This window comes from Sinohyriopsis cumingii, unplaced genomic scaffold, assembly GCF_028554795.1.
Source record: "Sinohyriopsis cumingii isolate HCF-2022 unplaced genomic scaffold, ASM2855479v2 utg000913l, whole genome shotgun sequence".
Taxonomy (NCBI): Eukaryota; Metazoa; Mollusca; class Bivalvia; order Unionida; family Unionidae; genus Sinohyriopsis; species Sinohyriopsis cumingii.
The window spans coordinates 4,850,590-4,909,899 of record NW_028315943.1 but is presented as its reverse complement, the minus strand read 5'-3'; the positions used below and the strand labels follow the sequence as shown (position 1 = coordinate 4,909,899).

At 37.7% G+C, this 59,310-nt stretch overlaps 2 protein-coding genes across 9 annotated transcripts; one reads left to right on the top strand and one right to left on the bottom strand.

Annotated features, from left to right (window-relative positions):
• The first annotated feature begins 16,018 nt into the window (after window positions 1–16,018).
• LOC149773081 (baculoviral IAP repeat-containing protein 8-like) lies at window positions 16,019–43,058 on the top strand. Of its 8 annotated transcripts, none has more exons than XR_016417493.1 (9): window positions 19,812–19,911; window positions 25,589–26,105; window positions 27,133–27,318; window positions 31,367–31,545; window positions 32,669–32,744; window positions 34,624–34,731; window positions 38,088–38,198; window positions 38,950–39,120; window positions 39,905–40,044. XR_016417493.1 is itself a non-coding variant. In XM_089946889.1 (8 exons), the coding sequence occupies exons 2-8, from the start codon at window positions 25,700–25,702 to the stop codon at window positions 40,123–40,125; spliced, it is 1,287 nt and encodes a 428-aa protein (XP_089803015.1). In that variant the 5' UTR covers window positions 16,019–16,129; window positions 25,589–25,699; the 3' UTR covers window positions 40,126–43,058. The 8 variants fall into 8 exon arrangements, 6 of the variants coding, with proteins under 6 accessions (XP_089803015.1, XP_089803017.1, XP_089803016.1 ...); XR_016417492.1 differs by having other exon boundaries at window positions 38,950–39,168; XM_089946889.1 differs by lacking the exons at window positions 19,812–19,911; window positions 38,950–39,120 and adding an exon at window positions 16,019–16,129 and having other exon boundaries at window positions 39,905–43,058.
• On the bottom strand, window positions 35,958–37,463 carry LOC149773082 (zinc finger BED domain-containing protein 5-like; the record flags this gene model as incomplete). Its single annotated transcript, XM_089946822.1, has 1 exon — window positions 35,958–37,463. A coding segment is annotated over one exon (1,431 nt), but the record flags the coding sequence as incomplete, so codon positions are not given.
• Window positions 43,059–59,310: the final 16,252 nt, after the last annotated feature.

Below are 59,310 nucleotides of genomic sequence, written 5' to 3'. Positions count from 1 at the left end.
GCGTTCTCTCAACTCCACAGGCAAAGCACGAATGTTCTCTAGCAAAGTATCCATGAATAGGTCATACTAAATCCTCTTTGGTCTGACACAAGAAATGTACTGTTTGCACAAACATGGTTTTACTTCAGTGTCGAATTTAAATCGTTGAGTCACTAATCTACACATTACAATTCGTTCAGAAGTTTCCTCTTTCACCAAGTTGACATTGTGTGAAAGATGTTGGTAATTCGTTAACTCTTCCTCTGGAATTCGATGCAGTACGTTTACAATGATGTAGGCAGAATCGTCCATACCAAACCAATCCTTTTTAAAACTAGAGGATCGTTCATCAATGTCTGTCCGATGGAACACTTTCAATTGAATCAATCCTTGTATAGCCTTCAGGTACCAGTGGTTCAAACACCGGTGACGTAACGGATGCAATTGTTCTTTACGTTTCACTTGTATTTTGACCAGCTCTCGATAAATGCGTTCTCTCAACTCCACAGGCAAAGCACGAATGTTCTCTTGTAAAGTATCCATGAACAGATTATTATGGTAAGAAGTTACTTCAATGTCTCGGTCCCACTAAGGGTAAGTAATGACAATTCGGTGACCATCGAGCATGTTCTACGTAGGCCGAATCTTGCGGTTCCCAGTGGTGAAGTGACACACCGCAACTGAAGCACTTGACTTTATCTCCTTCGCCCAAGTAGAAAAATCCGGCTCTGGCTAATTCTTCGGGGGTCGGTCCTCCCAGATACTTTGGCCATTTTCCTTTGAACGATTGAAGACGATTTTCAAAGTCGCAGTATTCCGACAAACGCACAGGAAACGAATATTCGTCTTTCACAGGTTCGTTTCGATGAGGGTTGAGTGAGATGGGCAGGAGTTTGCTCAGGGCTGGATGACATCCGTAGGGAGGTAAACGTGAAGGTCGACATTCCCCTTTAAACCCGGTAAAATCTCTAAGAGGACGAGCGGCATCGCTTTCGCATCCCTCAGGTTTGACACGCACAGCATCACTTTCCATGATAGGGGCAGTGAGAACAAAGTTCCCATAATGCTTTACGGCATCGCTCAGGTCACAAGGTACAGCATCGTATCCATCGCAAGGCTCACAATCGCACTCGTCTGCAAACTCCGTTACGCAATTACAATGGTAACCACATGGACAATCGCAGTTTCCTTCCGGACATTTTCCGTCGCAATGCCTGGGTCTTATCCATCCAGTATTAGTCACACTAGAGGAAGATACAACTTTTTTACAATCCCCAAACTGGAACGATGTCTCTTTCAAAGTATTCATCTTGTTCGCTCGGTCTTGGTAGTCACAATGAACTATCGATCTTGACCATAGCCCCCTTTTTATACTAGTCTCAATGCAGTCTCCAGCTTGTACATCTTTCCTTTTTTACGTTTTTTATGTCTTGTTCTGGAAGGTACCGTCTCTAAGGTACCGTCAACATTGTACCGTAGTGTGATGGGTGGAAAGGCCATAGAAAGGTAAGGGCAGTGCGGAGACCATCGAGTATGTTCCAGAATAGCTGAATCTTTATAGATACATAGATCCATTCGTAACTTCAGTCCGCAAGCAAAACACTGTACCTCGTATCCCAATCCTGACTCAGGTCCCAAGTAGACAAATCCTGTTCTAGCTAAAACATGCGAAGAAGGTAATCCTTCCCTATCCGTAGGCCATTTCTGAAACGTGTCCAATCGACGGGCACAATCACAATAGTCAGGTAAGAAGACTGGAAAATGGTAGGGTTTGAACTTGGAGTTCTCATCGGGTTTCTCACTCGATTCTTGCTGTGGCGAAGTCATCTTTCTGGTGGGTAACTATCCTCTTACAACCAATGTTTTATACCAACATGTCCATACGGCAAAGTAAAGTGGTTGGGCAGTCTCACTCGCTTTTGGTACACGATTTGATAAACTTTTTCCAAGGGTCGACTGACGATGTGGTGAGTGGGTAAACGTACAATCTTGTTCGGTTGATAAGTGGTCACTTTAAAGTTTCCATCCTCTCCCGATTGCAAGGCTTCTTTCAATACCCCAAAGTTGACCACTCGACTGGTACGATGATTCAGAGTCAGTCCTTTCACTTTGCACGTCGTGTGCACTTCTCCTTGTTTGTCCCGGTATTCGTAGCCGTAATTTTTGGGACCACCACTGACGAAACTTAGAATCTTGTCGTCGGGATGCTCGTCTGTCCAGGCTCCTAAACGGTCTCCTTCGATGTCAGGGTGATGTTGAATCGGGTGATGGATGTAAATGCAACTGTCCGTGTCAAAGTACAGGACGCGTTCTTCTAACAGTTCTAAAGCTTCGTACAATTTTAAGCGAGCATGGGCTGTCACGTAAGCCGCAATGATGACATTTCCAAAAGGGTCGTCTTGTACAAAGTCCAGATCTTCTTCGTAATTGACCAAGATCAAATCCTCTCGAACGACGTCCACGTGTTTCATGTATTTGGTTTTGTCGTGAATCATCTGGAAGTAGCGGGAAGGTTCTGTCAAATATTCCGTCTTGGGTAAACACGGTCGTTGTGCCATTTTACCCCACAAGGAATTTAACATCACTTTGGCAAACGATCGCTTGCCTTCGTTTTTCTCGATGTGGTCTAAAGTGATGCCTTCTTGTTCGTAGTATTTCTCTTTGAATTTTATTTGGTCTTCGGGAGTGTGACACCAGGAAGGATAGCCGCTGGTTTCTTGTTTCAGTTTCAAAAAGGCATCCACGTAGTCGGCGAAAATGCCTTTCTGACTGGGATCACCCTTGTGGTATTGTTGTGTCTTGGGAAAGTGGCAAATTTCGTACACTTCTAACAGTTGGTATCCCATGTCCAGAGCTTTGAACAATTCTACGCTAACCCAGGTTCACGTCAAGGCCCGTTCTTCCTGGCTGTGCTGACAAGGTTGGTCTTGGTTGCACGTTTCGGCACAAGTACGGCACAAGGGAAACATCAGTTTGCCTTGACAATGGTGAGGTAAGACGGGATGGTATAGGTTCGTTGGAGGCAAAACTTTACACTTGATTAAGCCTTCGTATTGTCGAATGTTTTTCAGGTCGATGTGTTCCGTGAACAATTGCGGGTGCCCTACAGGAAAGCGACAATATTTGCACACGTAGGGATACAGCGAACACACGTCCAAGTATTTGATTTCTTCTCCTTTCTCTTCGTCGGCTTGGTACAGCAAACAGGTGGCATTGGTCCTTCCTCCGTACAAACTATCCCTCGGGTTCAGCGGGTCCATGAACTGGTAACTTTCCACGAGGCGTTTAAACTCGGGATCAGTTTTCATACGGTGATCGTACTCGTGTTCCCACATTTCCACCACTTGGTATCCTTCCTGTTCTAACTTTAGGCGCCGCTGACAAGTGTCCTGGTACAAGTCTTCCATGGTCCGTTGTAAAAACTGATTTTTAGTGTCACGGTCAGGGTAGCAGACGGGACATCCGTGAAATAAGCAGCCGTTAAACTCGTACACGATCTTGGGGTTTTCTAAGTCCCAGCCATCGACCGAATACGTTCCGATGGTCTTTTCACCCCCTCCGTTGCGGGCATGCTGAATCCATTTATCTTCCTTGTCGCACAAGTAATGTAACCAGCGTAGGGCTTTGACCGAGTATTGACGCTTGACATAGTGGGTCGTTTGAGGGCTGATGACAGCTACGGTGTTTTCAGGCATGAATCGTTGGCGGTACACTAAGGAACACGCTTTGGCAATGGTGCAAGCTTCTTTCAAAGGATCGACCCCTCCGTGTTCCATGAACAGTTCTCGAAATTTTCCACAGCAACGCCGTAAAATGTCCACGTCGGAACGACAATACTTTAGCATTTCTTCCTGAAAGTCGAAAGGGTCCGAGGCGTGAGCCTGGTACCAAGCGTAGAAAGCTTCTCGTTGTTCGGTACGCATGTTGTCGGGGTCGTAATAGTGAGCCTCAGGTAAATGGGGTAGAACAGCGTGTTGATTGGCTTCCGTATTGAAAAAGTGTGGAAAGTACCCTTTAGCCATTTCTGTCATTCCAAACGTTTTAGGCATTCGACTCAAAGGCATGGCCAAATAGCTCATCGAATCTTTAAACTGTACTTGTCCCACTTGCATAAAAATGATTTTGGCTCCGTTCAAAGTCACTTTAGGACGCTCGGTGCCTTGTTCCGTATAGTACCTCAAAAGAAACTGTCCATCGTATCCGGAGAAATTGTGAGCCATCACCGTGGCATGACGATGACAATCTCCGTAACGTTCGATGTCCTCTTGGCTCCACGTCTTGTCGACGGGGTCTAAAACCCATTGGGAAAAATCGGCTAACGTGTTCGGTCCCCGAAAGATTTTTTCACGCCCTCCAGGAATCTTGCTGCAGTGAGGGCAATGACTGAAGATAGGTTCTTGAATGCACTTCTCGCACGCTCGATGAGCCACGCATAAATTAGGGATGTGAATGCCGGTCTCTTGCATGCATTCGAAATCGAAAAAGATGAAATTGCCTTTCTTCTTGTGACCGTCCTCTTTCTCTGTTGGGGGTTGGTATTTTTGCACGTAGCATTGGTGTTCCAAGTCCACGATGTGGTGACAAATGTGACATTTTTTCTTTCCTCGACATACGTGTGCCTTGGCATTGTTGGTAAGTATGCCTTGTCCACACGTAGGGCACAATCTCAGGAGTTGACAAGCACATTTCTTCTGTGAACCTTGTGTCTTCAGATGTTGTTGGTAACAGGTAGGGCTGACAAACGTGCGCAGACAAGTCGAACAAGGCACTGGTTCTTCGCTCAGACAGGGTGGAGAGGCCAAACATCCTGGGCATTTCCATCCACAATGTTTGTGTTGCTCTCGATTGTTATAACCATAATCACATTTCTCACAATAATATCTGTATCCCAGGAATCCAGTGATACTGGTAATGGTATCGAAATGGTCATCGTGATAATAAACATGAATGTATTTTCCGTCCTTAAAATGTTGGCCTCGAAACAACAGAGGCCCGCGCATTTCCTGAGGGTGCACTTTCAAGGTGTAGCGTGGAGCTAGGACATCTTGCAATTTTTGCATCTCAGGAATGCCACAGGGTGTGTCTTTGGACAGGCCGGCTTGTTGCAACAGGAGTTCTGCTTCGTTTCGTTGTTTGGCTCGATCGGATCGTTGAATAGTTTTCCAGGTTCTTTTCCATTCTACCGTGTCGTTCTTGTTGGCATAGGTTCGTCCCACCACGATGGCTCGGGCTAAACACATCTGGTCTTGAGGGTTGTTAATTCGGACGAGACTTGTTTTGGTGTTGCGAAGGTCGTCCACCAATAACATCTTTTTGCGTCCTGTCCCTTGAGGAAGAGAGACGTGGGCCATTTTCAGTGTGGCTTTACCATCGGTGATGTCAAACTGGTCATTAGATTGTTGTACGTGTTGAATCTTGTCCATGATTTTGGAAGGGGTTAGTTCTGCGGGTCTGCTAAACTCGATCCAAACAGGGGATTTCAAACCGTCGTGATCTATGGATAGTGTCAAGCGATCGTCTTCTTTGGGTTGACATTGTCGCTTGAGTGCGGTGAGCAAAGAATCCCACATCTCGGTGATGAACCCTTCTGCTTTCTCCAAGGGTACGTCGGCCTTGAAATCTTTAAACTTCACCGTGTAGGTGTAAGCCGTGGTTCTAAATTTTCTAGAGGAGCGCTTTTCCGTCTCTCGAATGGAATAGTATTTTTCAGGGTTGACTAAGGGTGGTGAACTTGGTTTAGAGGTTTCAAATTCTGGTTCACTCATGTCCTCTTCAAAATCACTGGCATGAATTTGTGCCAAGATTTCAGCTCTGGTACGAGGCGATAGATCACGTTTCTGCCTCTTGCTTTCTTCTTCTTCTTTCTTCTCGAATGAATTAGATCGTTTCATCTTGAAAGCAAAAAGTCAAATGACTCAAGTTCAAACACCATGAGCTACTTTATAGTCATAGCAGACCAGCGTATATAAAAAGGGTGTGAGTCTTGTCCTTTCACTATTCATTTCACTCTCAAGCCGAGCACAACGATGGAAGAGACTAACCAGATGGAACGTTTCGTCAGAGCTTTGCGAGGGGTCATTAGAAAATTCTCTTCAGACCAGCCTACGGACTACTCTCCTTCCTTTCGAGATAAAAGTCAAGATACTTGCTATATCTGTCAGAAGAAAGGGCATTGGTCTTCAGAGTGTCCAGACCGTCAGAAAAGAACAAAAACAGGGACTAAAAAAGACAAAAGTCAAGATACCTGTTATTATTGTAAAGAAAAAGGACATTGGTCTCCAGATTGCCCAAAAAAGAAACAAGAGGAGTCAGAAGAAAAGAGGGATTCTTCAGAAGAAGAGAGGGAGTCTTCGGAAGAAGAGAGGGATTCTTCAGAGGAAGAAGAGGAAGAAAGAAGACAATTCTATTTACAAGAGGCAAAGAAACAGGAGAAGAAGAAAAGAAGAAGTGAAGACAATGAGACAAAAACGGTGAAGAAATTCAAAAAACAGAGAGACTAAACAAGGAGAAAGAAGAAGTCAATGAACTTTTTATTAAAGTGTTGTGTTGTGAATTGTGAATTGGATTGTAAAAAATGGATAAAAGAATAAATTAATGATATAAGGTAAGTGTCTTTGAGTTTTGATTTTAAAATAAGAACGTACACTCACGCACTCATACAAAGACACGTACTATAGGGGTAAAATGGACTGTTTGTTTTTTGGGTTTTTTTTGAGTTATTGGCAAATTGAAATTGTATTTCTTTTCGAGAAATGTGGGTGGCCCTGAAAAGGGCCTTTTTCTTCATGGTGAAGGGGTGAGTTTAAGCAATCAACTTTAACTGCCTTAAGCCTTTGCCACGGCCAAGGCCTACTTCTGGACTGCGTAATGTTGATGATGATGATAATGATTGGGTTGAAATCACTAAGGGTGGTACGGTAGGCTTAGTCACAGGGTTGACGTGTTTAGCTCGGGAAGGTCGTATTCTCTTCGGTCGTAATAAAGAAGTCTGATACATTTGTTTCAGACTTCTTAACTCTGCTAAAATGTCCAACAGTACCGTGACCGTTTGATTTTCACCCTCTTGTTTCTTTGCTGCTACTTCTTCTTGCTGTTGTTGCTGTTGTTTTTTTCTTACCTCTTCTTCTTGCTGCTGTTGCTGTAGGAGAAAAGCTTGTTCCGCTTCCTTTTGTCGTTGTATAAATTTCTCCAATTCTTCTTTCTGTCTCTGTCTAAAATTCTCCACTTGCGGTAATGAAGAAGGTAACGAAGGTTCCGGAACAAATTCTTGCGAGGAGAGAAAATCCACAAAATCCCAATTCACCTCTTCTGAAAGTAAGTCCGGGTTCCCTTGGGCGGTCTCCCCTGTTGTTGCACCCCAATGGATCGTTTTCTGAGTTTCCGTCATGTTGAATCACTGTCGCATAGATTGACTGCACACAAGCGCTAGCGAATCTATATAGGCCACGTGACGTCACAGACTGCTCTCTTCGGATTGGATGCGGGCTGACTGAATTTTGTAACGCGTGTTCGGATTGGTGAATGAACTCAATCCGTTTCAATCCTTTCTGTCCCTATAAATAAGCGCAGTTCACTGCATTGATTCACCTGTTCTCGGAGCCTCAAGATGTGGACCGACGTTCAATCTTCAACCCTTGTGTCAACAATGATGTTCAGGACGGACATGCTCATGTATGTCCGGTCCAAGTGGACTGTTGTTGATAGGACAGATACTAGTCTATGGATGAGGAGAGTTTATATAGAAAGACAAGGATGTCTCAAGAGGGTACTTGTGTATGGACCGGCAGTTAGAAGGAGTTTAAGAAGAAGAAGAAGATGTGACAGATGCCATCTATGTTAATATTAATATTAACATAAACCCAAAGGCCCTTTTCAGGGCCAGCCATATTTCTCGAAAAGAGATAGCCTTTCCATTGCCTACCCCTTTTTTTAATTTTTTTTTAAAAATTTTTTTAAAAAAAAAAAAAAACAAACAAAAAATCCCATGTTCAATTTCCCTTGTCGCTAGACAAGCCCAAAGTCTATTCCCCATGTTAATTTCCGTTGTCGCTAGAGTGGCCCACGATTTTTCTCCATGTTAAATTTCCATTGTCGCTAGAGTGGCCCAGGGGTCTCTGTAATGCTAATTTCCATTGTCGCTAGGGTGGCCCACTTTACTACTCTCGTATAGCATTCGTTGGAAAAAGTAACCTGGGTGGATTCAACGGTAAATTCAACTTCATCATTGTAGACACAATTCCTGAGAATTTCGCCATTGGTGGTGCAGTCAATGACCGATTATTTTCACGTATTAATGTTACAATACCAAGCTAGCTTCAGGTTGGCATGTCCACAACAGGGTGTTCCCAACGGTTGATTTCTATTTGACCCTTAACAAGATGATATTTGAGCGTATACAATGGTCTGCTAACACCATTTTGAAACATATTTTCTGACAAGTGGAACATAATCACTCTAGATGTTGGCGTCCTTGGTTACGTCATCAATCACTTTGTCAGTAATTTGTGAAACCTCATCACCGCGGTCAGAATCCATTTACTTATATATAAATATAAATCTAATGTTAAACACAAACTCCAAAGGCGATTAAGTATCCTTCCTGATAAATGTTTAATCCTTTGAATTGAATTTCATCCCTCGCGACTGATGATATTGATATGGCATGTGTGTAAAATTCACCAGCGTCCTTTTTCTCGACATTTAATATTAATGGCACAAAACTATAACCAACATACCGCCTATTTATCATTTTTCAACATTCCTATTTGACCCGACATGCATTTACTTCCGCTTATGATACACAAGTATAATTTGTGAATTGACGCATCTTTAAGGACGTGACTTTTAGGTCTATAAAACCAGTGTCAGGAAATCCTAAAGTAGTAGTCCGTTTGCTAAGGTTAACGCTTTAGTGTGTTCCATTAATTCTTTCGATTGTTACCCCTGTAATTTCGCCCATGAAGTTATTGCACGTGGTTTTGCAGGCACGTGTGCGATTTCTTCATCCACGAGTTTCATAAAAGCAATCGAAACAACCGAGTCTTTGATTACTCCGACTTATTGATCACGTTAGATGTTTGCAAGAGGATCTTGGATGTCAATGTTTGATGTTTGTAATTTACCAGTTCGGTTTTGGAAAATCACAAGAACACCATGGTCGACATCAACATCAACCCGACTGGTAACCTCAGTCAGATTAATTTCGTTGTGTAAAACCTGCTTAAGTATACATTAACATGGTGTCTGGCTGAATAGCGTTTGTTAATGTCAATAGACATTATATAACTTGAAGCATACTTTAATGTCAAATTAATAATTTGCGAGGCGGCTGACGTACGCTCTAGTGCATACAACGCTTTCAAAACAAGATGACCGTATATTGGCTCGTTCAAACGAGTTTATATCGATATAGTCGAATACAATAATGGTAGACTACTTTGTTTACCAAGGGTGCTAATGCCTCGGGTTAAATAACACTGGACAACAAATTTTTACAAAAGTCATGTTACTGAAATAAAATTAGTCAATTCTTATCAATTTTTATGTGCTGAACACGAATATGACAGTCAAATTGCAAAATTGGCTCTAGTTTTTTTGTAATCTGCAAGAAATTAATGTTTACATAACGAAATGCATTCCAATAGTAAAAGGTCAACTGTAATAGCCTACCTATAAAAAATCAAGTCATTGACTACATCTTAGATTTCTTCGCCTGTCTCTTGTACAGCTGTTCGGGAGCATCTCTGAGGAGTGTCCAGCAGTAGTCAGCCAGCATTGTAGTGGACCATTTTCCCTGGTATCTTTGTTCTATTGTTGCGATATCTTGATGAAAACGTTCGCCGTGTTCATCACTAACAATACCACAGTTGCTAGGAAAGAAATCCAAATGGGAATGAAGGAAGTGAATCTTTAGAGACAGATTGCAGCCAAGTTTCTTATACGTCATCAACATGTCTTCTACTAGTTCCTTATAGTTTTCTGCCCTAACATTTCCGAGGAAGTTTGTAGAAACTAGGCGAAAAGCATTCCATGCTTGTTTCGCGTCACCTTCCAGCAAGTTGTTGAACCGGTCATCTTTGAAAAGCTCTCGAATCTGAGGACCCACAAAAACTCCCTCTTTAATCTTTGCTTCGCTGAGTCGAGGGAATTTTTCATGCAGGTATCGGAATGCTGGCAAAGTCCGGTCAATGGCTTTCACGAAGTTCTTCATCAAACCTAGTTTGATGTGAAGGGGTGTTAGCAAGATTTTCTGAGCCTCAACCAGAGCTGGGTGTTGGATATTCTTCTCTCCAATGGCTACATTCTGCCTGTGAGTCCATTCCTTCCTCATGTAGTGCATTTCCCTTGCTCGGCTATCCCACTCGCATAAGAAACACATGTGTTTTGTATATCCTTGCTGCAGTCCCATTAAAAGGGCAACTACCTTCAAATCACCACAGAGGTGCCAGCTGTACTTGTTATACTCAATGGAATTCAGTAGCTGCCTTAAGTTATCGTATGTCTCTTTCATGTGGACAGCATACGCTACTGGAATAGATGGAAGAATGTTTCCATTGTGCAAAAGCACAGCCTTGAGACTCAGTTTCCAAGAGTCCACAAATAGTCTCCATTCTTGTGGGTCATGAGTGATTTTTAAAGCATTCATGAGGCCCTCAATATCGGAACAGAATATCAGATTACTTTCCTTTCTGAAGAAAGGCTCCAATTGCTGGTGGCGCTTTCGATATGCAGTAATTGTGACATCTTCTTCTAGAAGATTCCATTGTTGGAGTCTTGATCCTAGCAATTCTGCCTTGTTCTTTGATAAGTCCAAATCACGAATCAGGTCATTTAGTTCTTCCTGTGTTATTCTGTGTGGGGTTGATGATGCACCACAGTGAAAATCTGGATCACTGCATGCTGATGGACCAGGAGAAGAACAGGTCGACTCACCTTTGTCTTCGTCAGATGAATCAAGAGAATATTCTGCTGGAGGTTCTGGAATAGGAAGTCCCTCACCATGTGGAACTGGTCTCAATGCAGACGGAATGTTTGGGTAGACTATTCTCGACTTCTTTCGCTTCGTTATTCCGCCGGAAAGAGGAGGAACCAAGCAGAAGTAACAGTCATTTAGGTGGTTGCTTGGCTCTCTCCACACCATTGGGACTGCAAACGGCATTGATGACCTTTTGCAATTCAACCACTGTGAAAGCTGTGTTGTACATGTAGCACAGCATATATGCGGAGCCCAAGGCTTGTTTTGGTCACCAACCTTGCATCCGAAGTAAAGATGATATGCCTTCTTCACTTGAGAATTGATACTTTTCTTCTGGTTGGCAAATGTCACTTCCCCACAAATATAGCAAAAATTGTCCGCGGTATTAACACACTTTCGAGGCATTACTGTTCTTTATTGTACGTAAATGGATAAAATAATAAGTTTTATGTAACAGTAGCTTGAACTGTCTCGCACAACGTCTAAAATATTTTAAATGCTGAACCTGTCTGATTGGGCTTTATATAGTACACTGCTTACGTCAGCTTCAGCAGCCGCCTGGCATTAGTATAATAGGCCTACACATGTATAGTACACTGCTGACGTCAACTTACTTCAGCAGCCGCATGGCATTAGTATTGCATTGCATCAGAAAATGATGCAATCAACTGTGGATGATGTGAGCATGATGGTATTATGCAATGTTACATCATTATTCCGGATGTTGCTGCAGTCCTACTGGAGAAATTTACACAGTGAAACATAGAAAATGAGGTATATGAATATCTTCAAAACGAGAGCCAATACAAATTTTTCACGGTTATATTCGTGTTCGGCACACCAAAATACTACAGATTAGGGCCTTTTCAAGTCAGTAATGATTTCACTGTTGACCAGTGTAATCAACAAATTCAAGTGGTTGTGCAAGTCAATATAGATACAAATATAATAAATGATTAGGTGTCGCCACATATGCACCCAATAAGTGTCAGGTCCTTTGTCAAATCCAGGTTAACAATGCTGGTTTCACGTGTAGCACCATCGTTGAAAGTTAATTTCGCACGCATAAAACACCAAGAAAATGATTGACTGATTTCATCATCGCGAGTAAATCAAGACGGGTAATGGACGCGTGGCCTTTCGCTTAACCGAAGACTTCTGCTTGATGTTATTCTGCCACTTTTCCCTCGTAATGGAAGGCCTTTCATTTTTTATTCGTATGCGTCCGCCAACGCGTTTTATTTTTTCATAAGCAGGTTTTCGCTAATGCCGACTTTAATTTCATGATAGGACATTACTGTGTGAAACATTACAGGTTAAATTACTAGTTTATTATGGCACATCAAGGACCTCCATTGTACCATCCGTACCTCCAACAATAGAGTCTTGTCAGAGAGGATCACATCATAGCATCGGTAACCAGCGGCTCCAGCCAGATCTACAAGTGCATGAAAATAGAATTGTATGTCAAAACAACTACATATTCTTCAACAAAGAGATATAACTCGGGCACAATGTAAAAACTTCGTGCTGGAATATTTGCAAACCAATTTCAACGTTTTGATATCGGTCCATGTGCGATCACAAATTGTAATATGCTCGAGTGGCTTGATTGTTATCAACCTTAAGCAAAATTTATTCAGAAATTACCGGTTAACCAAAAAGAAAAACTTCGGTCACTTGTATCCATTCAAATATCATTTCACTACTCTCTTGGGTATCATCTTGATTTATATTTTGAAACGGCATGAACACATGTTTAGGTTGATGTTGAGAACTTATTTGACATGAAAACTGACCCCGATTAGTGCATGGTGGGTGCGCATCTGTGGTATGTGTGAGAAACGATAGCGTTGAACGACTCGCCTTGTAAATTGTTTATAAATTTATTCAGCAGGAGATGGCAAGACCGTGAGAACTTTAGGTGCCCTTGAAAAAATCCACGAATAACATCACCAAAGCCAATTCCCTAATTAATGTAAACGGGTTTCTTCGCGTTAACAACACTGGTATTACACGCCTCAGATCAGCAGTGTATAATTTGCCCGTAATGATCTACAACGGCAAAACGAATATGCGTCAACCGAATATTATGACATGAGAGATACACAGGCGTCGCGGGAGTAAATGATATTAAATCACCAGGCTCCACAGCTGGTGAAAACCCAAACAGCATATAACCCTAAACATCTATGCTTGTCGTTCATACTTGCTTGAATTTATTCCAAGAGCGTTTCCAATCGATCAGCAAGGTTGTTAGGGTCAGACAGTCCACCAAGACCTTTTCCGTCCTTTGGTTGTTTTTCATATAACCTGGCAAATTCTTCGAGTTCGGTGTCGATTCATACAAGGGTTCAGATTGTTTTTTAATAGCATCGGCCAATCTTACGAATTTAGGTGCTTGTTTCATTTTACTACCGGCTCGCTAAGGACTTCATGTGCTTTTAAAACATTTTTTCACTGTGTGTATGCATTTGTGCATGTGGAAGTACATGTAAATATTCGGGTGCAGATGTTTGCTGTCGTTGTTCTTCCTCATATGCACGTTTTTTGGATTATATAGTCGTTCCACTTCTCCTCTGATAATTCACTCTCGGGTGTGGTTGGTGAAGGCGGTTTGTTTTTCTCGCATATATTTCATATACAAATCCCTTCATTGCTTCATTTGTTTGTGAAACTTCTCCAACTTGAACCATAGCAAATATTTGATTATAAAAGGCAAAGATCATTCTAGAGACCTGTTTAAATCCAGTTTGTGCGTTGTATACCTAGGGCTGTCTTAACAACATTGTAGGCTCTGGGCAAAGCAATGCACTGGGGCCCCCTACCGGCCCTATCCACCCACAGGAATTCCGCTAGATGTCACTATTTTTTAAATTCGGAAACGTGATTCCCACTGCACTTTTAAAGCAAATTAAATTGCCAAAAGATCTTTCAATATTCATTAACAATATGGGCAGCATGATGCCCCTAGAAGTGTGAGGCCCTGGGCAACTGCTGCCCAGTGTGCCCATGACTTAAGACGGCACTGTGTATACCCACTTTACTCATATATTTTTATACCACATATTGGTTCTTCGATCACTATATTTTTCAAGTCGGGGGTAGGTAAAGTTACAGAGGTTCAAAGATCCACTGGTGACCGTATTCATTAAAATTTTGCTTGTGTTGTTTTTAGCATTGACTGGTATGACGATGCTGATGGAAGATTGCGATGGATTTAATCTCTTGTAATCTTTTTAATATTTACGACGTCTTCTTTGATTTCCTCAATCGCCTGTGACAAGTATCCAATAGTCTCAGCAGTTGCTATTGTTACTTTTTCAATATCCTTGGTGCGTTCAGCTATTTTACTAATTGGACCCGGTTCTTCTGTTTCCGTTAGTGCTGCCACTTTCCATTGTATCTCTCGTGGCCTTTTTAATATCATCAGCATATTCCGCAATTTCCTTTGTTGGTTTAATCAGCGATGTAAATATTTTCTCAAAGCCCACTGTGAAGTCGTCTCGTGCAGTTTGTCTTGACTGTAACATATCTTTGACACTTTGTCGTCCTTCTATAGCATTACGAATCAGTTCCTGGTGTTCACGAACGGCTTCACGGCGTCACTTTCAAACTCTTCTGTGACATTGCTAGTAGAAATATACAGTTTTTATAATGATCACGATTATTAAAATTGTTGTGTGAGACACATTGGTGTGAATATCCGCGCTATATTTTTTCGAGGTCCACCTGTTACTTCACTAATGAGAAAAATATAAGGTTCTTAGTGACCTCAGCAAATATATCACAAACTTCTCCCACGAGAGGTCACTAGCACAGCAGGTCCTATGAATGTTGCTTGGTCATGCGCGTCAATGCCATGAAATATCATCATCATGTTAAAGTTGCCCCGGATGGCTTTTGGCAAGTGTGCGTATCGGTATCCTATAATCTAGTAACGCTTGGTGATCTTCATTACTTTAGCTACTATATTCACTTGATATTTCAATGTCGTTATTATCGTCATTATTGCAGCATTCATTTATAATCAACGTTAGCGACTTGTTTTAATTTCACAATCTCAAAATAATGATTTATCAGGTTTTTCTCGAAATATTTACAAAGCTCTCGTCGTTGTTGTTCCAAGATAATTCCTAAGTTAACTAATTTAGCATTATGTTCATAGTATGTGTTCCAAAATGCAATTAACATTTTGGGGCCTCTTTAATAAATCTGTATAATGCATTTAAACGAAACAGCGATTTAATTTTCTCTGTTACATTCCACACACTCCAATCATCTGATCAAGTAATGCCAAGAGTATATATCCCCATATCTTCTTTCAAAAAATCATACGTATCTATCAGTGAATTATTTCCATTATATCCCATGGTAATTCTTTAATATAAATTTTTTTAGCCACAGTTGGTATAAAATAAAATGTTCTCTGCTACAGAAAATATCCACCGTGTGTAGTAGCTATTAAAAATGTAGCGGTACAAAATATGTTATTACGGTCACAGTCAATAATATAGGTCTGACTAAAAATCTTAACCATGCAGATCATTATCATAATAAACAATGCACAATAGTGTTTACTATAGCAGTGCTATAATTGTGGTCTTCTTGGTTACTAATCGAGTGAACAGGCTCTATCCCACATGATTTCATCCTCTTGCATGGTTACAGGTTGATCACTTTCACTGCTTACAATCCGTTGGCTGTGCATACATATGTGGCTTTTACCAATATGAGCAAAACGTATGAAAATTAGTAAACTCGTTCTAAACTCGCCATTAACACACTACTGGTATAACGGTACCGATTGCGCAAGTCCAGGTGGGCGGGGCTTAAGGTGTATGAAGATTGCATTCAGAAATAAAGAACAACACTAGCTGTGATTGGTGCATTATGTAAGAGTTGTACTTTCTATTAGGCTTAAAAATAGGTTGTGCCTCTTGACAACATGTGAGATTATGTTAATTCTTATCCAGATCATATTTTGTATTTTTTATGATTTTTTTTTAAAAATGTGGTACACATGGCTGAAACTGTCTGTTGTGACTAGATAACTCTAACCCATCTAGTTCCAGCAGAGTTATTTCTCTTAAATGCAATGGAGTACCTGGTTTTGTCCTTTTCAAATTGACAATCTAGCATTGTTCTCTATGACAGTGTGACAAGCATGCTGAGGTAGGATGAAAAGTATTTTTATTTCACAAAACATTAGCATTGAGGTATATGGAAAAACAATTGGTACCGTGATACCTACTGACAGTGTATAGAGTTCTCGAAATACGGAGGGATAACTCGGAGTTGTTTATCTTCTAATCTAAACAGGCATACGTGATACAATGCAGTGCCGAAACTGCGTCGTTTTAATTGTGAATAAACATGTGCTTCATTCTGACCTTATGATTGAATAAGCAGAACACATAAATTTTCATCCAAGTTCTTCGTTTGGAAAACATGAACTTGTTTACTAGTTATGTTATGGAAAGATCTGTTCTGGAATACATAAATTGACGTTGAATATTATATTGCAACTTTATTAATAATGTGTATTACGATAGACCTGGTCCTTTGGCAGAACGGGTCATGGGGTAATCTGAAGACATTTTGTCACTCGGTATAATTTTTTTTTTTCCTTCAGGCTATTGCTTTTTTTCAAACATTAGGCTCGCGTCGAGCACCTGTGGTAATTTACATAACGATATTCGTACGGCTGCGGCGTACCTGATCTGTGAAATATACACATTTATGCAATTGATTACCCTTAATTCCATGTTTGTAAATTATTGTTCTTAAACCTTGTGCAATGCACGCCTTCACCTCCAGTAACAAATGGAGAATTTCGAACAAAACACTGAATGAATCTCGTGGATGGAAACTCCATTACTGTCACCCAATCAATGAACTTTTTCCGCTATTTACACAGAAAAAAATTATTTTATTTGTTAAGGCTGAAGTGTTGGCTAGCTAAAGTTTATTAAGAGTTTGAAAGTAACAGATTTTTTAGGTAATGTCAGCTGTTTATGAATTATGTTCTGCTATATTTTGTTTACATTTGTGTACATTAAATCTCAATAATATATACCAAAGCATATACGAAAACTAAATTTAAAATAGCATAGAACGGAATTCAATACATTATCGTATACGTGATAGATCACATATTTTCATTCGACTACAGTGATCAGGGAAGTATCAGGTCAAGTTGTTTTTTAATGTAAATTTTCTAAATTTACCTGGGGGGGGGGGGGTCCAAAATTTCGAAAGGGCCCTGACATTCCTCAAAAGGGCACCAAAGAAAAACTCTGTGCATGTTTACTCAAAGCGGGGATAATATCCAACATAAATGCGCAAGAATAAAACGATGGTCAGATGTCAAGGGACAAGTGACTGTGTTGTGTACGTTTCTTTTGTTTCTATGGTTTTGTTTGGCGGGTATGGGGTGGGGGCTGAAACCCTGGACCTGACCCCCCCCCCCTTCGCCAATCCGACCCTGATGATTTAAACTCTGAAAGATATTTCTTTGCTTATGTTATGACATGTCTATGACTCGCAATTTCTGAGAAAATAAATCATATTCCTATCGATTTCATGTAGGTATAACACGATGAAAGATCATTAAAGTTTGCTGGGCTGGCTGCCCTATGCTGACACCAAATGGTCAGCGAAGTCCATCTTTTCGAAAGGCAGTGGACTCTGACCCTACACCTAAACACAAACGTTCAAATATGAAAACTGGGGTGGCAAGGGTCAGAGGAAACTCGGACTAACGCATCGACTGGTCGCCGTGCGGATAGTATTTTCAATTGTTGGCACACGGCAGCCGTGCTAATAGTGTTTCCAAAAGTATACGGCAGTGTGAATAGACACTTTCATTTTCTTTTGAGTTATCTAGATGAATTTTCATGGCACGTTCCTACATACATACTGAGGCAACCGACCCGGTCTGACATGGACAAGTATTGAATCAGTGGCCTTTGGATTACAAGTCAGAAGCGCAAATACTGCATGTAATCAGTTGAGTGAGTTGCATAAAAATCAATACACGTGTCCATCAAATATCTGCGCCGTTCCTACTGTGCATGTGTACACAACAAAAACAAAGAAACATACATCGAAAACACCAAAACACACGTCAGTTATATTGTATATACCACAGTTTACCATTTGTTTTATATGTATTATTAATAACTTTGATAATTTAATATTAGTAATATATATTTTTAAACAAAGTTAGTTATATACGATATCATTTTAGTGCGTTTCAGTGTTTTCAATGTGTTTCGGTGTTTTTATGCACCGGCTGCATTCCATTGTACAAAAGTCTAAAAATATAAATTGTAAACATGTTTATAAATATACTGTCCTGCATTAACATCCTTAAAATTCGGCTGACAAGTAGCGAAATCCCAGTTTCTATATTTAGGCGATATCAACATGAATATAAATATACTTACATGTGTTCCCATGACCCGTGGATGGGTAAATCATAACGTTAACAATGCGCACTTTTACATAGATTTGAACTTCCTTTACCCTCCCAACCACACCCAAAAATAAAGAACTGTAACGGATATTATTCGAAGCAACAAATAAAGATGTAACGTTTGAGCAACGTTGTTTAGACTGAAGTTTTCAAAATACGAAAGAAATGCCTACTTGACACACCTGCTGTTTCGTGGCATGTTTTTGTAATGTTCCTAGTGGCTGGTTTGATTAGTGCTGCCTCTTACTTGTATGACTATGGTATTGGCTTACCCGTCTCGTTTGATTGACCCACCCCCACCCCCTTCCACCGTTTAAAAAAACCCAACAAACATCAAAGATATAAAAATTGCACAAAACTTAGTCATTTAATTTAACAATTTATAATGTCAAACCTGACTGTCGCCAGGGGGTCCCTAGCCTGTCAACCTGTTAGTGTTTCAAACCAAACTGTATTTTCTTTTGAAACGCTATGTTTGAAAGGCCATATTTGAATGGGCGAGTCTTATGTTTTCAGGCAACGTATGTGATGTAGTTCAGCGTCTTCGTAATTCCGCGAGATGAGGAGTCACATCTTTGAGCACATTTATACAAGAGTTCAATATTAAAAATAATAAATTAAAAAATATGCAAATACTGGATGCAGACGACAGTGTTCATTGATATGGAGTGTTCTTAGAACCAGAAAAGGACATTGAGCACGTGGTTGTTTACATCGACTTCTCCCATGTCGTCTTAAATGCCAATAAGGTGATGACCGCTCTGAGGCCTTAACTACTATGTCGTAGCCTCAGTTTTATTTGTTGTGGTTGAGGTAATAGTAAGGGTACTAATATTAGTACTACGGTGGCCTCAGTGGTTAGCATCCGCCTCGGGTGCGGAAGGTAGTTCAAGCCCCGGCCAAGTGATACCAAAGACATAAAAATGGTACTAACAGCTGCCTCGCTTGGCGCTCAGCTTTAAGAGGCTAGTGTTAAGACTGGTCGGCCTGGTGTCAGTATAATGTGACTGGATGGGACATAATGCCACATGTCTGCGGCATGATCCCCAAGTGCTAGACATCACTATAAACTGCCTTACTGCAGACATCGTAGCGATATGACTCGGGTTGTGAAAAATCCCAAAACACATCCAATAAGTTGATTGTCTTAGGGATCCCTTGGTGACAATCATGTTAAAAAGTAGAACTAGATGAATGAATTGACTAAGGTTTGTGCATTTTGTTCTATCATTGATGCATTTTGTTTTTGAAATGGTAGGGGGTTACAAAATAGTGAAGTAAGCAAATACCTTCCTCAACTTGCTTCTAAGCAAGACACTACTGTAAGAGGGAGACCGTTTAAACCTCCCTGTCTAAAATTGGACTGTCCCAAATAAAACCTATATCAAACGACGTAGTACGGCAGTTTTCTGTTTGTATATGCGTCCATTTTGGAATATGTTTTGAATTCATGTGACAACAGGTTGACTTTTCCAATGTAGGTGGTTATTTGTTATTGTTTGTGAAAATGTGTTCCGACGAAATTTAAGACTTTTCATTAGTTGATATCTTATGTTGATCATTTTCTTTCGTAAGTTCAAGCGAGTGCGCATATTTTGTTTGTTCTCACGGAAGCACAAGGGCTAGTATCGTTGCGTAAACTGTCAAGTTTAAGCAACGATACTAGTCCCTGTGACGGAAGTCACGTTTATACAAGTATGCCCTGTCGACACTCCCTGTAGAAACTGGGTTAATCAAAGTTTCCTCTGACCCTTGCCGTCCTATTTTGTATTATATGTTTAGACATTTATGTTGGGGTCAGAGTCATTTGCCTATTGAAAAGCTACCATACGGTGTAGGCCAGTGATCTCAAACTGTTGCCGCGGCAGGTGTGCCGTGGGAGTTTTGAAAAATATTTAAAATTGCTAGCGTTTTGATACCTTTAACATATCGAAAAATTAAATGGTAAATCAATGTCGCAGAAGTTAAAAAAGTAACATATAAAAACGAAAACTGTCATTCGTTGGATTCTTTTGTAACGCGAGACTTGTACGAGATCTCGGGAGAACTCGATCCTTCTAATTATAATAATAGTGTAATAATAAATACATGCAGCCCATTATACAGGTGTGCCGTGATTTTTTATAGATTTTTTGGTGCGCCGCAAGACAAAAAAGTTTGAGAAACACTGGTGTAGGCATAATGAGGCCGCGTACGATCCGGCCTAGCAAACTTGAAGGACCTTACATCCGGCCTAGCAAACTTGAAGGAACTTTACATCCGGCCGTACCTGTATGAATCGATAAAATGATTTATTTGTCCAGAAATGCGAGTTTAACATTCGGTATGTCTTTAATCTGCTGACAGATGAGGTGAAATTACAGAGTTCATTAAACTGAAATGGAACTCACTACATTAGGGGCCATCCACTTGGTACGTACGCAAAAATCTGGCAAAGCTTGACCCTAGCTACGATGTCGTAGTCTCAGCTTGATTTGTTGTGGTTGTGTTGTCCACGAGGTAGGAGTAAAGGTACTAATATTAGTACTAAGCTTGACCCCTACCCCACTCCCTGTACACATGCGCACTTTTTTTTTTACACCCCCCACCTACGTACATATGCTTGACCCCTACCCCATTATTAGAACGGCCTATATTTAATCCACGCAGAAACGATCAAGGATTAATAATATTAACGTGATTATTAAAACAGTCCACCAGCGTTGAATGCCTATCTGTATCAAAGAAATAATCTGCATAACTTTAAAAAGTTTGTCTCGTGTCCGCTAAAATTCAAACACCAATAGGTTACGCATTAAACAAATTATTATCAAGGTTTCACCCACCCACCCGTTTCCTATGTGTACGTACATTATCAGTAGACCCTCCTCATCCATACACAAGTGTATGCATTTGGGTTATCCCCCCACCATGCTTACGTACTAAATGGACGGCCCCATACTAGTCATATGACACCAAAATCTCTCAGTCTACATGTCCATGACATTCGCTGTCCAATAGTTAAAAAACCAATGTCCAATGTTGTTGGCAAATAAATCGAAAATATAAACGAGTCAGGTAATATTGATAGAGAAACGGAAAAACACAAACTTCTCAACATGTTTTATTATCAGAACAATGACCAGAAAACCTGCCACTGTTGCAGCAACATGGAGAAACCCAGAATCACCAACATGGGCAAAAGGCCAACAAGATCTTTTTCTTTTTTGCTTCTTCTGATATTGCTTGTAGCGCTCCCTGTAATGTAAGAAGAAAAATTATGAAAAATAAACAGAAATCTACTTGTTCTTCTACACAGGCATTTGAATAAGTGTGTGTGATTTGGATTTTTAACGTAGCTTTAACAATTTTTCAGTCAAATCACTACAATGTCTGCAGTGTGGCAGTTTTTAGTGATGTCTAGCACTGGGGCATCATGCCGCAGACATGTGGCATGATGTCCCACCCAGTCACATTATCCTGACACTGGGTCGACCAGTCCTAACACTAATCTCTTAATGCTGAGCGCCAAGCGAGGCAGCTGTTAGTACCATTTTTGTAAGTCTTTGGTTTGACTCGGCCAGGGATTAAACCCACGAACTCCCACATCCGAGGCAGATGCTCCAACCACTAGGCCACCGGAGCGGTCATTTGATTAAGGGGGAAAACAATGCAGATTGGGAGTGTGTTATCATTGGTGTCCCCTGAACCAAGTCACAGGCACTTTATTCATGTGTATCATCATTGGTTTCCCCATGAATCAAGTGCCTGTGAACCAAGTGCCTCAATAATGCAATTTTTTTAAATCCTTGTTGCTATTCATTTTTTAAATCAGGGGTGGAGTGGGGTGGTGTGTACAAACAAATGCTGTGGTGTGCTAATACTTTAACTGTAAAGAAAACTTATGCTTGCAAACCTTCTCGGTCTTTTGGGTAATGGGGTCTTGCTGACTCTGCCCATTTTTCCATTATGCCCATGAGAATAAAATGCTGTATTATCGCAGTACTTACTGTTTTTGTCTGTATATTTTAAACTGTTTTGCTATTGGTGCATGTTGTAAAGTTTCTATGACTTTCCCTCTATCGATTTTTACAAAAGACATGTCAGTCAAAAATGTAAATAAAAACAGCATATGGTGGCTGACCTAGATTAATGGACCATGGGGGAACAACTATGTTATCACAGTATTTGCCAAACTTAGATATGGTAGCATGCATGCATTAAAATAAACAGGAATGACCACGCTAAAATGCACTGGCTGAATATTTCCACAAAAACGAAGCAGAAGGGTCTAATGATTAAATCAAACACAATTAAAATTGAAATCCATGAATAACAACATTAGAAATTATTAACATGTTATTTAACTTCATATGAATTTTAAATGCCATGTGGTCAAAGAAATATATATATACAGAATTGATTATTAATAATATTGTTTTTGTAATAGTACTGATTTTTTCTTTTAAAAAAAAGTTTGCTGCTTTTGTTTTCCTATTTATGTACAGTATGTATGATCATAATAAACAGTTTGTCAATTTTGGTAGATATTGGCTACCACAGTATGAAATCCCAAGCTTAACATTTTAAGGACATGCATGTTACCATCTGTATGTATATGACCTAAAATCATCAAACAGCAGATGATACACAAGTATATTTTGCAATCAAAACCACTGCAGGTATCATAAGTTTGACAAGAGTTTTGAAAATGGTGATCAATGGAATTGCATGCACTTTATAAAACAAGTGATATTCATTGTTTTTCAATGTAGACTTATAGACTTACCAAAAATGTAGCCATTTGGAGGAAATTGAGCTATGATAGGTTTGAATCCTTATTGGCTACAGCTGCTAAATGGCGTGTGTTCAGAAATAATTGGGAAATCCCATTTGTCTCAGTAATATAGAGCCCACTATAATACAGTGTTGGAGTCTATTGTTTCACATAAGGGAAAATTCTGCAATGGCAAATCTTCAAAGATGACTTAGCTCATTAGTTTAGGTTATTTTCAGCTTTATTTTTTATTGGGTGAAAAAGTTTAGGACAGGGGTGTCAAACATATGGCTCAGCCAAACTCATTAGTCCAGCCTGCAGACCACTCCAGGTCTCCTGCTAGCGTCAGATTTGTTATGCTTATCTGTTATCATAGTTCATGTTCCATAGGGCCCAAGTGCAGTACATTTATATCCAATCTGGCCCGCCAAAGCAAATGAGTTTGACACCCCTGGTTTAAGATCTTACTACAGTTCATTAGGCATTTTTGGTTGAGTGGCATCTGTTTTGTGCAGAGTTCTGGTTAATTCTTGGTAATGTTTTTTTTAAAAAGAAATTTGGAAAAAGATGCTGGTCTTTCAGACTCATTAGTTGTAATGTTTCTACTATTCTAAGAAACATATTTTTCTTTGGAATTTTATTTTTACTTGTTCTGTTTCTTGTTTTATATTTTAATATTTGTAATACATTCTTTGAAGTATATCTGATATTAAATTATATCCATGATTATACTTGGTCCTTTTCATAGTCAAGTAAAACTGACTAAAGCATTTCTTGAAACTGAATGGTCTTAGGGGTAAAAAAAAAACTTTGGGGGGAAGAGGTGGCTGGGGGTTGATTTTTTTTTCAAACTGGATCATCATTTTTGAGTTAGCATCAAGAATTTTTATTTTAAGCTAATATAATGTATATAGTATATTTTATTTCAAATAAATCTGAGCAAGGTTAATTTTTCAAGTTATTTGAGGGACAATTTTTTCTGAAGAAATAGCTGCTCCTCCCCTCCTAGTACAAAAATCAGTGAGAGGTCCCTAATTCAGAATGGTTTTATGTCACAGACATGATAGCTTTCACACTGTCAAATTTACATTTGTTACAATTTCCAATTTTGCATTTATTGTGGTGAGTGAGAAAAGCATTCTTTCAAAAACTACTTGCTTTAAATCGTATTATTTGACACTGAAAACAGGGGAAAGTAAGATTTATGAACTTTGCTTTATAAACAAGATTGTGCCGTATGTTCAGCACTCTTATTCAGTAGCATGAACCTTCTAGAGGTTGCACATTTTTATATGACCTTTGACCCCCAATATCATATTCACAACAATGAGACAATCACAGAAGAGAGAGCTTGAAATGTACAGCTTGCTTCACCACATAAGATGAAAAGACATGTTCCATTTTCAATTTAGTGATTTTCATGGATTCAGAATCTTAGAAATGGTACTCAGATAATTTAGTCAACTCCTCAAATTTGTTTAATTTTTAAAAAATACCATGGTAAAAAAATTTTGTTGGTCATGTACTTGGCTTATTTTAAATTGAGAATTTAAATGTAGATATTTATGTCTGAAATTTGAAATGTAAAACTTAAATTTTAATTAATAGTTCAAAATTATAAAAATGAAAGTCAGTGAGTGTTCACAGCTAAAGTGGGTTCGCATCTTGAATTTAATACAGTTGAAAGGAAAAAGGAGTGAGTGATAAAGAACTGAAAATCAGTAATTGGAAAAATTTTCTTCCATACAGTAAAGAATTTATCTATTATTTCTTTAGGGAGCCACGGTAGTTCAATTGGTTGAGTATCAAACTTGTAATCCAAGGGTCACAAGTTCAGTACCCACCCAGGCCAGCCCAAGTTGCCTTGCTGAATCCTTATAAAAAGCATTTATCTATCATTTCCTTGCTTGTGATATAGCTAAAGTTTGATGGCAGCGTCAATGTTACAAACATTGTTTGAGAAAGATGAATGAGAGAAGTTTTTAAAAGTTATAAAATCCATAATAGTAAATGTTTGGTAACAGTATCAGCAACAATATTAATGATAATAAAAATGATGATGGTAACAATGATCATGATGAAAGAAACAAGATTTAAAAATATGGAGACTTTGAAATCTATTTTCCAATAAATACAAATTATTATGCCTTCAGATAGCTCACTGTTTTGATTGGGATAGCATTTTTCTTGTGCATGTGTGAATTGATTGTTATTTATTTCATAGTCAAATAATTTTGTGGGAGTGATCGTGGTTAATTTTATTTGTGTTATAAAGTATATCTATGCATATATAACCTCAAAAAATTAACACCAGACATTTTCAGCTTTTGCCTGAGATACACAATCTTACAAGTGAATTTCTGTGGTTAGATGTTCATACCTCTGGTTTCTTTTGCAGGTAATTTTGCTTGGTTCCTAATTCTTGACGAGTTCCTAAGGAAAAATAATACTTTAGTAATAAGATGTAATTGAATTTTGACAACATTAAAACAAGAAAGTACTTGATGTCATGGCTCAAACTCCCTTTGCTTCCAGAAACACAGATAATCCAGTAAGCCTACAAAATGCAGTTGCCCACATGATTTCAAACCCACATGCTTTTATCACTAAGGAGTCTTCTGCAGTACTAAGCTTTGATCTGAATTCAAGGAGCTATAACAGTCAGGCCCATGAGCCACATGGCAGATCCACAAGTCAAGAACAACAGCTGCAAGGGAGAAATGACACTGAAAACCAAGCATCTTACAGAAGTGACAACCAAAGACAAAGGTCATATGAAAGCAGCATTGCTCAAAGACAGCAACTTCAACCAGAGGGACATGAACAAATCAGAAATGAGTTGGAGGAAATTGACATCCCATTGGTTGCAGATAATGATCTTCAAATTGACTCCATAGAGAATCCGTCAAATAGTGGTAAATATCAGAAGCTGCACCACAGAAGTGTAGTTCACCACACCACCACCAACAACAACATCCATTCATACCTGTCTTTCCAGAGAATTTGTAAGTGTCCACTTTTTGACTTGCTGGTGGTCCTAAAGAACACCATTGCCACCAGTAACAATAAAAATGTAATCCACAGCCTTCAAGTAATGACATTGAAATAATGTGTTAAAGAGTCCATTTAATGTGCATGCTTGGAATCGCCTCATATCTTTGTTTTCTTATACTGGGTTTGAAACAGAATTGAAAATCCTTCAGATCACTGTCGATAAAGATGACACAAAACTGTATGAGAGTTTATTTTTCACATCATGCTTGTATGGTCAACAGACACATTGTTTCTTTAGTTCTATGAATTTTGTAGAAGTTGAAGGGAGTAATGTTATATTGGAATGGAATGGCTTGCTTGTACAATGTCTGTAGTAGCTAAATCATTGTCATTTGCTGTGTAACTTGGCAGTTAGTAAAATCTGACACATGATCATTGAAATAAACTTCTTCATACATTGATTGAAGAAAACAATTTGGCAAAATTCATTGTTTTTTCAAGTGTACAGACAATAGTTGAAAGAAACATCAGCTGACCACCAGTTGACTGAAGACATTTGAAATGAAAGTATGAATCTAAGAAGAATCATGGTGAAAATTAGCACTTTGAAGAAGACTAAATGAAATATGCATATACCTCTGAAGCACCTCATTTTGATTTGCATTTTGGGTTTTTAGAAAACTGCTGATGAAACATAATTATGCACATCACACTGTTCATGTACTTTTTAAAATTATTTTCCAGTATTGTTAGAGATAGAGATGAACAAATTTTTGGATATATTTAACTGGTTGTGGACATTTGTTACAGTAAGAATTTTGATCTACATTGCTGGACTGGAGACCAGAATGTTGCAGTAGAGAGATGGGGTTGGGTAGGGATATGCTAAGAAAACTGAAAATTCTTAAACATTCTGATTTGCTGAAGATTTCTATTTAACATTTGCAGATATTGACTCTCTGTTACCTACCACTAGCAACTTTATGGCAGATAGCTTCTGCCTACTAGCTGGAAGACGTGTCAGAAGTCCTCAGTACAGCACCTACAAAGAGCGACTTGGAACCTTCAAGAAATGGCCTGATCATCTTACCCAGAGACCAAAAGAGTTGACGCAGGCCGGATTTTACTTTTTGGGTTAGACAAGATTTTATTTTTGTTAACCTCATATTTGTGGCAAATGAGACATAGTAGTTATACTTTTCCATTGACAGTGTCGTCGTTGCCAACATTTTGTTACGATTTTGGTTGAAGTTTTTCATATGCATCTGACCTTTGACTGTGGGGTCGAATCCTTAGTACTAATTGTATTTGATTTAAAAAGTTTTGTTATAGTTTTGCTTATGCTTCCTAAATGTGATATATTTTGTTTATTTCGGGTTGATACATTATACTAAGGCACTTAAGTCTTTAACATTCTTAATTACCCCTTGACCCAGGGGTCAAGATAACAGTTATAGAAACGCTTTTGTTAAGGTTTTCATTTGCATATAGTAACCAAATATCTCTATGGATTTTTTTCATTCCTGGTATGAGTTTGCATCAAGCTAAAATATTCATTATGCAACACACTTGCTCGACCTTTTGACAATGGGGTTGAAATCACCCATTTTTTTAAAACTAGTTATGTGGTGGCCTTCTCATTTGATTTCATAAAATATTTCTTAATCAGCACTTACTGTTACAGTTAACAAAAGGTAATGACCTATAGTTGATGACATCAGGATCTCAAAACGTGTGTGAGATCGCAAGAAACATGGGGCACAAATTTAGGACAGTCAGTTATATATATATATATATATATATATATATATATATATATATATATATATAATCTCTTTGTTAGAAATTTACATGAATATATTTTCTTCCTTCTGATTATTGTTTGCAACCATAGTAAAACTAACCCTAAACATTAAAAAAATAACCCATTGTATACTACATGTCATTGAGTTGACTCATTAAAGTGATGATTCATTGTGATCAGATGTCACATTAGGATTTTAAAAGTTGCTGTCCCCTTCAGGGGTCAAGCTATATTTGAATTTTAGGGAAAAGTTACTTTTCCTTTTGGACAGAACAGGAAGAAGTGAGAGCTCAACAGGGAGAAGTGGACATGAAGCAAGAAATGCAATATATATATATATATATATATATATATATATATATATATATATATATCTACACACACACACACACACACTTATATTTACTTTTATTTAAATTAAGCCCTCTATTTCCCAGTATTCATATTTAATTTTGGATTTAAGCGATACTTTATTTTTTAGAAGGCCATATGACTGTAAAAGAGAATAACAGAAATTACATTGTAACAAATTTTAACTGAGTAACCAGATTATGTTACTGTGATTTCAAGTTAGTAAAAATGCTTAATCAACTACCCTTAATAAATTTTTTAAAAATTCTTTTATTTATTTATACTTTCTAAAAGTTTACAAAAAAAGCTCTTTCAAAGATTTCTAAACGTGTTTTTGAAACAACCCCTGTACCATGTACATGAGGGCAGATGCACACATCTTCAAATCATTTTGTTCGTCCTCATTTCATTGTTGCAGATAAAACATTACCGTAACTATTGATACATAACACAAAAAAAATGCATACAGTTACGGACATGTCTCCTTATAGTTGGTATATAAACTAAACCCTTCTTTCCTACAGAATCAACACAGACGTGAGTGCATCTATTTTTAGATTTATAGGTTTTTGTAATGTAATCACTCACTTTAATATTGCTTTATTACAATAGTCCATTGACAGTATTACAAATTTATGGTTTGTTTATTTTTCTGCGTGCATTCTACCATACCTAAGTTCAGCAAATACTGTGATAATATAGTTGTTCCCCATGGTCCGTTAATCTGGGTCAGCCACCATATGCTTTTTTTATTTACATTTTTGACTGACATGTCTTTTATAAAAATCGATAGAGTGAAAGTCATAGAAACTTTACAACCATGCAGCAATAGCAAAACAGCTTAATATATACCGACAACAACATTAAGTACTACAGTAACACATCATTTTATTCTCATGGGCGGAATGGAAAAAAGGGGTAGAGCCAGCACAGCCCCCATTGCCCAAAAGACAGAAAGTTTGCTAAAACAAGTTTTCTTTACAGTTAAAGTATTAGCATACTTATTGTAATTTTAGGCAATGGTTAAATAGTATCTGCTTTGCTGTTTTTTTCCCTGTATTTTCGCAAATATGTCTCAAGTCAGAAAACAACTTAGACCTTACAGCACATCTTGCAAATTCCACAACATAGCATTGTCCCATACGTTTCTGACCTACATAATTTGCTTTTTAAAGTTAATTATGTTATAAAATATTACCTTGGCTTTGCTTTTAATGAACTGTATATTTTTCTGAACTGGTACATCCCAGACTTTGCAAAGTCTGCCATTATTTCCCGTTAGGCCTACTGGTTCACTTACAGTTTCAAACTAATTTTATGACGAAATAGTGTACAAGAGGCAGTTAATATATATCCAGATCACCGATTCTGATCTTAAAACACAAGTTAGTATTTACACAATATTGTTAAAGTTTCAAAATACAAGTTTGTATGTTTTTATCATCAAAGGACAGCATGCAGGAAATTGATAGTTGTTACCTTACTCGGAAAAGGGTTAATGGTCAATCAGTTATCAAAACATATGCTTGTGAATGAGCAAGAGTTTGTCAACATAATTGATCAAAACTAGGCCTAGCTACTGATGTCTTGATGAATACATTTTGCTACAACACTAGAACTAACCAGGCTAAGGCGAGGAGCATTAAAAATTTATGGTCAGTCAATGTACCACTGAAAAAATCACAGGGCAAAGTAGTTTTCGATTTCCTAGCAGAAGAAGGCTAAGTTTACATTTTTTGGCAACTTAGTCACCCACTTTGCCTGATAGCGTGACCCCTGGCCCTTCCCAAAAAACTATGAAAATTAGAAGAACCATTGGTTGCCATTGAGTTTAATTTCTACATTCTTTATAACACAGACATAGCTCTTGTTCATCCATCAGAGTGAGACTGAATTTTGTCAATCCAAGTAAGGACTTATTCCAAACACTAAGCTAGGCATCACCCTTTCTTACACTTAGCTACTGTCCCATCCAAACTATCAATTCTAGCAGCTTTAGCAATCTTCTGAATCTCGTTTCAATCTTCATAAGTTTGCCGTTTAACCCCAAAATACTTGTCCACATTTATGAATGGCATTTTTTCTAAGTCTTGATTCTGAGGTCACGTGCACCACTTATTCCGCTACATTCGGAAATGAACACAATAGTGAAAGCTAAAGTTGTTTATTTGATGTACTCATGTAAATGACCACATTTACATCTCGGGGGTCTTTCTGCCTGTGAATTCAATCACTGTAAATATCAGTACATTTTCTCACCCGGCCGCCAGTCAAAGCCTTTGAGCTTGCCAGCCAGCTATTGCATCATGTTCTTTTTGATGTACTCTTATAATGGCAACATGTATGTACATCAAGGGGTCTTTTAGTCACTAAATTCTGTCATTGTAAATATCAGCACAGCTAATTGATCAACACATTTTCCCACAAAGCAGGTGGCTGAAGCAGGACTGGCAAGTCTTTGAATTTTGCCACACACCTATTACATACGTATAGAGGACAACCACTTCAGTGATGTTCTGTGTCCCAGATAAAAATTGGCATCCAAATATGCATAATTAAGCATTTCCAAGACCTCTGGTGATTAGCCTATTAATTTCTCAATTACTTGGTACAGCTGACCTGGATGTAATCATACAACTTAAGTGTGAATATGAAATCTGATAAAATACACATGCACCTATAGTTTGGAAAACTTCTATATGATCGTTAAGCAGTCATACAGTTTCATGTAGTTCATTTCATTGGGAAAGATTTATTATGAATACTTGTGCAATTTCCCAACTGGAAATAAAAACATATGTATTATAGTAAGATTGGAGATGGATCAAGCAACGACAATTACCGATCAACGATGGATTATGGTTTAAATATTGTGTGAAAGTATTAATGATAGCTTGTTTTTTCTTTAGTAAAGTACTACATAGTTCTCTCTCTCTCTCTAATATATATAAAACCAGTTTGATATACTCAATTTACAGCTCAAGATTTATGTTTCTTTAATGAGCATCACCATCATTTTAATTTTAGGGACAGCAGATGTCGTTAGATGTTTTGCCTGTGATGGAGGCTTGAAAAACTGGGAACCGGAAGATGACCCGTGGATTGAGCATGCACGGTGGTTTTCTGGTTGTGATTATTTACGAGATGTCAAAGGGGAAGAATTCATTCAGTTAGTACGTCTGATGGATGAAGAATCAGCAGAAGAGGTAAAACATTTCATTTCTGTTATTTAGTAGAATGTACAGAGAATTTTTGAAAATTATTAATGGTAACATTTAACATTATATACATTGGTTCTTTGTATTTTCATATCTTGTTCATTTCAACAGAGATATAAAAAACAATTGTCTTGACAATATTTTGTTATTCTTTTAAAAAAAGGAAAAGAAAAATCATAAATTATAAGTGTTAATCATGTATATGACTTTTCATTTTTTGCTGCTGCTTTGTTTTGAAAATATATTTTTTTAATGCATTTTTTACCAGAGTTAAATTTATGTTTGGTTTGTTTGGCATTCCATTGTGAGTATAATCTTCTTCTTAAACAAAAACGAAAGTAACCTATGTGAGTATAAGTTTAATTCTGGTGACATTTATACTTTTCTCATACATAGTCCAAATTACAAAATTCCTGTTTCCTGTTATTTGTATATTTACAGGGAATATTTTAATTTGCCATTTTAGATACAATCTATAGACATAGTTCATGTATAATATCAAAATCTACAGACGAAAGCCAGATGTGTTTTTTTTTTTTGGCAAGCTAATTTTTTAATCCTGTTTTAGTTTACATTATCCTTTTTGTAGTTGAAGGTATTTCATAACTTATCTTTGTATGAAGATGAATTTTAAAAATTTGAATCATTAATCGAGATCCTTTTTTGCTTTGTATGCCAAAATTCCGAATGTTGATGTCATTCTTTTTAATGGATAAATTATGCCTTAGCAATCATGTGAACTGGTTTTATATTTTAGGTGCTAAATTGATCATGTATAAATTAGTACAGTTATATTTCCATCGAATGATGTTTCATGTTTGTGTCAAATTTGTGTCTTTCTCATAAAGTTATGACAGTGTTATTAGCTTCTTATTTTGACTCTTAGAGCCATTCCAATTATTCATACATGGTACCCATGGAAGGCAGATTTTTAAAAATATATGCCAGGTTACTTTGATTTCACATAGTTCGTATTAAAATTATCAGAAAATTCTAAATTGCTTCTTTGGGAGAGTACTCCACATTAAAAGTGCCTTCCCTGTGTCCCAGGTATGTTTTACTAAAATATCTCTTATTGGATTGCATTTGTGACAAATCTTTTTTTGTAAAGGATGAAAACCCTGCAGTAAATGGTGAGGAACAAGTGACAGAGTACATAAAGACTCTAAACCTGGATGGTAATCAAGGTTAATATATCAATAGATACTGAATGCACTGAGAGCATCAAATGACACTTTAGTCTGAAGGGCAATCTGATGTCATGATCTCCATCTTAACAGAGATTTGACAGGAACCAATAAAAGTTCAAGTTTTCATGACCATTAAAATTCCCCGTCCACTTAATTTTAGTAGCCTCTCAGATAAAGTGTTGCATTGCATGTTATGGTGATTTATTGTTAGTAACAGTCTCTTTCATATTCCTCACAGTGAAAAGTCTCGTTTGGGCATGGTAGCATCACTGTCAAAATGATGTACAGTTATTTGGTAAAATGCCACCTGGAGAAAACTAAATTTTAAAAACTGCATCATGCTGCAATATTTTCTTTACAGTTGCTTTAGAGGAAGAATTTGCCAGATACTTAGGAGGGAAAGTCAGGAATTATTTATTGTTACATATATCTGATTTAATTCATATTTATTTTAATTTAATTGTTTGTCAGTTTTAAATTTTGTATTCTATCATAATGTAAATTTATTCACTACAGACGATGCTTTTTCAGAAAATTGTTTGACTGTGACTGCTAGTTTTTAAACACCAGGTGTTGATCTAAATTCTGACCTTGTTTCAGAATTTGTAGCTACTTTCATAAACAAGTTCCATTTTATTTAAAATGGTTGGTTGTTTCAAAGGTTATGTGGGACTACATGATTTAAGATGTAAACAATTTTTTTTTTTTTATTTCTTGGGGTAAAATGATTGGCTGTCATCAGGGTAATTTTTGGTGCACGTGACAAAAACACGATCACATGCCCCCCCCCCCTTTTGATTTTGCAATTTCGATTTTTACATTACGTGCATATGTTAGTTTTAATACAGATGCTTTGAGAGAGATTTCTCAGTTTTGGGCTTTTTGCGCTGATGTCAAGTTATTTTATTGTAGCCAGATTTATAGTTCTAATTCTTTTCAGATTTCAAAAGGAATAATTCTTTTTTCTCTGGAGGAATGCTCACACAGAAATTTTTGAAAGACATTGCTTACAAATTTAATTTGGATTTCCAACACTGGTGTGCCATTATTTGTATTTCTACAAGGAACTGTAGATAAGCACAGTACTGACTATAGCATACATCATCGTCATCCATCTTGGATTTTCCAACAGGATTCGAACTTGAAATTATTAGAACATTTATTACTAGGACTTCTGCAATTTAATTTGTGGTTTATTCTTAGATTATTTTTGGATTTGATTCTTGAAACCGTAAATTCTTCTCTTTTTTTACATTTTGACAGAATTTTTCCTGGAAAATAAATTATTTGTTAAATTTTAAAAAGCTTGTTCTTTTCACTCTTCCTGTGTTACTGTTTATTCTAGCCCAAACACGTAACATTACTATCAGTATTTCAGCACAGGGCAAATGATATTAAAAGGTAGCATGTGACAGACATCAGAATATATTGATGACATCACAACAAAGCGTACATCATTCACCTTCGTCTGTGTCTTTTTCACTGTTTTTGAATGGATTTCACTCTATTGTAAGACAAGTAAGGTAGGATCCAGATTCATGTGTCAAATAGTCTTACGGCAGATATATATTCAAAATACATATGAGCTTTGAAAAGTTTAAATTTTCCCGTTCAGAAATATAAAAGATGTAATTTGATTGGTGAATCAAAAGGTCAACATAACTTGACCTTATGTTGGTAAAAATGGATACAGATTTTAAATATATTGGTCTACCAGTCTACTCAGATTATTTGACTTCCTTGCAGCTCTGTTGCCATTTGACTTTTCATTTTGATGCATGTACCTGAATTAAATTGTATTTCCTTTATTTTATTGTTTCAGCAAAGTTAAATGACATGACACTGTTGGTCAAATATACATACCTCTCTGTTTCAGGAAAGACTGAGACCAGCGTGCTAGATGCAGACTGTGCTCAGAGTGTCATCCAGACTGGTTTCTCTGACATGGCTGTTGTCAGAGGTATCAATCATCTTCTGAGCAAAGGTGGATCCTTTTACTTGCATAACATAGGAACAGTTGTACAAATGAATAAAATAATGTTTTCAGTGGAATATTGGAAGCGACATTTTACATGTCTGTCAGAGGAAATTTATTGCAAAGTAGCTATGATATGGCAGTAAAATTTTTAGTCTTCATATTAGCATGATTTACTTTTGCACAAACAAAGTACCAATATTTTATTTGTTTTACTTGGTGCCATTCACAGGTACCTTGTTTTAGTGAATATTTTCTTGCTTGAGTCATATGTTTATGCTAAATAACTCTAAAAGATTCATAGTTTTGATCAGGGATGTGATAGAGATGGTGTTTCTTATCGATTTGGGACAATTTATGACATGAAGGTTCATGGATGTCCCACCATAATGCCTGAAATGACCTATACACACAACTTAATCAAGGTGTGTATGTACATATAGATGTATGGATAGAGAAAGGTAACACTATGTCCCAACCAGTGTTGTGGTGGGGTAAACAAAACAAATGTGACAAAGGTCTATTTCATATTTACATTATAAGTTGAAATTGTATAAATATATTCATACATGCCAAGTTTTCTGGAACCAGATCAGGGAGATTTGTGTTCAAAATCAGGGAGATTGGGTCCAAATCAGGGAGATTAGCGTAACGACTATTTTTCTCATAAGTTTAAGTGCGAAAGTGCAGATCATACCACAAAAAAGTAAAATAACTATAATGAATAATAGTTACTGAACTTTATTAATTTTGTTATATGTTTATTTTCTTAATAAAAATAATTTAAAAGTCTTCACAAGAATCACTGTTGTTAAAAAAATAATGACACATTGGAACCTCAACACTCGAACAAACTTAGTTTTTTTTCAACATGTGTTGGTTGTCTTTCAGTCTTGTGGAGAAGCTCCTTTTGCAGCGATACACAAATCATTTGAAGGTCTGAGCTCAAAACAGTCACACATTGCATTTATCTTACACGATATTAGTGACGACACAGTTTTTCCACATAAATTTCCATGGTGGTCTGTCTGAATCTTCCTCAACATGCTGAAACAGCGCTCAGGGTTTGCATTACTGTGTGGCAAGCTGAGTGCTGCCATAGAGAGCTTCACCAGATTTGGGAATCAGGGTTTCTTCAAGGGTGTGGAAACTCTGCTCATGTCTACCCAGAAGACATCCAGCGGTGTTTCTCCCTGAGTGAAACTGGGCAGGTCTGAGGCTGGGGAGAGCTGGAAGTCCCTGAACTCGTCTTCAAGTTGACACTGTTTGTCAGTTGCTGTAACCAGTCTGTCACTCAGCTGAAGAACAGCTTATACTGAAATCTCCAATCTCCTCTCAGGATTCAGGTAACCAAGGGCCTTCAGGGTCTGGTCATTAAATGGAAACTTGGCTAGCATCTTTGCTGTAACTTCCTCATAGAAGGACCTGACACTCCTAAAGAAGGAGCTCAGCTGGGTTGGAGAAATGTTGTCTGTGTTGTTGTGAACGAAACGTCTGGCTTCCATACCCACTGCTAACAAAGAGTTGTCATGCTGGTTTTCTGGTGACATAAAGGTGACCTCCATAATACTGGCTGATGCAGTGATAACACTCGTCTTCACAAACTTTCCCATGAATTTCCGTAGAATTCGTTCCATCTCCACATGGAGGTATCCCACCATAGCATCACCAGCCTGGAACATGGTGTTAAAGTCATTCAGTGGTTCCATGATGTATAGAAGAAAGTGGTATGTCAGTTTCATCTCTGAGTTTTTAATGTTCTCCACAGATCTGTTCACTCTACTCCCTGTCTTCTCAGCATCTTCATTGCTCTGGAAATACGACTGAAGAGCTGGCCACTGTTGAAGGAAGCCTGCAGTGCATTTCTGGAGTGACAGCCACCTTGTGCTACAATGCTTGGCCAGTTTGTACTCCTTAGTGTTGGTAAACTCTAGCAATTCTTTATACACCTCTCTACGCTTGGAACTATAAGTGAAGTGATAGTAGGTGTCGACCAGAAGTTCTTCAACTGGGACAGCCAGTTTCTTCAAACCATACTGTGTACAGGTACTGGCCAAATGGCAGATACACCCAAGGTCAATTACATTTGGTTGCCATTCACAAACTCTGGAGAGGACAGAATTTTTCTTTCCAACCATTACATTTGCATTGTCACTGCTAAACCCTACCAGGTTCTTCCATGGAATTTGTCTGTTTGTTAAGACTTCTTGAAAACAGTTGAAAAGGTTTTCGCCAGTTCCAATATTGCAAATGGACATAGCCAGGAATTTGGTTGTCACTCTGTGAATGTCACTGTCAAACACCCTTACAAGAATTGCTACACACTTTTCATCACCACTGTCATTAGACTCATCCATCATCACTGAGAAAGGGTTTTCCTTGCATAGTAAAGTTACTTGATTGTCATACGTTGGACCCAGTGCATTGTTAATAATGTTTGTTACCTTAGTTCTTTTGCAGCGAAATTTCTGAGTAATTTTCGAGTCAGGAAACATAACCTTACACAGCTCACTAAAATGATCAGCAACCAAGAATGGTAAATTATCCTCTGCCACAAAGTTAGCAAATGGAACCTCAGCTTTAGTGACACTGTCTACTGATGTTGGTGCAAACATTTGTGTTACCTTAGGCACATTATGTGACAATTTCTCGTTTGCAATGTGCTGCATACTTTTCAAGTGCCTTGTAAGATCATTTTTTCCCCCACTAGAAATGTTCAAATGTGTGTTGCAAGCTGTGCATTACGCAAAGCTTTCTCCCTTTTCACTACGCTTCACACATTTAAATTCGCCTATCCAAGCACTGTTGAACTTGCAAACATATTTTTTTTTTTTTGAAGGCATATTTTCCATTGAATCCATTAGCGGATGTTTAGACATGGCACCAGAATTTTTGAAATAACCCTGGAAGTAGTTGTAGGAATATACATCAATTTTTATGTGTTTGGTAATTCACCTCCGGCGGAGCGCACTACATACTGTACAACAGCAAAGGCCGATGATATTCCGATTGTGATGTGGCTTCTTCCACTGCCATATTGCTCCATGTGAACAAAAGTAGTTCAGAATATAGTTCTCAATGGAAACGAATTACATCCGAGCTTTATTTCTGGAATTGACAGAAAAGGCAGAGAATATTCCGATTGTAATAACTTGATTGACGGATTACGGTAGTCGTGAACAATGTATTAAATGTTGTTTTAGCTGGAAATACCTATGCTTGGCAGTTTTTTTATTTCCGGGAGATCTTGTCGGCAAATCGGTAGATCAAAAGATGGGGTCGAAAATCAAAAGACTCCCGGACAATTCGGGAGACTTGGCATGTATGTATATTGCAAATGTTGAATGAAATTTTAAATATAACAGGTGAAGAGGAATATGGAGCCCTGGACATATTGAATGTAATACTGGCCAAGGAGGAGGAAGGAAACATATCCTCAATCAGTAAACACAGCAATACCTGTAGAAATGAAGCAGGTAACTAATCTTATTACGCAGTGAACATACAAATTTTATTAACATGAACTAGGTTGGTTCAGAGACCCATAATAGCTTGATCTGATCATAGAGAACTGACCCCTTCATTATGAAATTTGACTCAGTTTGGGTAAAGTTTTATGACGGAGGGACCGGGTTGCCATAACTGCAGCTGTATTTAACCTCATTTACTCAAACTAGAGTTCAGCTTATCTTGTTCCTTCTGTGTAGAAAAGAATGTCCTGTAACTGAATTTAAGGATAAATCACACAAAAATATCAACTTTACCGTGATATTCTCATTAGTTTCTTTTCAGTATGGAGGACTTACCCACCCTCTATATATGCCTCACAACTACAAAATCTGAAATAAATATTTTTACCAAGTCTTAGAAGAATATAATAGACTGATACTTTAGATGTGCCAAAAGCAATAGAATCTTAATTTTCAGCTCTCCTTAGAAGTATATGTATGTGTATGTATATATGCCAAAACATTTATGTTCATTGTATTTTTGGAGTGAAAAATTTGTATGTGATACTAGTGACAAATTAGTAATGGTAATAAGGTTGAAAGTTAGTTTTTAGAAAGTATTCAGTGTAAAGGAGTTAAAATTATAACAGTACTTCATAGAGGGATAGCAATTGTTGTTTTGAATAATGAACTTGGTTGGTAGACACTTGCAAAACAAAGAAAATCACAAAATTGTGTTTATTTATAAAATTCTAAATAATCACCTGAATACTTACAGGGGGCAGTGTGGTTTGTTTTGGTGTTTTATGGCACATCAGCACTTGAAGGGATATATAGTCTCATCATAATTGGAGTAATGTGCCTAGCCCAGAGACACAACATGGAAGATAACCTAGTAGGCTGGTCTGATGATAGGATTCAAACCCACACCCTTCTGGTTGAGAGCCTGGTATGCTAACCACAGAGCCAACATGGCTCATTGCTGGTTATAATACTCGTAAGACAATTAATTGAATTATCCAATAACAGGAACTCATTAACATAATAATATTATTTTAATTTCTACAAAAAATTTGTTTGATAGTACAAGATTTTATAACTTGTAAAGACATTGACATTTGCACATCTTTGTACAAGTTTATTTCTGATTTAGGTTTTTTCACATAATATATACATGCTTTGAGAATTTTCAGTTTTAAAAAAGATTCATTCCTGTTGATTAATACATTACTCGGACAAATGATACTCGGAAGATTATTTATCACTGAGGAGTATTGATGTCAGGCAGGATGACTGTCTTCCCCCCCTCTCTCTCTCTCTCTCATAGTGATCATTATTAGTTCAAAGTTAATGTGTTAATTTGTTCCCAGATCAAATACAAATTATACATGGACATGTCACATTTAAAGAGGGTGTATGTATATATATGTGTGTGTGTGTGTGTGTGTGCATGCATTTGTGTGTGTATACAGATTTTAGCCTTCTTCGCGATCATTTTAAAATATTTCATTTTCTTGTCATAAAATATTTTTATTATTATTATTATTATTATACTTAGAATCAATCTTCAGCAGAAAAATAAAGCAATGAAAATATAGCACATTGTTTGGGATAAAAATATATAAGTAAAATATATCTTTATTTACTTACATGACTTCTTTAAGATAGTTCGGTCTATATTTCTTTTTTAAGAGTATATTTAGATTTTATTGTTTGATTGAATTTATCTTCAGAAATCAGCAGATGCGTTCCTGATGCAGCAAACTCAATGGTTAAAGCAAATGAGGCTCTAAAACGCCAGATGATGTGCATGGAATGTGAAAAGCATGAGCGCAATATGCTGTTTCTGCCATGCAAACACCGCACAGTGTGTGAGAAGTGTTCTCCACACATATATGTCTGTTTCACCTGCTTCAGAAGGGTCCGACAGAAGGTGAAAACCTACATGTCCTAATTATATTTTACACATTTCCAAATCTCTCGAGATAGTTTGAAGAACCAACTCAAACTCCTGATCAGGTATAAACCTTCAGAATGATATACTGCAGAATGACTATGAAATTCAAATATACCAGTACTGCATACTAGTGCAGGAAGCAAGGTTTAAAAGATCCTGATACTAGGATATGAGACTAACTTCATTCTAAGCAGAATTTCAAAGATCATGCAAATTTGCACACTTTGAGCTTGAGATTTGTTCTTAATATTTTTAACAATGTGTTCAAAGTTAAAAGCACTGATACCACTATCTGTGATACGAAATACCTTTAGAATAAAATTGTTTAAAAAAAATGTCAGTTGTAAATAGTTTTAACTTAATCATATTGTAAGTTGGTTTACTGTTCTTTTTATATATTTTTTTTGTTTTGTTTTGTTTTGTATCCCTTTTTCCAATGGGTTTTATTGTCGGGGACATTAAAATAATTACTTTCCATGATGCGTACACAGCAAATAGCTGGCTATGACTGCATGCTGACTAAAGACAAGGTATGATAATAATGCCAATACAGACGATAATAATGCCAATGCAGATGATGATAATGCCAATACAGGCAAAGTTTATTAACCACTACTGAACTGTGTATTTAATACAATCATCTATTTGTACTAGGTGCATATATGGCACATATATTTAGTTGATCATTTTCATTTTATAAGGCAATCAGCAATAACTTGCAAGTGTACAGCCATTGCAAAGCTTTTTCTGAGGTCATCGTTGCATGAATATCGATCGATAATATGGTTAAATGTAACCTTGTCTTGTTATAAAATGTTACATGCCTAAAAATTTAACATGTACATCTATTCAGTTAAGTTCCAGTTTTTTTCTCTTATGATAATCCATGTAAAACATGGACTTTATGTTTAAAATGAAAAGAGATCAGCAAAACATTACTGAAGAGAGAATTACATGAGACTAAATCTTGAACTGTACATATGTATATTTATATGGAGTGTATGGTAGAACAAGAATTTTTCAAGGATAGAACTTGGATTGACATTTTACAGAATAAACTCCAGATAGATGTAGACTACTGTGATATTGATATCTTGCATACACCTGGAGTATTTTAATCAGAGGCTACAAGGACAGTTTGTGTCAGATGCCACAAATTGGAGGCTGCTGTAAAAGACATTTAAAAGGTTCCCCAGTTGTCATCGGAGACCCCAAAATTCCTAGAGAATTGGTAGATCAAGAACAAGTTGAAATATCTTAGTAGACAAATTCAAGATGCAGTGAATGTTGAGTTCTGTGTATTATTAGACAAATTCAAGATGCAGTAAATACTGAGTTCTGTGTATTATTAGACAAATTCAAGATGCAGTGAATGTTGAGTTCTGTGTATTATTAGACAAATTCAAGATGCAGTGAATGTTGAGTTCTGTGTATTATTAGACAAATTCAAGATGCAGTGAATGTTGAGTTCTGTGTATTATTAGACAAATTCAAGATGCAGTAAATGTTGAGTTCTGTGTATTATTAGACAAATTCAAGATGCAATGAATGTTGAGTTCTATGTATTATTAGACAAATTCAAGATGCAGTGAATGTCGAGTTCTGTGTATTATTAGACAAATTCAAGATGCAGTGAATGTTGAGTTCTGTGTATTATTAGACAAATTCAAGATGCAGTAAATACTGAGTTCTGTGTATTATTAGACAAATTCAAGATGCAGTGAATGTTGAGTTCTGTGTATTATTAGACAAATTCAAGATGCAGTGAATGTTGAGTTCTGTGTATTATTAGACAAATTCAAGATGCAGTAAATACTGAGTTCTGTGTATTATTAGACAAATTCAAGATGCAGTGAATGTTGAGTTCTGTGTATTATTAGACAGATTCAAGATGCAGTGAATGTTGAGTTCTGTGTATTATTAGACAAATTCAAGATGCAGTAAATGCTGAGTTCTTTGTATTATTAGACAAATTCAAGATGCAGTATATACTGAGTTCTGTGTATTACACTAGAAGAGAGGCAAAATATTGTAAAGGTCAAAACCATTATGGACTTCAACAAACGTAAGTTCAATCCAATCAGCAGCACTGTAGTTGAGTGATGCTAATTAAAATAAGTAATCCCAAGTTGAACAGTCAAAAGTATTGTTTCTTGTTAACGTTTGTACCCGGCTTTACAATCTAAGAAATAAACTCATTCTAAAAAACACTAGGAAGCAGTATGTTGATGCACTTGTTCTACATGCACTGGACGTATACTTCATGTGATATGTATGAGTGATCTCCCTTACCTTTATTGTATATACATAAGTTAGTGTGATATATTTTATAACTACCTTAAATGGTTTCACAAAGTATGTGGTGGATGTCTTCTTTGTTAAATATTTTTATTTATTTACACATTTATTTGAAAGTTAGTATTAAATAATACTGGTTAACTTTTGTTACACTAAAAGAAATTAATTTCACATTGTAGTTTCATGTTAACCCTCATCTTTTTTGTAAACTGTTAATGTATAAAAAAATTCTTCTTTTCTTTTAAACATATTTTATTGCAATTTTATTAAAAAGTTTGGGATTGGATGTGGTTTGTCAACTTCATCATGATCCTTTCCCAAAACCTACAAATATGATAGTATTTACATTCATTTTACAAAACTTCAGGTCCATCTAAAAACATTACAATTTCATATATTTAAAGACATGTAATAGCTCAGATAAAGTGACTATGGGTATGCAGTTAAGTTAATAATCATTATATGAGAAACAGAGGGAGGAAGAGAATGATAGTGAGAGATGAAGAGAGAGAGGAGAGTCAGTGCACTGATTACAGTCACTATTGTCCATTGTCATTGTTTTGCTTATTCTTCCTAATTGTGTTAATTTTAATTCTGTACATGAATGGGGCAAATAAAACGTGTTTCTGCAAGATGATGTTCAATCTTTTTATTGCAATGTATTTCTTCATTTACTTTCCCTACTTCTTTTGCTTCACCTTTGTTTCATAGAAATGCATTTCAGAGACTTCAACTGTTTTCGTATTCAAAAAGAAATGGAGGATTTATAGAGTTCTTACTTTATTATGACTCATTCATTAAAACAGAGATCTTTTATTTTGTGGGTCTTAAAAGGTACAAAAAGAAAAGAGAACTCTTTAAATGGTTGAGGGAACAGCTTCTGTCTTCGATATTCCAACAGCTTAAAGCATTTAGTGAAGACCAGTTAGATGTAGGTAAAGATTTTAATTTATGTTTGGGAGCAAAAGATGTGCAGTTTGCCTGGCGCTTTTTAGAGAATGATGTAGAGGTCCACAAATGTTGATAGATCAATTAGAATAATTTGATATTTAGCAGATGTATTCCAGACCGAAAAGAAATAAAATTGACTCAGAAGAACATTCATCAGTGCACAGATTGATTGATTGATTTTAGCTTTACACAGCATCCAGCACTTTTAGGCTATTTAGCACCATAGAAAAAGATACGCATAGCATTAACAACAGTTGATAAAATGTTTCTTGTTGACCAGCAATAATAAAATCAAAACAGTTAAAAACATAAGGATGACATGGTGAGGGTAATATATAAAGCTTCCCGATCAACGATGAATGTAAACGGTGTGTGTCGATGAAGATTTAGATGAAAAGCTATTGAGTATGAACAACGGTATATACATTACATAAAAATACTCGAGGTGATGGCATGAAAGTTATATCTTAGAATAAATGCACAGTAAAGATTTTTCATACTGGTGGGTCCTGTGTCTCAGCTGAAACCAGCAGATATATGGTATGGATATAAAAGTGACCATTTTTAAAATAATTTTGCATTTTTATAAAGCAGGGTCAAGATGAATAAGTCATTACTAACAAATGAAGGTGTAGATTTTGTTAGAACGTTAATGCACAAAATACAGAAACTTACACAAATGAAAGTGGTTAGAAATTTTGACAATTCAAAATAAGAAATAATAAAATTTTCTTGTGAATGAAAATATATGATGAAAATAAAACAGATTGAAAACTACAAAAAGAATCTTTTAAGTTGAAAATCCATGTCCGGTAATTTTCACTCGGCAGCAATATTGCCCCAAATAAAGAATTTAAGGACAAAATTAATGTTTGCCATGAAAAAAAGACAGATGGAATAATGACAAAGGCTAAAGCAAGATGTTTCAAAGTGTGTGAAAAAATTCTACATATTTTATAGCGTAAGAAAAACTAAATTATACCAATAGGTCTAAATTACATCAATAGGTATATATTTATACCAATAGGTCTAAATTACATCAATAGGTATATATTTATACCAATAGGTCTAAATTACATCAATAGGTATATATTTATACCAATAGGTCTAAATTACATCAATAGGTATATATTTATACCAATAGGTCTAAATTACATCAATAGGTATATATTTATACCAATAGGTATAAATTACATCAATAGGTATATATTTATACCAATAGGTCTAAATTACATCAATAGGTATATATTTATACCAATAGGTCTAAATTACATCAATAGGTATATATTTATACCAATAGGTCTAAATTACATCAATAGGTATATATTTATACCAATAGGTATAAATTACATCAATAGGTATATATTTATACCAATAGGTATAAATTACATCAATAGGTATATATTTATACCAATAGGTATAAATTTTACTAATATGTCTAAATTATACCAATATTATTTGATTACAGACTTTCCAAACTGAACTCAGCACCTGGAGCAACATTAAAAAATGAATTTTTTAATGACTGTTATTTTATTTTATCCCAATGATACATTTACAGCAAAATCTTGTAAAGAAATAAAATCAAAATTTGATGATACAGTCACTAACTGTGAATGCTATCAAATCATTCAAAAATTATACAACACCCAGCAATGGTGGACTTGGGTTGAATTTTGTATGATATTTTTATTAACAATATATCATATAAATTTTATTGTGATCCTTCGCTAAAATATATGATTTTGGAAACTACTTCAAAGAGATATGGAATAATTAAATCTTTTATTCACTGAAAAATAAAGACACAAAATTGATCAATAGTTGGTGACCTATAGCTCTCCATTACACTGATTCTCAAAAATGTTTAACTATGAAAATAACGTTTTTGATACTCGGTAAACAAGAATAGAACTAGCTTCATAAAATAATTGATACACTGTTAACAATATATAATTTATGCTTGAAATCACGAGATCTAGAAAAAGAACATTTACCAGGATTGTTCTTTTCAATCAGTGTAAATACTATTTACTTGCATCCAGAAATGTTTCACATAAGTAAATTTGATAACTACTCACAATATCGTTCGATATTTTTTTATAAGAATACAAGAGCTGCATTCTATACACGGTGGTCAACATGTTTTGACGTGAAATTTGGAGTTGGACAAGGCTGCCGACTTCTCTCGATAGATAGATAGATATTTAATGGCACACACACTCACATAATGTATATATACACTAGTGTAAAAGTGCAGGGTATTATTAACACTCTTTTACTGGTGACATTGTCAACATTGTCTGCTTAAATCATTTGCTAAGAGTGCGTGAAAATTAACAATGCATCTGAGACCATATCGGAAGGAAATTAAACATTATTCGGTAAAGTAATGGTAATAAAATCATTACTGTTATGTTTATTAATGTATCAGATAGAATATAATACTAAAGTTTCTTTGATATAGAAAACCAAATCGCATCAAAAGAAATGTTTTTTATAGTGACTATTTCAGGGAAAGGAGTGATCATGAGTAAATTTTAGCCCATTGTGATGGTCAGTTTAATGGGTATATAGTTCTTTCTTCATGCCCAATTTATTGACAGGATGACTCTCAGATCGAAAGAGAGAGAAAGGCGTCATTCTGACCTCCGATAAGTGGTAGTGTCACCGTTGCGATTATCGATGTTTTATCGCTGGTATTAGCGAAGCAGTACTGGGATCAGATTGGAAAAAAGGAAGTCAAATCTAAGTCTGCAGTACAGCTATTCTTTATTAAAATTAAACAACACTCGATACAGAAGCAAACTTACATGCACCTCATTTAAAATATATAATAAAAATGTTGTATGTAATTAGAGCTAACCAACTTCACACAATTCTACACTTTCTGTATTGTAGAATTAAAAGCTGAATAAATTGCCAATGATGCAAAAATGCTTAAGAATAAAATATTACAAATTAATACCAAAGTTTTTTTCAATCAAGTTATTTTATTAAATGTTTACTCTAAAAACAAAAACATTACTTCCTGTAATTTCAAAGGTATATTGTTCTAAATAAATTATTTTGTTGCATGAAGTTGGTAGCAAACCATTTCTACAAAAAAAAACCAAAAAAAAAAAACAATGTTAATATTATAAATTAACGCAAGTTCTAAATAAATTTAAAAAATCTGAGACACTTTATTTAAAAATTCATATTGTATACAATAACAACAACATGTTACAGGTTCTTTATAGGTAGAATAAATAGTTGCTACATATGTTGTTTCTCAATGCATTAGACACCTAAGAAAAATCTCTAGCTAAAACTAATTACATTCCTGGAAGAAAAGAAAAAAGAATCTAAATATGCATCACAGCCATTCTTGACCAAGAGAGCAGGCGTATAAATAGTGGTTCCTATTCTTGGAGACGTTTGCTTTGCCCTTAATAGGCCATGGCTTTCAACACTCAGCCTCACTTGTGTATCCTTGGAGTACGCACGGCCCTCGTGCTTGGACAGATTAACGAAGAGCCTTTATTCTGTTTCCAATGATAACTTGCCTCGTCAAAAAAATGCATACAGCGCAGATTCTGAACTAGTTTTTAGTCATTCTATTTAATTGCGTCAATGGCTGGGAATGCGGGCATGAATCATGTCCTCTACTGCAGATTTGTTTTGCAATGATACAGCTGTTGTTTTACAATGATACAGCTTAACGGTGATAGACTTTGTTAAGGCACCATAATAGAATCACATAATACAAAAATTCTTGCAATCATTTTATTTATTAGTATCACATAATACAAAAATCATAACAATCATTTTCTTTATTACAGAAATTATAATACAAATTTTGATTACAATTAAATTATTACACTTTCTAAAAATTCCTCCAAAAATTACATTTTAACAATCTCAAGAAATGACATCGTAACAACTATAGTACGGGATGTTCTGAAGTAATAAACATTTGTCGCTCAAACAGATCTTGTGCTAGTCAATGCCAAACAGCTTTCTCATTTAAATTATCGATCGGATTGGGATAAAATACAATAAAATAATGGAAATACCATGTGAGTGACAAAATCTAGCAAGCAAATGTATCAATTTCTGATGTTAAGCATTTTAATTTTAAAGTAAATCACCAACTTGTGCGTACATTAACATGTATACAATTTTTATAGTTGATTGTCATGATTTTGTGGGATCTGTAGGATTCCACTGTTACCCGACGCTAGTCTTCCTTCATAGGGAGAGAGAGCAAAATTCACCCCACCCCCCTTTATTCCCTCCGTGGGAAATGGTCATACTAAGTTCATCTCAAGGTATAAAATAATGCAATCAATTTAGAGGGCTTTAAGCTCCAGTTTTTAGATCAAAATTATCTATCGTATGTGCCAAACGCTGATAGTGTTATATTTTACTTAATTACGTTACCAAACGTATAGGGGCCCCGAGTGGTCTAAAGCGCTCTTCGTTACGGATCACTGCCATCTCACCTCTGTCTGCGGCGGTTCGAGTCTAAGATTCAGCCAATGTGGGCATGTGAGAAAGCTTGCCAGTAGCTTCTCGTGGGTCGGTGGTTCTTTCCGGGATTTTCCGGGTTCTTCCTCCACCATTAATACTGGCCGCCATGTATAGCCTATCGTGCTGAAAAATGGCGTTAAACCCCACAACAACAACAACCAAACGTATAAAACCTAACAATAATTTTCCAACCCGACATAAACATAAAATGCAAATGAGTGTTCAAACATTTAAACAAAATCATTTCGATACCGTGTTATGACACTGTTTATAAAATCATGTTAAGTTCCTGCAGAAATAAAAAATTTATGTAGATTTTGAAACCATTCAATTTATATGTGTGGTAATTCCCCATCAAAGAAAGTGCTGAAAAAAATCGTCAGACTTGAACACGAAATAGACTCTCACAATTAATGATTATGTGCGACCAAAGTCGATTCCTTATTCTTCGTCATTTAGAACAATGGAGTAGTATGTCAAAAATAACATCATTGTATAAAATATTGCAATGTCGACAAGTATGATTTGGTTTACTTTGGTGCTATGGGGCACATAAACACAGATAGGATATTTAGTGATGATGCAATTGGAGTAAAGTGCCTTGCTCAAGGACATACCGAAGTAGCTGTCCCATGCTGGTTCGTCGGTAGGATTCGAACCCGCACCCTTTCGGTTGTAAGTACTGCACGCGACAGGTATCTGCCACACATTATATGATTTATTGCCACAATGTAATCTTTGTACATTTGTTTGATGTACATATAGTTTTTCATGTGTCAAATTCTTTCTCTCTCTCTCTTTCTCCGATCTCATGAACGACGAAAGGGTGCGGCTTCGAATCATACAATTGGACCAGACTGGGTCAGCTACCTTAGTATGTCCTTGAGCAATACTCTTTACTCCAACTGCCTTGTCAATCAATAACCCACTTACGTTGCTGTGCCCTAAAGCACCAAAGTAAACTAAACATTTTTTTCATCCGCTCATTGTTGCAAAGAAAGATATAGAATCTCGATACAATATTCTTTTAGACATTTTATTCTCAAGCATATGACATGATTTGCGAGGGAAATCGAGCTCTCTTTTAGCAATATCGGCGCTAATTCTATCCAGTCCCGAAGCACACTTTCGCCCATTTTAGACCTGGTCTTACTTGAAAATTGATGCATGTAGGGATATCTGCGAGTTCGGGAAACCAGTATAGTATTTTGAACAAGTTTCTGCTTGAAACTGCTTTTTTAATTTTGTCTTTCTTTTGAAAACAAGATAACTCTCTTTCTTGCTGATGTAAAAAAAAAAGTTGCTGAATGACAGCGAGCGGTTTCAAATATTACTTTGTAACGGAGCAGGGTCTGTCGCTGTAAGAATGATATCATTGTCTAAAGCAGAACGTCCAGAATGAATTTACCCTACACTTTTTTTTCGAGCTTGTAATATTTCAAGGATTTTAGCATGTCATTGATATACACGATGTAGAAAAACGTAGGAAGCACACCTCCTTCTCGATGACCTTGCCTGGTTGGTATATGTCCAGATTCAGTGCCATTTATTGCAACCATGATGTGGATATTACAGTATGATAACTTTATACCAGTGAAGAGTTTGCCAGTAATTCACGATATAGAAAACTTCTCGAAATGTCCCCTGTACCATGATATCCAGCGGTGTAACACGCTTGCCCTGTGTCCACAAATGCGGTATATAATTTTCATTCTATTTCTATGTATGGGAAGATAGCTTGGTGCAGAGTTTAAAGATATTGTTTATGCTAATCAATCACTTTTACAATTTCTGCTGTTGAGTATTCGGAAAATGTATAATTTTCATTTCGTAGTATGAATTAAATCTATTGTTTTAAAGCTATTAGATATGCTTTTATCAAATAATTTTTAACCAAAAACCGATAGTACATTTTCCTCTGCTTTTGTTGGTTGGAGTTGGTTATTCAGATTTAACGATCACAGGATATATAATATTTCTTAGCATCGCATTGGACACATTTGTAATAATTTTTATGAGTTCACGTCACCATATTGTATGTTTATTCTGAATACCATTTATCCCCAGCGCTTTACATAAAATAAATTGTTTTATAGATACTGCTAATTCAGTAATAGAAAAGTTTGAAACAGTTTTTAAGAATTAGTTTCTTTATTTACTATTATAACTCGAGAATGGCTTATTCTCTGGGGTGTATAAGTCTTTAGAGATTTAGCAAATAAATATGTTATCTTGCAATTCAGCATCAACTCTGAATTGAACGCAGATTTTAGCATTTCTACCCCTATTACGTTATTTATCATATGACTTTAAGAAAGCCTAGCATCTAACGTTTCTGTTTCGTCTAAGTCACTAAACACTTTCTTTGATGCATTAATAGCTTGCTCTTGAATTTTCCTAAATCTGCCTTGGCATTATTATGTTGTTTGTAGATGACATACATTAGACCCATGGGCCTCCCATTTTCGATGCATATCCTTCTAAACAGTGTAGCACAAGGTTATCCAACCTTTATCCATGACGGGCCACATTGCAAATGTTTTGTTTTATCACGTGGCCTGTGTGCAGATTTCGAAAAATAAGGCACTAGAAGGCTCAAAATAATGCACAAGTTATTAAACGTTGGCGGACCAGACACAAACCAGCTGGTTGGATCCTGGCCCTCGGGCCGTGTTTTGCACAACCTAAGTCTAGCCCTTTCATGGCACCATGAACATCAGGTGATCAAGGAGGTTTTGTATGTGGACTATATGTCTATTTAGAGACCTCTTTTAAAAGGAGCACAAGTTAATTATTTTAATTTTCAATTTCTTTCTGGAGCTAATAGAACATACACCTTTAATTCATTTAATTGTTGGTCGACCTCTAGTAATATTGATGACAAGGATATGCATACCTTGCGGTTGTGACGGAGAGATTGCTGTACAATACGAGGATTGGCATACCTTGCGGTTGTGACAGAGAGATTGCTGTACAATACGAGGATATGCATACCTTGCGGTTGTGACGGAGAGATTGCTGTACAATACGAGGATTGGCATACCTTGCGGTTGTGACTGAGAGATTGCTGTACAATACGAGGATATGCATACCGTGCGGTTGTGACTGAGAGATTGCTGTACAATACGAGGATTGGCATACCTTGCGGTTGTGACGGAGAGATTGCTGTACAATACGAGGATTGGCATACCTTGCGGTTGTGACAGAGAGATTGCTGTACAATACGAGGATTGGCATACCTTGCGGTTGTGACAGAGAGATTGCTGTACAATACGAGGATTGGCATACCTTGCGGTTGTGACAGAGAGATTGCTGTACAATACGAGGATTGGCATACCTTGCGGTTGTGACAGAGAGATTGCTGTACAATACGAGGATTGGCATACCTTGCGGTTGGGACGGAGAGTTTGATGTATGTATATAGTACATGGCGATTTGACCATAAACATATTTCATGATCTGCAAAATCCTTTAAGTAATTTATGTATTGAAAGTAGTAAGTAGGGATACATTACGTACAATGGAAATTAGCATTACAGAGACCCCTGGGTCAGATTACGTACAATGGAAATTTAACATGGCGAAAAATCGTTGGTCACATTACGTACAAGGGGAATTAACATGGGAATAAATCGTGGGTCACTTTACGTACAAGGGGAATTTACCATGGGGAATAGAGTTTGGGCTTGTTTAGGGACAAGGGGAATTGAATATGGGATTTATTTTTAAAAAAATTTTTTTTTAAAAAAGGGGTAGGCAATTGAAAAGTCATTCTCTTTTCGAGAAATATGGCTGGCCCTGAAAAGGGCCTTTGGGTTTATGTTAATGTATCCATTAACATAAAGGGCACCGCATTGGTCTTCTTCTTGTCCTTAGGCTGCGTCTCACTGTTGGCCCGTAAATCAGGACTCTTTTGAGGCACCCTTGTCTTTCTACGTAGATCCTACGTATCCACAGACTGGTGTTTGTCCTGTGGACAACGGTCCACTTGGATCGGACATACATGGGTATGTCCGTCCGGAACATCATTGAAGACACAAGCGTAGAAGATTGCACATCGGTCCACATCTTGAAGCGACGAGAACAGGTGAATCAATGCAGTGAACTGCGCTTATTTATAGATAGAGGAAGGATTGAAACGGATTGAGTTCATTCATCAATCCGAACACGCGTTACAAAATTCAGTCAGTCCGCATCAAATCCGAATAGAGTAGTCTGTGACGTCACGTGGTCTATATAGATTCGTTAGCGCTTGTGTGCAGTCAATCTATGCGACAGTGATTCAACATGACGGAAACTCAGAAAACGATCCATTGGGGTGCACCAACAGGGGAGACTGCCCAAGGGAACCCGGACTTACTTTCAGAAGAGGTGAATTGGGATTTTGTGGATTTTCTTACCTCGCAAGAATTTGTTCCGGAACCTTCGTTACCTTCTTCATTACCGCAAGTGGAGAATTTTAGACAGAGACAGAAAGAAGAATTGGAGAAATTTATACAACGACAAAAGGAAGCGGAACAAGCTTTTCTCCTACAGCAACAGCAGCAAGAAGAAGAGGTAAGAAAAAAACAACAGCAACAACAGCAAGAAGAAGTAGCAGCAAAGAAACAAGAGGGTGAAAATCAAATGGTCACGGTACTGTTGGACATTTTAGCGGAGTTAAGGAGTCTGAAACAAATGTATCAGACTTCTTTATTACGACCGAAGAGAATACGACCTTCCCGTGCTAAACACGTTAACCCTGTGACTAAGCCTACCGTACCACCTTTAGTGATTTCAACCCAATCATCATCATCATCATCATCATCATCATTACGCAGTCCAGAAGTAGGCCTTGGCCGTGGCAAAGGCTTAAGGCAGTTAAAGTTGATTGCTTAAACTCACCCCTACACCATAAAGAAAAAAGGCCCTTTTCAGGGCCACCCACATTTCTCGAAAAGAGATAGCCTTTCAATTTGCCAATAACTCAAAAAAAAAAAAAATCAAAAAAAAAAAAAAAAAAAAAAAAAATAGTTAACAGCCCATTTTACCCCTATAGTACGTGTCTTTGTATGAGTGCGTCAGTGTACGTTCTTATTTTAAAATCAAAACTCAAAGACACTTACCTTATATCATTAATTTATTCTTTTATCCATTGTTACAATCCAAGTCACAATTCACAACACAACACTTTAATAAAAAGTTCATTGACTTCTTCTTTCTCCTTGTTTAGTCTCTCTGTTTTTTGAATTTCTTCACCGTCACACTCTTTTCCTCTTCTTCCTCCTCACTTTCTTCCCTTCTTCTTTTCTTCTCCTGTTTCTTTTTCTTCACCTGTCTGCTTTCTTCCTCTGAAAAATCCCTCTCTTCTTCCGAAGAATCCCTCTCTTCTTCTGAAGAATTTCTCTTTTCTTCTGACTCCTCTTGTTTCTTTTTTGGGCAATCTGGAGACCAATGTCCTTTTTCTTTACAATAATAACAGGTATCTTGACTTTTGTCTTTTTTAGCCCCTGTTTTTTTTTTCTTTTTTGACGGTCTGGACACTCTGAAGACCAATGCCCTTTCTTATGACAGATATAGCAAGTATCTTGACTTTTATCTCGAAAGGAAGGAGAGTAGTCCGTGGGCTGGTCTGAAGAGAATTTTCTAATGACCCCTCGCAAAGCTCTGACGAAACGTTCGATTTAGCTAGTCTCTTCCATAGTTCTGCTCGGCTTGAGAGTGAAATGAATAGTGAAAGGACAAGACACACACCCTTTTATATACGCTGGTCTGCCATGACTATAAATTAGTCTATGGTGTTTACACTTAAGTCATTTGACGTTTTTCACTCAAGATGAAACGATCCTATTCATTCGAGAAGAAAGAAGAAGAAGAAAGTAAGAGGCAGAAACGTGATCTATCGCCTCGTACCAGAGCTGAAATCTTGGCACATATTCATGCCAGTGATTTTGAAGAGGACATGAGTGAACCAGAATCCGAACCCTCTAAACCAAGTTCGTCACTCTTAGTCAACCCTGAAAAATACTATTCCATTCGAGAGACGGAAAAGCGCTCCTCTAGAAAATTTAGAACCACGGCTTACACCTACACAGTGAATTTTAAAGATTTCAAGGCTGACGTACCATTGGAGAAAGCAGACGGGTTCATCAGCGAGATGTGGGATTCTTTGCTCACCTCACTCAAGCGACAATGTCAACCCAAAGAAGACGATCGCTTCACACTATCCATAGATCACGACAGCTTGAAATCCCCTGTTTGGATCGAGTTTAGCAGACCCGCAGAACTAACCCCTTCCAAAGTCATGGACAAGATTCAACACGTACAACAATCTAATGACCAGTTTGACATCACCGATGGTAAAGCCACACTGAAAATGGCCCACGTCTCTCCTCCTCAAGGGTCTGGACGCAAAAGGATGTTATTGGTGGACGATCTTCGCAGTACCAAAAAGAGTCTCGTCCGAATTAACAACCCTCATGACCAGATGTGTTTAGCCCGTGCCATCGTGGTGGAACGAACCTATGCCAACAAGAACGACACGGTAGAATGGAAAAGAACCTGGAACACTATTCAACTTTCCTATCGAGCCAAACAACGAAACGAAGCAGAACTCCTGTTGCAACAAGCTGGCCTGTCCAAAGACACACCCTGTGGCATTCCTGAGATGCAAAAATTGCAAGATGTCCTAGCTCCACGATACACCTTGAAAGTGCACCCTCAAGAAATGCGCGGACCTCTGTTGTTTCGAGGCCAAGATTTTAAGGACGGAAAATACATTCATGTTTATTATCACGATGACCATTTCGATACCATTACCACCATCACCGGATTCCTGGGATACGGTTATTATTGTGAGAAATGTGATTATGGTTATAACAACCGAGAGCAACACAAGCATTGTGGATTGAAATGCTCAGGATGTTTGGCCTCTCCACCCTGTCTGAGCGAAGAACCAGTGCCTTGTTCAACTAGTCTGCGCACGTTTGTCAGCCCTACCTGTTACCAACAACATTTGAAAACACAAGGTTCACAGAAGAAATGTGCTTGTCAACTGCTGAGATTGTGCCCTACCTGTGGACAAGGTATATGTACCAATACTGCCAAGGCACACGTATGTCGAGGAAAGAAAAAATGTCACATTTGTCACCACATCGTGGACTTGGAACATCAATGCTACGTGCAAAAATACCAACCCCCACCAGAGAAAGAGGACAGTTACAAGAAGAAAGGCAATTTCATCTTTTTCGATTTCGAATGCATGCAAGAGACCGGCATTCACATTCCTAATTTCTGCGTGGCTCATCGAGCGTGCGAGAAGTGCATTCAAGAACCTATCTTCAGTCATTGCCCTCACTGCAGCAAGATTCCTGGAGGGCGTGAAAAAATCTTTCGGGGACCGAAGACGCTAGACGATTTTGCCCAATGGGTTTTAGACCCCATCGACAACACGTGGAGCCAAGAGGACATCGAACGTTACGGAGATTGTCATCGTCATGCCACGGTGATGGCTCACAATTTCTCCGGATACGATGGACAGTTTCTTTTGAGGTACTATACGGAACATGGCACCGAACGTCCTAAAGTCACTTTGAACGGAGCCAAAATCATTTTCATGCAAGTGGGACAAGTGCAGTTTAAAGATTCGATGAGCTATTTGGCCATGCCTTTGAGTCGAATGCCTAAAATGTTTGGAATGACAGAAATGGCTAAAGGATACTTTCCACACTTTTTCAATACGGAAGCCAATCAACACGCCGTTCTACCCCATTTACCTGAGGCTCACTATTACGACCCCGACAACATGCGTACCGAACAACGAGAAGCTTTCTACGCTTGGTACCAGGCTCACGCCTCGGACCCTTTCGACTTTCAGGAAGAAATGCTAAAGTATTTTCGTTCCGACGTGGACATTTTACGACGTTGCTGTGGAAAATTTCGAGAACTGTTCATGGAACACGGAGGGGTCGATCCTTTGAAAGAAGCTTGCACCATTGCCAAAGCGTGTTCCTTAGTGTATCGACAACGATTCATGCCTGAAAAGACCGTGGCTGTCATCAGTCCTCAAACGACCCACTATGTCAAACGTCAATACTCGGTCAAAGCCCTACGTTGGTTACATTACTTGTGCGACAAGGAAGACAAGTGGATTCAGCATACCCGCAACGGAGGGGGTGAAAAGACCATCGGAACGTATTCGGTCGATGGCTGGGACTTAGAAAACCCCAAGATCGTGTACGAGTTTAACGGTTGCTTATTTCACGGATGTCCCGTCTGTTACCCTGACCGTAGCACTAAAAATCAGTTTTTACAACGAACCATGGAAGACTTGTACCAGGACACATGTCAGCGGCGTCTAAAGTTGGAACAGGAAGGATACCAAGTGGTGGAAATGTGGGAACACGAGTACGATCACCGTATGAAAACCGATCCCGAGTTTAAACGCCTCGTGGAAAGTTACCAGTTCATGGACCCGTTGAACCCGAGGGATAGTTTGTACGGAGGAAGGACCAATGCCACCTGTTTGCTGTACCAAGCTGACGAAGAGAAAGGAGAAGAAATCAAATACTTGGACGTGTGTTCGCTGTATCCCTACGTGTGCAAATATTGTCGCTTTCCTGTAGGGCACCCGCAATTGCTGACGGAACACATTGACCTGAAAAACATTCGACAATACGAAGGCTTGATCAAGTGTAAAGTTTTGCCTCCCACGAACCTATACCATCCCGTGTTACCTCACCATTGTCAAGGCAAACTGATGTTTCCATTGTGCCGTACTTGTGCCGAAACGTGCAACCAAGACCAACCTTGTCAGCACACCCAAGAAGAACGGGCCTTGACGGGAACCTGGGTCAGCGTAGAATTGTTCAAAGCTCTGGACACGGGATACCAACTGTTAGAAGTGTACGAAATTTGCCACTTTCCCAAGACACAACAATACCACAAGGGTGATCCCAGTCAGAAAGGCATTTTCGCTGACTACGTGGATGCCTTTTTGAAACTGAAGCAAGAAGCCAGCGGCTATCCGTCCTGGTGTCACACTCCCGAAGACCAAATACAATTCAAAGAGAAATACTATAAACAAGAAGGCATCTCTTTAGACCACATCGAGAAAAACGAAGGCAGGCGATCGTTTGCCAAAGTGATGTTAAATTGCTTGTGGGGTAAAATGGCACAACGACCGTGTTTACCCAAGACGGAATATTTGACAGAACCTTCCCGCTACTTCCAGATGATTCACGACAAAACCAAATACATGAAACACGTGGACGTCGTTCGAGAGGATTTGATCTTGGTCAATTACGAAGAAGATCTGGACTTTGTACAAGACGACCCTTTTGGAAATGTCATCATTGCGGCTTACGTGACAGCTCATGCTCGCTTAAAATTGTACGAAGCTTTAGAACTGTTAGGAGAACGCGTCCTGTACTTTGACACGGACAGTTGCATTTACATCCATCACCCGAGTCAACAGCACCCTGACATCGAAGGAGACCGTTTAGGAGCCTGGACAGACGAGCATCCCGACGACAAGATTCTAAGTTTCGTCAGTGGTGGTCCCAAAAATTACGGCTACGAATACCGTGACAAACAAGGAGAAGTGCACACGACGTGCAAAGTGAAAGGACTGACTCTGAATTATCGTACCAGTCGAGTGGTCAACTTTGGGGTATTGAAAGAAGCCTTGCAATCGGGAGAGGATGGAAACTTTAAAGTGACCACTCACCAACCGAACAAGATTGTACGTTTACCCACTCACCACATCGTCAGTCGGCCCTTGGAAAAAGTCTATCAAATCGTGTACCAGAAGCGAGTGCGACTTCCCAATCATTTCACCTTACCGTATGGACCCGTCGGTATTGGTCTGTATATAAAAAAGGAACCCTAAGCAAGATCGATAGTTCATTGTGACTACCAAGACCGAGCGAACAAGATGAATACTTTCAAAGAAACACAAACCAAGTTGTTTAGAAAGGCACAATTCAAGTGTGAGGCTTCTGAAGTGGAATGCGATTGTGAGCCTTGCGATGGGTACGATGCTGTACGTTGTGACCTGAACGATGCCGTAAAGCATCATGGGAACTTTGTTCTTACGACCCCTATCATGGAAAGTGATGCTGTGCGTGTCAAACCTGAGGCATGCGAAAGTGATGCCGCTCGTCCTCTTGGACATTTTACTGGGTTTCGTTTTAAAGGGGAATGTTCACCTTCACGTCTACCCCCCCTACGGATGTCATCCAGCCCTGAGCAAACTCCTGCCCATGTCACTCAACCCTCATCGAAACGAACCTGTGAAAGACGAATATTCGTTCCCTGTGTGTTTGTCGGAATACTGCGACTTTGAAAATCGTCTTCAATCGTTCAAGGGAAAATGGCCTAAGTATCTGGGAGGACCGACCCCCGAAGAATTAGCCAGAGCCGGATTTTTCTACTTGGGCGAAGGAGATAAAGTCAAGTTCTTCAGTTGCGGTGTGTCACTTCACCACTGGGAACCGCAAGATTCGGCCTACGTAGAACATGCTCGATGGTCACCGAATTGTCATTACTTACCCTTAGTGGGACCGAGACATTGAAGTAACTTACCATAATTTGTTCATGGATACTTTACAAGAGAACATTCGTGCTTTGCCTGTGGAGTTGAGAGAACGCATTTACCGAGAGCTGGTGAAAATACAAGTGAAACGTAAAGAACAATTGCATCCGTTACGTCACCGGTGTTTGAACCACTGGTACCTGAATGCTATATAAGGACTGATTGAGTTGAAAGTGTTCCATTGGACAGACATTGATCAACGACCCCCTGGTTTTAAAAAGGAATGGTTTGGTATTGACGATTCTATCTACTACATTGTAAACGTACTGCATCGAATTCCAGAGGAAGAGTTAACGAATTACCAACATCTTGTACACAATGTCAACTTGGTGAAAGAGGAAACTTCTGAACGAATTGTAACGTGTAAATTAGTGACTAAAAGATTTAGATTCGACACTGAATTGAAACCATGTCTGTGCAAACAGTACATTTCTTGTGTCAGACCAAAGAGGATTTAGTATGACCTATTCATGGATACTTTACAAGAGAACATTCGTGCTTTGCCTGTGGAGTTGAGAGAATGCATTTACCGAGAACTGATCAAAATACAAGTGAAACGCAAACGCAAAGTTATTCAACCGTTTTTAAATTATGCTCTGTTCCAAAGTACAAGAAGACTGATTATGAGTGGATATTACATTAGGCACAAAGTGAAACGAGGCTATTGGCCACCACCCAAGGATTCCAAAAACAGTGTATATACTTATGGATACTTTACAAGAGAACATTTTGGGCTTGCCTGAGGAGTTGAGAGAAAGGATTTACCGAGAGCTGGTGAAAATACAAGTCAAACGTAAAGAACAATTGCATCCGTTACGTCACCAGATGTTTAACCACTGGTACCT

What these genes read in the sequence shown, in the direction of transcription:
- LOC149773081 (XM_089946889.1), top strand. Translation starts at nt 25,700, where the DNA reads ATGGCTCAAACTCCCTTTGCTTCCAGAAACACAGATAATCCAGTAAGC. An exon ending in AGAGAATCCGTCAAATAGTG is followed by an intron (nt 26,106 to 27,132) that starts GTAAATATCAGA and finishes TAACATTTGCAG; the next exon opens with ATATTGACTCTCTGTTACCT. An exon ending in GGCCGGATTTTACTTTTTGG is followed by an intron (nt 27,319 to 31,366) that starts GTTAGACAAGAT and finishes TTTTAATTTTAG; the next exon opens with GGACAGCAGATGTCGTTAGA.